This window comes from Fistularia commersonii, chromosome 1 (assembly GCF_037954325.1).
Source record: "Fistularia commersonii isolate RoL2024-O1a breed Wild chromosome 1, RoL_Fcom_v1.0, whole genome shotgun sequence".
NCBI classification, from domain to species: domain Eukaryota; kingdom Metazoa; phylum Chordata; class Actinopteri; order Syngnathiformes; family Fistulariidae; genus Fistularia; species Fistularia commersonii.
Genome location: NC_141284.1, coordinates 4,646,519 through 4,717,623, shown reverse-complemented (window position 1 = coordinate 4,717,623; position 71,105 = coordinate 4,646,519). Strand labels below are relative to the sequence as shown.

Below are 71,105 nucleotides of genomic sequence, written 5' to 3'. Positions count from 1 at the left end.
ACCTTCTGAAACTCCTGATCACCGCGACTGTATCCCAGCAATATTTTAAATCCAGAAATTTTCCGATCAGGGACGTGTGGTTTCGATGTCTTCAATGAAGCTACTCATCGTTTTTTGGGACTGTGGGGAGAACCTGGTGAGAACCCAGGCAGGAGAATATGAACACACAGAAAACAATACAAACAAAAGACACGTATGCTAACGCTAACACAGACAGTGGGATTATAAATAGCAGGAGGATGCTAACGAAGCTTCTGTGCACCTGCTAAGAGATGCTAGCTAGGTGAAGATATTCTGTAGTTCGTGTTGGGTTCATCTTGCCACAGCATACCATTCCAGCGACACCGGAAACCTCATTCTTCCAAAGGATTTATCTTACCCCGCCCCCAGCCTTCACCAGATACTTTGCACCGGATCATGTGTGAATAGGTGACATATGGCAGAAATCTGCATGGCGACGTTCCACCTCTCACACACTCCATTTTCACATCATGCAACTCAGACAGCTCGTAGACGGAAAAAAAAAAAACACAACAACACGCCTAGGCGTGACACCATGCATATGTTTCAAGCGCTAACACCGAATACAGGGAGCAGAGAACGCCGCCCCAAATGTCGCAAATAGAAACATTTTCCAAATTAAAAGCCTGAGGGAAAAAAAAAACACCTCACATGCAGCCGTTTCTAACTGACACAGGTGCTTATTTTGAAAGGATATATAAACGGCCTAAACGTGCAATGCTAGACTGCTAGCACAGCCTTTCAGGGAAAATTAGCATGCTTTGTTATTATTTCAGAATAAAGCGGCGAGACAAAGCACACGCTAACTTAAACAAAACAGGAAGCGATAAAATAAACACGACGGTAAATGAAATAATTTTAAGAACTACAAATGGAGGAACTTCCAGAAGAAACTTGCTCGAATAAAAGAATTGCATTTTAAATTTAATGCGCCCAAATTGATATCCAAAATCCCTCCCTATCCGGGCAGTTGTTCACTGCGCCCCTAGTGGCTATGGCCAGAAATGCATCCAACCAAGTCTGAGAAAATGAACAATTTTATAAATCATTTCAAAAATTACAAATTGAGGCACTTCCTGAAAACACTTCCTCAAATAAAATGAGTGCACACTATATTTAATTTATTCTTAATTCCTATCAAAAATTCACCGAGTTCACTGAGCCACCTCGTGGCCACGGCCAGGGATAGAACAATCGCACGAAGTATGAAAAAATGTATACGAAAGTAAATAAAATAATTTTAAAAACTACAAATGGAGGCAGTTCCTGTAAACACTTCCCTGAAAAAAACAAGTACATACTAAATTTCATATATTCTAATATCCAAACTCCAGCAGCCGTCCGAGCAACCGGGAACACACCCTACAGGACGCCCGAGGAAAATAAAGATTGAGAAAATGAAATAAAATCAGTCTAAAGCGGAAAAAATCAGATTAGCGGAAGAAACAACCCGAAACCGGAGAATCCAAATATTCGGGAAAACAAATAAAACGATAGAAAACAGCGTGGAAAAGAAAGATGTTTTTCAAGAGAATTACATAATTCATGTCTCTAACTGTTGTTAAAGGCTATTCACCCCCACCCCCAATTTTTGCTTCTGCTATTTCTTTAGCGATGAGCTAACGGCGCCGAAGAAGAGCGGACTCGGACTCGCGCGCACAAGCAAACCGACCCCCCGCTGGCGCTGACGCCATTCCCCGCGCCGTCTTGTAGCGGGAAGGTTAACAAACCGGGAGCGGAGCCGTGGGGGCCGGTTATCTTAGCCTCCTTTATCCGGCGACTTCCGCAGAGGAGACCTGGAAGCGTCGCGGCTCTACGCCGCCGCCGAGTCGCCCGCCACATGGGGAGACATCCATTATTCAGAAGATATGGACGCCGCCGCCGCCGCCTGATGGCGGGGCACTTGGCCTCCCCGACCCGCCGCCGAGTGCGTCGGCCCGGCTCAGCTCTCAATTTCCAGGAAAAGCGGCGCTGCTTTCGGGGGGGGGGGGCAGTTTCATAACCGAACCCTCGCTTTATTATCCACGTTTTTTTTTTTTTTTTTTTTTTTTTATGAAAGCGAACAAGTGGGCGGAGCCAGGAGGGCCGCGTCCATCACTCCATTAAAAAAAAAAAAAAACCTTAATTAGCATCAGTGTTGTTACGCGCGGCGCCGGATTTGACTGACAGGGTCCTGCTCTTGACTTTCGCCGAATTACGAAACGGCGGCGGCGGCGATATTGAAATGGCCATTTGCATATTTGCGGCGATATTAAAGAGGGATTAGCTGCTGCCCAGAGGAGCACAACAAACAGGAGGAGGAGGGATGGCGTGGCTTAATATCACAAATGACACCCAGGGAGTTGCCCCGCCCTCCACCTCCACCTCCACCTCCACCTCCTCGCTCCCAGCCTGATTACAGCTCCTTAATTAGGACGCCTTCTCCGCTCTCACACATCCTCCTCTGCTGCTCCGCCGGCGTACGGCAGGAGTTTAGTCCCAGATTCAATATTTACCCTGCACTCCTCCACTTGTACTGGGAGTTTTTTACAGGGTTGGGGGGGGGAGCTGGAGTGGAGTGGTGGTGATATTAATCAGGAAATCTGCTTTTCATATGCAGGTGCAAACCAATTAGCAAGCTGGCATTTAAGTGACTTTAATTAGTATTTTGTCACAGATGAAATCAGGTCGTCTGTGGAAATGGCGTCTCGTTTTTTTTTTGTTTTTTTTTTTGGGGGGGGGGCGGCTTGTCGGCGCCAGCCGCGGGAGGCGCGGTTTCAACTTCCTGTCGACGCCTCGCGCGAGAGGAAGAGGAGGATGCTAGGGTGTAACACCCGTTGTGTTTGAACGTCGAATCGAATCACGCGAAAAAAAAAAATTCCGGATTAAAGTAGTTTGAATAAATTTGAATTTGAAAAAAAAAAAAAAAAAAAGATTGCGCTAACGTTTGCGCTAACTGTGTAATAAACCCTGTGAGCGACAAGTGATAACATGATAATTACACCGGTGATCAGTCGGTCGATTGATTTTGGGACGTTCACAGATCAATGTGCCGTTTGATTGACAGGTAAACCACCGTGGGTGTCAGGATCAATAAATCAGTTATTGATTTCATCAGGATTCCATTCTGCTAACACCTCATTGACTGCTTACACGACACGACCTGCATAGGTGTTTGGTCGGGCGAGCTGTGGCGTTGGGGGCGGAGCCTTGACGGCGTGCATCGCCGAGGGGGGCGGAGCCACATCGCCGCCGGAGGCTGTCAGATGAAGGGAAGGTTTAAAGAAAACGACATGGGCTGCTTTTTTTTCCCCCGCATCCTGCTCACAGTCTATGTGTGGAGAAGGAGCCAATCCAAGCTGACGCCTAAGCTGAAGGGGCGGGGCTTAACCTGTCAATCATCAACAACAGACAACCAACCATTTAGGCCAATGGACATTTTCTCAATGAACCAACTGACCTATTTTGGATTTTAGGGGGGAACCAAGAACCAAGAACCCAAGCAGGAGAACATCGGGATGGGGAACCACAATCCCTGCCGCTGATCGTGTTCCCGAATCCCGAAGTGTTTGTTGGACTGAAAGGGGATTCATGCACGGCATCTTGCGATACGTCGGAGCGTCCGGAGAAGAAAAGAACAAGAAAGAGTCCGTAGAGAAGCGGGAGTTGATATAAAATATATGAGTCCGGCATGAATATTACAGGTCCTGTCATCCGCATGTTTCAGGTCTGCGTTGTGAAATCACACGGGGGGGGTCGACCTGCAAAGCCGCAACTTGAACCACCTTCTTCTTGTCTTTTTCTTTTTCTTTTTTTTACCTCCAGCTGCCCGCGGAGGTCCTCCGGGAAAGAGGGGGGGGGGGAGGGGTCAAAGGTCAACTGTCACAGAAGCCACAGAGGGAATCTCCTCGGCCGTGGGTGGAGGGGGGGGGTCTTTGAGAATTCTTCCCAGAAATAAAAACCCGGAGACGGCGGCGGCCCCGCGGTTTCACAGGTCTGGCCTGCAGCCGCCCCGGGGCTTGAATACATCTGTGTGTTTATAAGATGCACCGGGTTGCGCTCGGCCGCGGACCCCCACACCTGACACCCACTCCCACCCTGACACTCGGGGCGTAAATGTTTAAAAGCGGATTCTTTTTTTCCGCGACGCCGGGGCGATGATGTATTTGCTCGAGAGTCTCGAAACTTTCCCGGATGAGAGGGAGGGAGGGGGAGGGGGGCGGAGGTGGGGGGGGGGGGGTTGCTGCACCGTCCAGGCGAGTGTGGGTGGGTGCAAATAAAACAAAAAAAAAAAAAACATATTCGCATATCATTCCGTGCGGGTAAAGCTGTGATTGGGAATCCGCTCAGCTGGAACTAAACCGAGTGGAGGGGATGGAGGGAGGACGAGGAGGAAGGAGGGAGAGAGAGAGGAGAGAGAGAGAGAGAGAGAGAGAGAGAGCGAGAGAGAGAGAGATCACTTTAGTAAAAATAAATGTTGGTGGGTTGCTGATTATGTGTGTCTCGGGCAAATTGGCGGTAATGAGTCAAGAGACTGCGGCGGTTCAGACGTTAAAACAGCCGTCGTTAGGAAATTAATCCGCTAACGACACGCCGGCGCTCATGGGAAAAAAAAAAAAAAAAAAAAAAAGGGAGAAAAAGAAGAAGAAGAAGAAGAAGAAGAAGAGGATCGCCGTGATGAAGCATCCGCTGCCTGCGACAGCTCCCTCTCTCTTTTTTCCCGGCTCCTGCTCCGTCACCACTTGAAATGCAAACGAATAGGGCCGGTGTGTGTGTGTGTGTGTGTGTGTGAGAGTGTGTGTGTGTGTGTGTGTGTGGGGGGGGGCTACTGCTAATGAGAGCAGATCCCAGAGATGAGGAGCGAGAGAGAGAGAGAGAGAGAGAGAGAGAGGGGGGGGCGAATAAATTAAAAAGGAGCGATCTGAACTGAGGATAAGACACAGCAGCAGGAACTCTGATGTCCCCAATTAGGAGGGATGTGCCCCCCCCCCCCTCCATCCACCCCCCCCACCCCTCCTCCGCCATCCATCCATCCACCCCCCCCCCCCCCCTCCCCGTCTGGGCCGCGGTAATAAAGCCCTCACTCTGTATTCGGAATCACATGGCTCCGACACTGTTAACATCCTAATATCTGCGGCGTGCGCGTGAACATTAATGGCCGCGCCGTCCGGGGCGGCCATGTTTGCCTCCGAATGGAAATGTGAGCTGGGGATTAGGGGCGCCAGATTAGGAAATAAGAAGTACTATTTACCCAGGCGGCGGGCGAATCGCGCTTCTCCGCCAACCCCCCTTCTCTCTTAACTCACTGTTTGGACGCTCCGGCCAAAAGACTATTATTACTGCAATATTTTCACACGCGCACACAAACACACCTTTACCTGCCGTTTAGATTTAATTAACATCCAGGTGGGAAAAATAATAAATAAACCGGGGAAAAAAAAAAAAAAAAAAAAAAAAAAACCAAAAGCCTTGAAGGCCGACGGCGACGACGCTCTCACGGTCACCTTGAGTTTCGCCGAGATTGAAACCCAACTTCCCCAGTTCCTACTCGGTGTGTGTGTGTGTGTCTCAGGTAGGAGATGAAGTGGCGAGGAAAGAACGTCCGACTCCAAATGGTCGACCTCCATCAAGTGGAAGCCGCGTCGACTGTATTGTTTTCAAAGTGTAGTGAACCCAAAGAGTGTGTGTGTGTGCCATTTCTGCACGCAAGCACACACACACACACACACACACACACAAACAGAGGTACTGCTGAAATGTGGCAATATGAGAGGAGGCCCAGGATAAAGGAGGGGAGAGATTACTATTTCTTTTTTTTTTTTTTCACCCCCCCCCCCTTCCTCCCCCCCCACTGGCGGTGGCAGGGCTGCCGGCGAGAGGCGAATGTAATGGTTGTATTACTGCACTCGGCGATGCATTATTAATGCAAACGTGATCAAGGCAGGTGGACAAGCCCAGGAGAGATAGCTCTGCTTAATGAACCCCCCCGCACCCCCCCTTGCTTCCCCTTCCGCCCCCCTTGCTTCCCCCTCCGCCCCTTCAGCAGAACAAGGCCTGGCAGCTGTTAGTGTTGCAACCGCGAGGTGTGAGCCGCTGCACCCCTGCGCTCAAGGTAGCCCCTATTTAATTAACAAATAATCTGCAGTCGCTCCTAATTGACTCCGCTGGCGGACGCGTGCGCGGCGGTCACGCGCGGCGGCCGAGGCGCGGGGAAGGGGGGTTACATCCCGGCGCCGTTCCAAGCGGCGCGCGTAACAGGCCTTTTGCTTTCGCTTCAGCTTTTGACGCTTAATCACGTCGAAGCTCTCTTTACCAGGCGTCCTTGATTAACCTGGAAAAACAGCGAAAAACAAAAAAAAAAAACCCCAGCGTGCGCGCCAGACGGACGCCGACGGGAGCCGGGAGGACGGCTCCTCCGCAGGATCGCATCCATTTGACTTCGACGGCTTTCATTAGTGGCCGGACGGGGGCCGCCGCCGCCGCCGCCGCCGCCGCTGCGGGTTCTCCAGTCACACACTGCCCCCTGGTGGCCGCAGGGGGGAGTGGGGGTTCCTGTGGGAGGAGGGTCTGCTGCAGGAGGAAAACACACACACACTCGCACCCAGACACACACAAATACCGCTTTTCACTGCAATAGTGTATTTCAGAAGTACCAGACTGCAAAACCCATGATAGTACAACTGTTTTACTACCTCCACTCCGCACTAAAGTACTCCAGAGCCGATGACCTTGTTTTGGAAGCCAAGGCCCGTGAGGTCAAACACACACACACACACACACACACACACGTACACGGGCTGCCGCCTTGGGCACGGGGAAGTGACGTCTAACGTTGTAACGTTTTAGCAGGCGGAGCTAAAACACATGCTACTGTGGAAAAGTGTGGGATAAGAGTGTGTGTGTGTGTGTGTGGACAGCTTAACATTTAATGAACACGCTTTTTTGCCCCATCCCTGATTCATTTCATAATACAAAAAAAAACACACTACTATTACCAGAAATACACTGATAACACACTAGTATTACTAGAAATGCTGACAAAATTTTGTTTCCTGGTTACGGGATTTTTTTTTCGGAGGGGTTCTCCTTCTAACTGCCGTCCCCCGGAGGTCGAACACCCGTTGAGTAAGACGGCGCCCGGTCCGGTTCCAGAACCCGGGTTAATGGAATACTTAGTGATGTGGCGTGTCGGGGGGGTGGGGGGTGGGGTCGTGGGTGGAGGTGAGAGCTGAGGTCGCCAAACCCCCACCGCCGCCGCCGCCGCCGCCACCCTTCCAACCTTCCACCCTCCACCTCTTCCGTCAGGCTGGATTAAGCATGTGTCAGGCTAGACGGAGCGGATAGTGAGGTTTACGCCACCGCCGTCCGCCGCCGCACCCTGGCCTTTTCCGAAGGATTTTCTCATGGAAGAGTTATTTATGACTCTACGCCGGCGGAGGAGGGGAGTGGCGGAGGTGGAGGTGGTGGGGGATTATTCCGGGATTACATAGATGATGCTCGAAAGCCGCGGCTGTTATGAATTTGAATGAGATGGTAATATTTCGGTCGGGGTCGTCGGCGGTGGAGGGGGATTGAGCGGTAATGTGTTACAGCTGTTCGTCCTGACATGCCGGATTTGGAATCTGGAGAGATTTCCAATCGCGAAAGAAGAAGAAGAAAAGAAGAAGAAGAAGAAGGAGGAGGAGGAGGAGGAGGAGGAAGAAATCCCTCGAATGTCTCCAGCCGTAGCAGACTTGGGCTCGGCGTTTAGAACTTTCAGATCTCGAGGCTGAGCAAATCCTGACCGAGATTCTCTGAAAATGGAGGAGGGGGGGGGGGTTCGAGGAGGACTTGTCGTTGCGTTCCAGCTGAGCAGAAAATAAACATTTGGGCGCCGCCAAGCCAAGAATTGATTGTGGCTTTGGGGAAGGGTAACGCGCCGGCTTCGCCCCGGGGCTGGAGCTTACCGCTGCTTTTATACATACTTTATTCCTACCTGTTCCCGCTCCCCGTCTCGGACCCCGGTGTGATAGTATCTGCCTCGCCGCCGCCGCCGCCCTCCCCCTTCTTCCCCCTCTCGTCTGAGCAATCTGTTTGAATCCGCGCGCTTGTGAATAAAACAAATGCGCTCTCCTGCTCGGCGCGGTGTATAATGCAGGACCTCGCCATTGGTCATGAATTGACAAAAAAAAAAAACCCAGGGAGCGCCGGATTTCGGCGCCCCTGCACGCCCGCTGGAAATAGCGGGGTGGAGGGGAGGGATGGAGGGGTGGACCTTCGGCGAACGCATGCGGAAAAATGAGACGTTACGTTCGGGGGGGGGGGGGGGGGGTCAGGAGGGGCTGCCCAGGTTCTGACCCCCCCCTTCCTCCTCCCTTCCATGGAGTAGCGGGCAGTAGACTAGTCTAGCTAGGCTAACAAAGCCACCAGCTCGGTCTCTCTCTCTCACACACACACACACACACACACAGGGAGCGGGCCTGAATATTTAATGGTTCCCTCCAAGCGTGCACACACAAAAACACACACACACCTGACCCAGCACGATTTGGCTGAAGGTCTCAGACATCAAACATATTTGTGGATTATTAATAATAATCTTTTGTTGTTGTTGTTTACCGGATTGGCACGTGTGTGTGTGTGTGTGTGGGGGGGGGGAATCCCAGAGAGCTTGGCCGGTCTGTTGCGTCTCTGAATTGGAGCCCGCTCATTAAGGTTGAGGCGTCTCTCGAATTAAAATTAAAGAAAATAGTGAGAGGAGGAAGAGGAGGATGGGGGTTCGGAGGGGGTAAAACTCGGTTTTGGAGAGAAAACAATGGGCTGCTTTGCGTCGTCGCACCCCGAAGGGGCGGCGTTTAGCACCGCTCGCCGCCGCCGCGTGAATAAAAAAAAAAAAAAAAAAGAAAAGGGGGGGGGAGAGAAAAAGGCGCAACCCAAACTCCCCGCACCGCGGAGAACAACGGCGGGAAACTCTGGGGGAAGAGGAGGAGCCACGTAGGATGGAGGAGAGGGTGTGTGGGGATGGAGGGATGGAGGGATGGAGGGGGGGGGTTGTACCTTTTCTCCTATTCCCTCCCTAATCAATATCAAAAGCAACAAAAAACGGCAGGCGCGGGGAAGACGCGCGAAAAACACACGCAAAAGCAAACAGACGCCAGCGAGCGAGCGAGCGAGGAAGCAAGCAAGCGAGCGAGCGCACGTTTTTGCGTGTGTGTGTGTGTGTGTGTGTGTGTGTGTGTGTGGAAGGGGGGGGTAGCATACCTGTCATTATCTGCTTTAGCTCCTAATGAGTGCTCCCCTACACTTGGTCACATCACATTTGTTTTATAGCAGTCCCTTTGAACAGCTGAGAGATATTGAGCCTCCTTTGATCACCGAATCTGTCTGAATTTCAAATCAGATGCCAGACCCCCCCCCCCCCCCCGCCCTCCTACTCTTCCTCACACACACACACACACTCCCACCCATCCCCTCTTTCTATCTGCAGAGAGGTCGTCTCCACACTTTTTTTTTTTTTTTTTTTTTTTTTTTTCCGCCCGGCTGTTTTGTTTGTTTGCACACCAGCAGCCAGCCGAGTGGAAGGAGGAGAAGAAGAAGAAGAAGAAAAGAAAAAAAAGAAGGGGCGTCTTTAAGCCGCTAATGTTTACGGCTTTAATGGAGAGGAATCATAAAAAAAAAAAAAAAGAGTCAAAGACGCGCGGCCTGGATTGTTTTTTTCTTTTTCTTCTTCATCTAATGATGACCCTTGGCGTGCGGCGGCACCTGGGACCTCCCCCGGTGCCGGGGCAGCCCTCGTGAAAATTAGCCCCCGTTCACATTTCAAACAGAATTCGGACGGGCCCGTGATCACACAGCCCCCCCCCCCCCCGCCGCCCTGCAGGTCCTTGCAGAGGGAACGCGCGGAAGAGCCGGCCGATCCGAAACCGCCGTCTCTCCCCGTGGCGACGGCGGCGGGGAACGCGCGGTGACGCGGCGGCGAGGACGTGAGGGGTCTGGATGTTCTGCGGCTGTTATTCCCTGTTAAAAGATTTAAACCATCGGGGTGTGATAAGTCCCTTTGATGTTTGCTAAGCATAGCGTTGGGGGGGGGGGCGAGGTAGCGGCGATGTAGCATGGCGATGCGCGGCGGAGGGAGGTGTTTGGAACCTTGACGGAGGCTGGAACCCGCTGCGAGGCCTCGGCGCTGCCGCAACACTCCGCCAGCCGGTAATTGCCCCGGTGGCTCTCGTGTCGGGGGGCGGGAGAGGGTACAAGCGCATCACATCTCTGATCTTTACTTTCGCTGTCAATAACACACTCCCGAAATGCTACAAGGGTGCCGGGTGGATGGTCGTCTCCTCCGAGATGACCTGACGGCTGCAGTTTCGGGACCTTCCTGACGTTCTGGTTACGCAGGGGTTACGTTCCAAAAAGAACCCGTGATAGGCAAAATCCGTGAAGTAGAAACCTTAATTTTTTTTTTTTTACAATTATTATACAATTAAATACTCTATCATACATTGAAAAGGAAAGAACAAACCATTTTACAGGCTCAATCATTTGTTTCACAAATAAAAGTACTGTACTTTAGAAACTTTTTTTTTTTCAACAAATAACTTGTGTACTGTACTGTCAAATATTAATTTTAATCATCAATGTGAACAGAAGGCTTCAAATTGCGGAGATTAGCGCCGCCCACCGCGACCCGAGTCATTGGATTAAACGGGAGAAAATTTAAAATGATTATGAAAAAAATTGCGGACAGTTTTTGCATCCTTATTAAAACTTATTGCTGCTGTCGTCCTTATGTTTTTTTCTTCCTTCTTTATGGAACGAACGGAAGATTCATTAATTCCGTAATGCCGACCTACAGCCGCATAGCTTTTACCTTCCCTTAGCATGTCCAGAAGTTTAACTTTATCTACAATAGATAGTCTTTTGGGCCCTTTTGTCGGTCCAGAGCGTTTTGTCAACATTATGGGTTTTAGAGAAACTCGAAATTGCAAGAGAATTTGCACGTATGTAATGTAAATTCGGCAAGCTGTTTTACGTACGTGTACATATCAAACTGCAACGTTATTGACGCACAGGTAGAGAAGAAGCGGAGTGACTTTTTAGCCAATCAGAATGCAGAACACAATGCACCATGCAAATCCGTGAAGTAGCGAAACCGTGAAAAGTAAACCGCGTTATAGCGAGGGATCACTGGACACCAAAATCCCAGGTCCTGGGACGGTGGTCCTAAAAACAGTCTACGAGAGTCCGCAGTAACCTGGATGCTCAGGTCAGGATGCTGAGTATTTTCTTGTGGCGGGGTTAACATCGTCATGACTACAGGTGTGCTCAAATTGAGGTCATTCATCAATTGAATTATTAAGAACGGACGCGATGTAAACTAAATTGCTGTTTATCTCTTTGACCAATCCAGGTTGCCAGTTCGGGGCCCCCTGGTGGCCACGCCTGGAAATGCTGGAACCTTCTCACCCAAACAGGAAAAGCCGATGAGCGGGGTGTCGTGTATCGGAGGAGCTCCGGGGGCTCCGGGTTCGATTGATTCAGTCTAAAGGAGCCGTTCGTTTTCAAGCCGTCCTTTGACGTCTTCACGCCGAGAGGAATCCATAGGAAACCCGTCTCTTTCCGACGCTTCTGACGAAACGAACAAACCGTGCCTGATCCGGTTCATTGCCGGCTATTCTCTGTTCTACAGACGGCAGCCGGAAGCCCGGAAACCCACCCCCCCGACCCCCGACCCCCCAGGGTTCCACTGAGCTAAGCTGAAGGCTGAGCTAAAGAAGGAAGGTGCGAAGGTACGCGAGCAGGGCTCGGCTGCTAGCGGCCCTCTCCTCGGCGAGTCGGAGCTGTGGGTCTCGCCAAAAGAGAGAAAGCTCACGGCAACGCGAGGTGTTCTGCCGTCTCCGCAGCAACCGCCGACACACACACACGTGCTCACACACACACACACACACACACTCACTGCAGGTCCATTTCTATTTTTGAAAACTGTGTGTTCACAAAAAAAGAGAAGCCCGAGAGCGTCGCATCGAGTAACCCCGATACCTGCATCCTCACCAACGAACCTTTTAATAGCTTTCCAGAAAACCGTCCAATCTGGAAGCGCTTCTGGAAGGACAGTGGCTCCACCCCTGCGTCCCCATCCCAGGTTACATGACGCTTTTTTTAACACCGTGATCTACGTTTAGTCCACCCCCCCCCCCCCCCCCAATACACATCCTCTCATCTAGAAGTTCAACAGGGTCAAACTGCTAACACTTGCTGCTAGTTTGTTTGAGATTATCATCGTATAGCTAATATTAGCATTTTGGATTTGCGGAGATTCACTCCAAAAAAAAAAATAGGGGTAGTTCTCTATATACTCCTCTCTATACTCCTTGGCTCCCTCACAAAGCCCCAAAACAGTCAGTAGCTTCATCTAAGACGCCAAAGTACAATGTTTTTGATCGAGAATGGATGGATGGATGTGATGGACGGATGGATGGTCAGAACGTTCTCCTCGCAAAACTGTTGGGTCAAAGCGCTAATGACAGCTGCTACTGTCTGAAGCTTATAATGTGATTAGCATCAGAAGCTAACATTAGTCCCATAGACATGACCTGTCTCTGCAGGTTCTCGCCATGTTCTCCATCTTTCTCCCGGTAGCCAAAAACGATCAATAAGTTAGCTGAAGGCTGCAGGCTGGATAAACGGTTGGATGACTGACAGCCGCCCCGGTAGGGTTAAGCTCCGCCCCCTCTCAGCCCATTGTCAGCTGTGATTGGCTTGGGAAGGAGTAGGATATGGGCGCCGGAAAATGAATGAAATGTTTGTAATTTAATTAGAAAATAGCTCGTAATTTCCTGTGGAAGCGCCCTGATTATCTTAACTTTACATTTGCCTTGCGTGCGTGCGTGTGTGACTGTGTGTGCGTGCGCGCGTGCACTCAGGAGACAGATGGAGGGCGAGTCTCAGCAAAGGGAATACCAAAGATCTGAAAGCGTTTTAGAAACAATTAAAATCTTTGATGATTTAATCTGTTCACATCAAACGCAACAAACCCACTGTTTGATTTTCTTTTCATGGTGGCGGATGAAAAAAAAAAAAACGGCGGGTCGCAAACAAGCGGCGCTGGACCGCCGGTGAAACACCGGCGGGCGGAAACCGCGAGGCGAGCTCGGAATAATTAGCGAGAAAGTTGAGATGGATCTCCGGTTAATCCCCGGGACGATACGGGTCCTAATGTGGGAGGGAATTGAGATTAAGAAATATTCAAAATGGCAGCGGGCCCGTGATCTGTCCGTTTGGAGAATTACCATCTCACTAAACAAACCATTTTCTCATTTGCGCCTGGTTTAGTGGAAACCGGGCCACGCACCCTCGCATCAGTTGACCCCCGCCGAGATCTGGGGGAGGGGAGGGGGAGGGGTCTCGCCTTCGCCGTGTTTACGTTCGTTTAAACGCGGCGTAAATTGAATTCCGCGGCGGCGACTACACGTGTAAAGTGCTGTGCGCGGCGGCGGCGCATGCATCTGTCCCTCTGGGAATCCCGCCCAGTTATTCCATCAAGGCGGTGGGATGATGGCTGTGAGAGCGGCGGGAAAATAATCAATAACGAACATGGAATCCGGCGTCCCGGGCGCCGCGGCCGTAAATCAACCGGACAGCGGGGGGGGGGGGGGGGAGGGAAGCACCAAAAAAGTGGGAGCGATTGAATGAAAAGTGTGTAGTTTTTTTTTTTTCGCCCGACTTTTCTGCAAGCGCAGCCTAACCCCCCCTTACACACACACACACACACACACACACACACACACACACACACACACGCACCCAGACCCCTGGGGGCGGGACCAGCCGAAGCACGCATCAGATCAGAAGGTGACATATCAAAAACCCGTGTCAGGCAAAAAAAAGAAAAAGGCAGCAACGGTTGCCGAAGATGCGGCGGCGGTTCTAGTTCTCCACTGGGCTCCTTCTATCGCTCCCCCCGTCTGCCGGGGGCCGGGGGGGCCGGGGGGGCGTGGGGGGGGAGTCGGGGTACCGCGGGGGAAGCGCAGTCTCAGGCCCTGCCGTGCAGGAGCGGGATTTGATCTTGATGTTTTCTCCCCGCCTGGTGACAGTCAAGGGGGATGAGGGATAGCGGTTTGTGCTGAACAAGGGAGTCAGGGTTGATCAATGGGCCCCTCAGACGGGCGGAGAAGTTATGGGATGGCGCCTCAGCGCCTCTCAAAAGATAACCTTTCCACTTTCTTGCTAACAGTCGTTCTTTCTCTTTCTGGAAAAGGGAAAGGGGGAAAAAAAAAAAAAATCGATTCCTTGCTCGCGAGAGGTGACGGATGATTAATCCTCTCACCGAGTCATTTTCGAGTCACCTCCACAACTGCGGTTTGATTAGCTACAGTCAGCTAGCGCTCAGGAGAGATGGCGCAGTGCCGTTTGTGTACCAACAGTGGTAATTAAACTTTCCGACCCCCCGACGACAGAGATCCCGGTTCTGCGAGTTTACATCGCGACGTGACGCCGCTTTCAAAACTGCCAGCTCCTTCCTGCTACGAGGCCCGGAGATTCCACCCCTACAACACGGCTGTCACCGGCAGGAAATGAAGACACGCTGACAGGAAGTGAAGACATTTGGACGAGAACTGCAGATACATGGACTAGAAGTGCAGATAAACAGACAGGAAGTGCAAACACATGGACAGGAAGTGAAGATAAACAGACAGGAAGTGGAGACACATGGATAGGAGGTGCGGATAAGTAGACAGGAAGTGCAGACACATGGACAGGAAGAAAGGTATGCAGAAAGGAAGTGCAGACACACAGAGAGGAAGTGCAAACAAATGGACAGGAAGTGACGATAAACAGACAGGAAGTGCGGACACATGGACAGGAAGTGAAGATAAACAGACAGGAAGTGCAGATACAAGGACAGGAAGTGAAGATAAACAGACAGGAAGTCGGACACATGGACAGGAGGTGCAGATAAGTAGACAGGAAGTGCAGACACAAGGACAGGAAGAGAGGTATGCAGAAAGGAAGTGCAGACACACAGAGAGGAAGTGCAAACACATGGACAGGAAGTGACGATAAACAGACAGGAAGTGCGAACACATGGACAGGAAGTGAAGATAAACAGACAGGAAGTGCAGATACAAGGACAGGAAGAGAGGTATGCAGAAAGGAAGTGCAGACAAACAGACAGGAAGTGCAGACACATGGACAGGAGGTGCAGATAAACAGACAGGAAGTACAGATACAAGGACAGGAAGTTAAGATAAACAGACAGGAAGTCGGACACATGGACAGGAGGTGCAGATAAGTAGACAGGAAGTGCAGACACAAGGACAGGAGGTGCAGATAAGTAGACAGGAAGTGCAGACACAAGGACAGGAAGAGAGGTATGCAGAAAGGAAGTGCAGACACACAGAGAGGAATTGCAAACACAGGGACAGGAAGTGCAGACAAACAGACAGGAAGTAAAGACGAATGGACAGGAGGGCCAGGTAAATTGACAGGAAGTGCTAACACACAGATAGGAAGTGAAGACACCCAGACAGGAAGTGCAGAAACACAGACAGGAAGTGATGACACAAACGCAGGTAAAATTGTACTTGGCACTAAACATTACTTTTGAATTACTCTCCGCACAGAGCCCCTCCAGGCCGAGTCAGCGTTCCCCACCGACCTAGCAAGAACCCGAACGGAGCGGAACGCCAGACCACCGATCCTCGGGGTTCGGCCTGGACTGGACCGAGATGCCCATTTTATACTCGGGGGAATAAAAGGAAAACATAAAAAGGACATAATTTCCTCTCCTCATCGTGCGAGACGTCGTGATCTACCCGCCCCGCCCCCCTTCCCCACCCCCATGGCAGGGTATGTATCTGGAAAGCGCATGATGGGTTCTTGTTTAGAACCCACTGTAAATAGCCCGTCATTATGAGAACGCCGGCTCCTGAGCGTACGGCGGAGGGAGACGGCTGTCACGCTGGGCGCCCCTCGGCTGTCAAGCCTTCCCGCAGATTGGCGTGCGCTCGTATCGGCGCTCCGAGAAGGAGGAACAAAAAACCGCTAACTGAATTTTGATGGCTGCTGTTTCGACGTTCTAACCGAAACCCGATTTCAGACACAAAGCGTTCCGGCCCGCGAGTTCGCCCGGGTTTCTCCGACCCGCGCGGCGTCTTTAAGCTTTTTGCCCAGAGGTCAGAGGTGCGAAGCGGCAGGCGGAGGCGGACGGGACGGAACCCGCGGTGCAAATCGAATTCAGCGCCGCACGTGCCGTGATGGGCGGCGAACAAACCGGTGACTGTCAGCCGTCGGCGCCGCCGTGGGTGTCAAGCGAGGGAAGGGAAATACACATCAAAGGGAGGCAAAACAAGGCGCGTTGCCACGGCAGCGTGATTCTGTCTGTCAGGAACGGTTAAATTACCTCCCAACACCGGAACAGTCACCCCGGAACGACAGCGTTCGCAATTAAACCGCGGAGTCTGGTTGGTCGGAATATCCACGGGGCCGCCGGCGTCCTGACGGCAAAGCTTTGGGTGTTGCTGTATTTTGAGGTAAAACGTATAATCTCATTCCCACAAGTTATCGGGGAAAAATTACGTAAAAGTAGACATTGTGACGGCGGAATTAGCATGCTAGTGACGACACTTTGCGAGAAACAACGTTAAATTCAGCTCAAGAGAAAACTGGCAAAAATCAAATGGAGAAAAATATTTATGAATATGTATATTAAAAAAAAATGAAGAGATGACATTTAAAAAATGAAAAGCCCATAATCTAGCGGTTGACATTTATCTTGTTCCAACAAGATAATAACAAGCATCAGGACAATACTAACTTTCCTGTGCACACAATTTCTTATATCTTGTTCGCACCAGATCATTCACCTGAACCAACAGATTACTGGTATTGTAGACACTTTGAAAATAAGCATCTGTGTTGTTATTAACTTCTAATGTCCTTCTTCTAACCTGGGGATAATTTGTGGGGACAAGATCATTTCTGTTATCTTGAGGAAATATGTAATTACATTCTTCAAACATGGTGAAAATCTATAGGAATTACATTCTTTTAATCTTATCTTGTGTGATCTAATCTTATAAAAGGACTGTATCAAGTTATGCATTAAAGATAATTATACAATGTTTTATACAAATATGTGAATCAATATGTATGTATAAACACACACGTGTGTGTGTGTGTGTATATATATATATATATACACACACATATATACATATATATTATACAGTATACACAAAGACGTAGTTACACCTATTTATTTTATTTATTGTGTATTGATTTAATTCATAACAGTATATTAATACAGGCATATTATCTTAACAAACTGTAAAATGTGGGAACAAGATTATTTGTAGCATTATCTTGTGGGAACAACTTATTACTAATGAGGGTGGGCTAACTTGCGTACATAGATAACTTTTGTATATTACATTATTATTATATATTTAAGAATATAAGTGTTTAAATGTATGTGCAGAGAAATGCATATACGCACACACACGCATGCAACTATAATCATGTAGGATTAACTTATTATTTGTCGAACAAAGTAACTGAATATAATGGTGGGAATAAAAACAAATTTGGGGAATAAAGACACTTTATACAGACACACACACACACAAACGCATGTATGCATATGTAGATATGTAGATTTGTATATTCATACAAACATACACACATACATACATACATAAATACATACATACATAAGTATATGTATACATATGTACAGTATGTACACACACATGCACAAATATAATATAGTCATATTAACAGCAATACAAACATACACCCACACATAAATACTGTATATACACATATCTGAGTATAACTGCAGCCTACCAATAAAAAGGAGGCTAGTATTTTTTATGTTTTGAATATAAATAATAAATGCGCTCCCCTTCACGCCGCCCGTCTGCAGAAGGGTGACGGCGTGTTTTACATTTCTGCTGATTGCAGTAAATGCTGTTTATGTACTTTTGTTCCTCGTGTACTCCTTGGTATCCCCCTTAACCCCTCCCCAACCCCCTAGCCTCCCACACCCCCCGCCCTCTGGGTTTTCCTCGACGACTCGTTGAAAAAAAATAATAAAAAAAAAGCCTGCACAGACGGCGGGCTCTGTTTGATGACGCCCCGGTTCTGGAAAAAAAAAAAAAGAAAAAGGATGGGGGGGGGGGGGGGGGGGGCAGATCAATATTGTATAAATGAATTTATTGTGTAATGCGAGCGATCAGATTAATTAGGGGAGGAGGGGGGCACAGCTGGCAGAGGCGAGGGGGGCCATCAATTTTTCAGCGCTACCACTTCTCCCCGAGATTTTACAATAAATATTTCTGGAGGTCTTGGATGAATTTTTCATGGCGGACTGGGGGGGGGGGGGGGGGGATGAAAGGGGAATGGGGCGCGGGATGGGAGGGGTTAGGGGGGTCCAGAGCGTGTGTGTGTGTGTGTGTGTGTGTGTGTGCATGTGGGGGCAGGGGAGGGGGCGCCTCTCCGCTGCTGACACACCACCGAGACGAGCATCGGCTCCAATCTTTATCAATGAACCTCAGCCGGCACTATTGCTTTAATTAGCCTGCTTTGTCAAGCAACACGCTATCAATAAGAAAGGCCGGGCCGTGTGGTCGGCCGAGAGGGGGGGGGGGGCTGAGACCACGACCAGCTCCACATCCCGAAAGAGAGGAAGTGATGTCATCTTTTTTTTTTTTCTTAACTCCCCGCTTGATTAAACAGGCGAAAATTCTCCTGTTAAATTAAACGAGAAATTATTCTGTATTCGACTAAGTGGCATCAAACGACCCCAACCCCAGCGTGCTGGAAGAAAAAAAAAAAAAAAACTGAAATAAAAATGAGAAAAAAAATTCCACATAATTGTGTAAAAACATTGAGTCCAAATCTGTCAAGATTGTATATTCATTGAACTAAAAGAAAAATGGGAAGAGATGATTAAGGATAATGTAAACAGAGAAATTAATAGCATGCCTCCTTAAGAAGGAGAAGATAAAAGGCTTTAAATCAGCAAAAAGCGTAACACGGAGAAAAATACGACCACAAAGTGGTAGTAAATCATAGGGGGAAAGAAACGCGGTGTGTTTTTTTTTTTTTTTCCGGACGGGTTCCGGGTTCTCCCCACCGCCAGCCCCTTCCCGCGTGGCGTCGGATTCCTCACCGGTAAGTGCCGCTGATTTGCATGTTTATCCGAGGATGCGGCGGAGGACAGATGAATAAATCAGAGCGCTGCGGATGGATTGGTATTCAGGGAGGGTTCCTGAGGTAACTAATTCAGGAGAGACATCTGTTTGATGGGCGATAGAACATCAATATTCCACCTGGAACCGCATCCATAAACAGCATCCCTTCTGTTTTCGCCTGCTAGCGGAAAACAGCGGCGCGGGAGCCGAGCCTCTGTTTATCCACGGGATCCCAGGCTTTTAAACGCCCTGATGTCGGCCTCCAAAGAACAAATCTCTGGCAGGAACCGTCAAAACTCCTCCTCGGCTGGAGAACCCGATTGAGACGGAACGTTCCGGGGAGAGAGCGGCTTGTTGTTTTTCTAATATCTCTGCTTTTACCCCGACAGATCGTTGACAGGAACTAGAACCCGGCGATTTGACCCCGCTGTTTCCAGGAGGAAGCGCCACAAACGCTGAAACTTACTACAGGCTTTTTTGTGCCCACCAGTTCTTATCTGGTTCCCACAAGATAATTCCCTGGCACCGGCAGATTACTGTTGTCGATTTCTCATTGACATAAATACTTGACGAGTAATTCGCTGCTCATTACCTTCTGCAAACGGGATGAAAATTTGCGGGAATCAGATAATCCGTGTTATCTTGTGGGAACAAATGATTTTGCTACAGGATGATGATATTAACTTTTAACCACACTGTATGTGTTCATGAAAATGAGTATATACACACATATGCAGTATGCACATATACCTAGCAATTATATCATATTTTTGTTTTCAAATAAGGAGACAATCTGTGTTACAAGTGTTATCTTGTGTATCTTGACGCACTTATATCACAGTATACTATATATACTGTATGTGTTCATTAAAATTAGTCTATACACTGATATGTATGTGCACAGAAATATGCACATACACCTCGTAATTAATCCATAATTCTTGTAAATTTTGGTGGAGGTGACAATAAAATAAATTGTGTAACCATATCAAATACACGCATGTGTGTGTGTGTGTGTGTGTGTGTGTGTATGTGCGCGCGCGCGCGCGTGTGTGTGTGTGAATAGATTTACAAATACGTAAGTCTATATACAAACATGTCTGTACATGGATGCACTTTATGATTGCCTTTTAATGACCTTCTTCAAACACAGTAGTCATTTGAGGGAATTAGATCATTTGTATTGAATATTATCTTGTAGGAACAAATTACTGTTGAAGATCATTAGAGGTTAATTTTGAGACAGTGATAGGAGTATATATACACATTTGTATCCATGTGCATACAGTGTACGTATATATATATATATATATATATATATATTTATTCGCACTTGCATATTTGTGCAACTATGTGCGTGTTGATGATGTTTCATATATATACAGTGCCTTATATACATATAAATAAATACATATAAATATATGTAAATGAACCTAAAAATACTGAGTATTATCTGCTTATATTGTCCTTCAAACAAGGTGGTAATTTGTGGAAATAAGATAACACGTTACTAAAGCTATATATGACATTAAAAAGCTGGAGCTATCAAAACTACCAGTAGTAGGAAGCCTAATTTAAGAACTAATGCTTTTTGTTACGTTGGTAGCAAAAATCTTCATGTACCAAAGGAACTTGTACAGGATTACACTACTAGTAAGTATCAAAGCAATGTTTAATAGCTAAAGCAACATGTCGCTACTCAAAGCTACGATGGCTACAGGTGCACAGTAGCATTGATGCTAAAGCTATATTTAAGAATCAAAGCTACCTGTGGCCGCTTAAATTAACCAATTTTGAGTATCCAGAGCTACACATTAAAGCTAAAGCTACATTTAGTAGTCAAACAAAGCTATACAGAGTAGCTAAAGCTACACATTAACACTTAAGCTATATCTGGTTGTCAAAGCCATATGAGGCAGCTAAAATAAAGCCATATAGGGGAGCTAATGCTACTACTTGAGGACAAATTTAGACCATTTCTGCCAGAGTGATTTGTTATTGACAATAACTGATATATAAATATATGCGTGTGTGTGTGTGTGTGGGTATCATCTTGTCAGAAGAACATTATTAGAAGATAATTTCTAGATAATTAGAGTGTGCTATACATATACATATTCATGCATTAATGTACATTTCATTGCAAAAACACATTAACTCAGCAAAGACAGCATTGGAAGTTATAAGCTGCGACAAGCAACTTTTAAAGTCATATATTACCTTTGCAGGCTGCATGATGGTGCTGTGGTTAGCGCTTCTGCCTCACAATAAGGTTGACAATAGTTGGATTCCCACAGGGGACCTTCTCTGTGTGGAGTTAGCAGGTTCTCCTCGCATCTACATGGGGTTCCTCAGGTTTCTCCGGTTTCTTCCCACAATCTAAAAACATGCAGAGGGTTACTCAAATATCCAAAAACTGCCCAGGAGGCTGAATAAGAAAGCAAATGTTTTTTGTTTTTTTTATCTCTATATGTGGCACAGGGATCGACTGGTGACCGGCCCAGGGTGAATCCCAGCCAGGACAGGCAGGAGATAATATAATGCTCAAAAAAATAAAGGGAACACCTGGAGTTACATTGTGTTGTTTAAGTGTTCCCTTTATTTTTTTGCACACTGCAATATGAATATTACCTTTAGCCTCATATGACTCCATCTACTAAGTAAGAGTTTAGCTGTTAGCTTAAGGAGCAACATGTAGCTTCAACTGCTAGATGCTGCCTCGGCAATTATATATAGCTTTTGCTGCTACATGTGGCTATAGCTACTAAACATATCCTTAGCTGCTACATGCAGCGTCATGCCTCTGTTTCAAGTGGGAACTCGGATAAACAGCCAGCGTGGGAGCGGGTGAACGCCTCGTCACAAACAAAAGATTTTGTTATGAGCAAACAAAATAAAAGATGGTCGGCTGCCATTTGTGCGCATTTCTGCGCATTCAACGGAACATTCTAGATATTTTGGGTGATAAATAAAGTTGCACAACGAAGGTTAAGGTCCGCCCACCTTGCTGACCTGTCCTGGGAAGAGGTGGGCGGGGCTTCAAGCCCAGTTTAGGCTCCGCCCCCGACTCCCTACGCAATAAAGTTCTCACACACCTACTAGTTTAACTGATAGAACTGCTGCTGTGGATACACATGCATAGGCAGAAGCATACACACTGAACACAAAAACAGACACACAATGAACACGCCTGCACACATGCACAAACACACAGTGAACAAAAACACATACACACATGTATATATACATATACGTATGTATATACGTACACACACAAATAGTCCAACACAACTTGACTGAAAGTTTGACAAGGATTCTCGACAAACTAAAGAGATCAAAAGGCTTGAAACCGAAAAATGAATGAAGAAATAAGAAACAAAAAGATCAGTTTCAGGTTATGAATAAATAAAACTAACCTATTTTTCCTTCTTTTTTTTTATTTTGAACACGTCTCCATTCAGCCGTTTTTAGTCATTGCTGCCCTTTAGGAATTTTCCACCGATGCATCTCCCGATGCGTTTCCGGGGAAGGGGGAGTAGGGGAGAGCGTGGGGGGCGGGGGGGCAAAGGGGGGGTTCTCGATCGGCTTATATTACCCCCCCCCCCCCCCCCCCCCCCCAGAATCGATGCGTCCACTTCAAAGCTCTGGGAAACGCCGGCACCAGCGAATTGATCAGGTCTAATTCAAGTCCTTAACATACAAGCTGTTAACAAGAGCGGCCTTCTGTACTGACACATTAAGACTTCTGAGGTCTTAGAACCTTGAGAACACACTCCAGAACTGGATCACCCGCGGAACTCTCTCCCTCCCACACACACACACACACACACACACACTCTGGCAAAACCAGGTTCCTCTCGTAGTTCTAGGTGCACCTCGAATGTGACTCATTACCACAAAGATTTACTTCGGAATATTTATGTTTTCGTCGGCTCCACTTTATAAGGGTTCAAAAACAGTTCCACAGTGAGCCAATTCCTGTTTGTGCACATTCATTTTCATTCAACTGGAAAAGTTTAACTTGTTCATATCTACGATGCTTATCCAATCTGGGTGAGGGGCGGAGCCAGTCCCGGAGAGGCGGGGCTTGGGATGGACGGGTCAGTCGTCAATCATACAGAGCAGGCTACCCGTTCACTCACTCATTCACACATTTTAGATCCTTCAAGCTAATATCTGTTTGTGGACTGTTGGAGGCAGAAGGCATTTACATGGAGAAAACCAAAGCAGACGATGGAGAGAACTTTTTGATAATTATTTTTACTTGAGTTCTTGATGAAGCTCTGAGAAACGCTAGGAACCATGTTTGTTGTTTAAATGGCCGTTTGCCTATTTCGGTGTGATTGGAGTTAACCCTGTCACATTGGGAGGAAAGTCCAGGTTCTTGACCTTTCTTGCCCCTGGAAATGCAACATAACAACCCCCGGGGCAAGAAATGAGCCCGCAGGAAGGCGGGGGTGACAGTGTTGGCGCGGGGGGGGGGGGCAGAAATGGACTCTCACTCCAGGGCTCACTCAGCTGAGCCGAGCCGGCCACTTAGCCGCTGGGCACCATCGCCGCCATGAGACCGCTGGTGTGCTTTACTGATGATAAATTCATAAGGCAGAGTGAGGGGGGACGGATCCCAGAGCCGCACCGGCGGCCGGCGCTCGCCGTAACCGGCCGGTTTACCCTCTTCATCAGCAGGAAGTACCCTTCAAAGTAAGAGCCGGCGCGTGGAGTAAAAGGCCCTTTTAGCGGACGAGGCCGGCCGTGAGAGCGGCGAGGATGGAAAACAATCTGGACTCTGATAGCTCACCCACCACCACCACCACCACCACCACCACTACAATCTCCTGGCCGCATCACACACACTCTCTCTCTCACACACACTCAGCCCTGTTGAAAATAAATAAATATAAAAGCTAAATCAGGGCTTTGAAAACACAGGCTGTGTTTAATAATTCAGGCTCTGCCGGGTCTGAATGGCCTCTTTAGCGTAGAAATATACCGTCTCCTGATATAAGATCAGTCCCCGGGGGGGCCGCGGGTGGTTGCAGGGGGGGGGGGGGGGGGCTTCCTGCTGCAGCCCCTTCCTGCCTGCTTAACATGCAACTACCTGCCTGACGAGATTACCCGGCAAAATGGACGGAGGAAAAGAGGAAGGGGAGGTAGCCCTGCATCTTCACCCAGGGTGGAGTGAGTGTTTTTTGTTTTTTTTTTAATTTAACTTCATGAATGTTATAAATAACCCCACCCACCCTCTGGCAGCATTTAATTTGAAAATCATTTAACAGGAAGCGAAGCAGCAGGAGGAGGAAATAAACGGTCCCCAAAAATCCTAAAAAGCTTTAAAAATGAATAAATATCATTTTAAAAATAAGTGAAAGTCATTTGGGAGTTTAAAAATAAATTAATATTGAACAATTCACAAGATAAAAACATATACCAAATTAAAGTACCCACTCCCTTGAAAAAAATCAAAAGAAATTTTCCTGAATAAAAAAAAAATCTGAACATTAAAAAAGAAGATATCTGCAAAAAATGAAATAAATAAATAAAATGAAATGGAATGACAAATAAACATGTAAATATAATTAAATGAAATAATAGTAAATAGTAAAAAATAATAATTACAATACTAATCTATGACATATACACATAACGATCCAGAATGTTACGATTGTTTAAAAGAAACTGTAATTAAATTATAATTCAATATATAGATAAAATCATTAAACCAAATCAATAGACCTATTTCAAATGTAAGGTTATCTAAAAAGTATAAAAACTTAAAATAAAATAAATTGATTAGTCCTGAAGAAATTCTGTCAAACTTTGTGACAATCAGTTGGAAAAAAAAATAATATACCGAACAAATAAACAAATAAACAAACACATCCCGAGCCGATCACTACTTCCGGAAACATCGCGGCTCCGCCGAGGGGTTCGTTCATGACAAGCGGGCGGTAATTAACCAACCGGGGATGGAGAAGAAGAGGAGGCCCGGAGGGAGGAGCTGCTGGCAGGTATCAGGGATGGTTTTCTCATTCAAACGAGGCGCGGATGGGTTGAGAGGACGCAGGCGGTTTCATCAAAACGCTCCGCTCACCGGAAACACGCCCCTACGTCGCCCCCCCCCCCCCCGATCAAGCGTTCACTTCCTGTCTGGACCGGAAGGAAAGAGCGCGCGCGCATTCTCAATGAAAAAAGGAGGAAGGAAAGGAGAGCTAGTAGAAGAGATCGGAGGCCTTAAATATTTCAGTGCATTCGAGGAGTAAAGTGGAAGTGTTTTTCTGACAGACCTGTTTTTTGTTCCCTTGCAAACACACACACACACACACACACACACACACACACACACACACACACACACACACACACACACACACACACACACACACACACACACACACACACACACACACACACGTACATATACGACCGGTCCAATCCATCACCGGGCGTCTGGCGGTAGAAAAAGCACTTTCCACGGGTGGGTGTTATCTAGCTCTGCTGTTTCCGCTTCACCCGAGAGACCCGGTTGATGGAGCCCCATCCCCCATTTCACTCACTCACCTCCTGTTTTTTTATTTTTTATTTTTCCCGCGGCGTCTCCTTCCGCTCGCCTCACCTGGCTCCAGCGCGCGCGCCACCCGGAAGACGAAAGCAGCCACTTCCTTCCGGGTCAGGTGCACGAGCTCTCTGATCGTGACGCAATTTGAAAGTAAAAACACAATATTATTATTATTATTATTATTATTGTTATTATTTAATGAAGAATTTTTATTATTGCTGCTGCTACTGCTGTTGTTTCAACGTTTAAAATGAGAAACAGTCTGTTGCTGCTTTTCGATGCTAATTATTAATATTGTAATAATCACAATTTAGATGTTTAAATAATAATTGCAAATAATTACAAGATGATAGAAATGCCTAATATTTTCTTGTCAAATAAAATTTTGGGGACCTTTTAAAGTTGTAGTTGTTGATGTTTCAATGTTTAGAAAGTTAAAACAGTTGCAGTTTTTTGATAGTAATTTATTAATAATCACGAAAAGCAAGAATGTCAAGAGTTTGTCGAATGAAAATCTTGGCTTTTTAAAATTTTTATCATTGCAGCTGTTCTTGTTGTTGCTCAACTTGAATCACCTATTTTCTTAGCCATTTAATTATTTGTTTTGTTTGTAAAACAACATTAAAAAAAGAGAGAAGCAAACAAAATAGAAAACATATTATGTATTATTCATATTATTATTATTCTCAATTTCAAACTTGCACCAATATGAAAGAAATTGCCACCAAAATAAAGAACAACTCAAGTAATCTTAAAATTGGAGAAGGATTCTATTTTCAATTAACTTTTTTTTATAATACACAGACGAAAGAGTGTCTTTAATCAGGAGGAAATCAATCAAATCAATTCTAGTAACCAACAGAGTTTCTAGATTTGGTGAGGGAGTAATAGTAAAATATCCTCAGTTTAAATAGAGGTGAACTTTGACCCCCGGAGGGAGGGGCCCGGGACCCAAGGTTTGTTTGTTTTTGTCGAAGGGGAGCCGAGGGGGGGGGGGGGGGGGGGGGGGGGGGGGTCGATGTGGCGACCATCGGTTTTTCACTCCCGACAAACCCAGGTTTGATTTCCAAAATGCTCGCTCGTCTTTTCTACACAAAGAGGCCTGCGGGGAGAGGAGGGGTGGGGGTTAGGGGGAGGAAGAGGAAGAGGAAGAGGAAGGGGGGGGTGGGGGGGGCGGGGCTGCCAGGCAGAAATCTAGGTGATGCGTATGTTCTCGCGGCGCCCCCGGGTCTCACCATGGGTAGGTAGGATCTGATGGAAAAGATCTGTACAGCAAAAAAATCCTCCACTCTGCTTGAGCATGGGACATTAAGCCCGGATAAAGATTCTCTCTTAAACATCCCCCCGCCTCCTCCTCCTCCGTACACCCTCCCCTCCCTCGCGTTTCATCCCCCTCTTTCCTCCTCTCCTCTGCAGTGGCAGGAGAAATTACCCATTGTAGCATTAGATAAACCCAAACAGCCCTCTCCGTAAGACCCCCGGTTCCTCGCGCAGTCCCAGCGTGGCGTCCCCCGGGTGTTTGTTCAAAAGGCGAGCTCAGCGCTGCCTCCGGGGGATGTTTAACTCATTGCAGCGGCGAGTATTTAGAGAAAACTCAACAAGTTCCAGGCTGTCAGAGCTCCCATCCGTGCTGTCAGCCGGAATTACGTCTCTCGGGCGTCTGACGCGAGGTAATGACCGGTTGCATCATTCTGACGAAGCCGCCATCGATGAGAACTGGGGCAGGCAGCCGTCGCCGCCGCGTCTGGATCGGAGACGCCGCCGCTAAGTGCATTAAATGACGCTGATTAGCCGAGATTACGGCTGCAGCCGGGACGCGGGCTGTGTTTTGATAAGGAGCGCGAATCCAGGCAGAGCAAACAGATTTTTCTTTTTTTTTTTTTTTTCTTTTTTTTTTTTTTGAGTGGCTGATGAATAATTGAGAGTCAGCAGAGGGAACATCAATAAAGCGGTAATGAAGCATATTTGTGTGAGTTTTTCTTTTTTTTTCCTCTTCTTCTTGTTCTGGAGCGCCGTCACTCCCGGCGCTTTGTAACATCTGGTATCGAGTTGTCGGTTGGCTCTTTGTAAATGACGGCTTTATAAAACAAAACAAGAAAAAGAGCGTCGGGTTGGGGCTGATGATTCAAAAAACTAAACTAAAATTAAAATAACATGATTGGCGAGCTGATTTTGGTCATCGATAGTATTATCACTGTTTAATACTGATCAGGATAAATTCCATACATACAAACACACGCTCGCACACCGTGACCTTTGACCTCCAGTGGATTCAAAATCATAAATACTCTCACATGCACACAAACAATCGCAGAAACACACATTCCATGACCTTTGACCTCCAGCTGATTCAAAATCACAAATACATGCACACACACACACACACACACATACACACACACACACACACACACACACAAAATGCCCGTGTGAAAAGTGAGGTTCTGCTGCCCCCTGCTGCTATGATGACGCGGCAGCAAAGGAAGGAGCCTGAATTTGGTCTTTTTTTTCTCTTAAAATGAAAATCTTTTATGAAAAATAGCCTTTTTTTTTAAAAAAAAAGGACAAATCTGATCCACTTTTCTGATTATCTGTTTATGAATTTGAATTGCAAAATGATGTTGCAATAAAGCATTTATTATCCATCGATCTCTGTTGTTACAAATATTTTAATGCTTTGATTGTTTTTAGCTTTTTTTTTCCAAATTATTTGGAAATGCTTATCTGGTAACCACAATTCAAAATCAATTTTATCGACATAGAGAAAGATTAAATTTAATGGCACTATCACTTCAAGGGATTTACTGGTTTTATCCTTCACTAAAAAAAGGAAATATAACAAATATATGTAATATAACATAATATCATATATATATAATATAATGTAAAACTTGATAAATTAATTTTAAATTGTTATGGAAAACATCTCATTCTCATTTATTATTAAATCTGTTATTTTTATATTTGAATTATCACAGAATTATTAAAAATGCTGTTCAACTGCTTGTCTGTTGTTATTCATATTATTATACATATTATTATAATATATTATCATTATTATTATTGCATCAATAGTAATGATAATAAAATAAATATAATTTAAAATTATCCAGAAATATAACAATAGTATACATTATAGATTACATACTACGTATTATAAAAAGAAAAAAAAGAAATCAGATTTTTGAACCAAATTATCTGGAAGTGATGAGAGGATGAAGGGACATAATGTTGCTGCTGCTCCTCTTTCTTTTTCTTTTCCTCTTCTTCTTCTTTTTCTTCTTCTTCATCTGCTGTTCCCCCTCTTCTTCTCCGGACCAGGAGCCTGGAGTCCAAACTCCATTATGGATTTTACCTCCAGGGGACCCTTAGGCTCACGAGGTCCTTGGCCGTTTTACCCGAGGAAGAAGCTGAAAGGACCCGAGTCTCAGCGGACGGAATAAGAGATAGATAGGAGAAGGTGGGATCAACACCAATGCCGCCACCACCTGGGGGTCCAGACAGGAGGGGGTCACCCCCAGGATTGGGAAGCTTCCATTCACAAATGCGAAGGTGTGACTGTTTCATCGGGCCGACGCCACAGTTTCTGCAGCCGGACCTTCAACGCACCACGATTCCCTGCATCCTCATCCACGGTTCCACAGGGGGAACCCGCAGGAGAACACGCTCGAGCCGATTGGCCTCTTCCAGTCACCTCACCGCTCCCCTTCTTCCGTTAGCTGTTAGCATGAACACCAGACACAGGGTCTTATTGAGGGTAGCATAGCGGTGAGGATGGTTACAGCACCATATCAGCGGAGCGGCTAGTTTTCTCCGGCTAGCTGTTAGCAGTCACCGTCACTCCCTTCTGAAACTACTCGGATACTTCACTACCTGAAGGAGAGCACCAGGAGAGTGTGAGAAGCTGATGTTCTGCAGGAATCCGGGTGGAGGGGGACATCTCGGCCGGTCGCCATGGCGTCCCGGACCCACAGGACAGACAGCCGCCGCCGTCGGATAAGAATCAGGACATCTGTCACTTCGCAGCGACGGCCTCCTCAATAAGTGACGAGGGTGGACGAGGGAGGGGGAGGGGGGGGTCAGAATCCCGGCGGCCGTCAAAGACACGCCGTTTTTTTTCCACTTTCTTCAAATCCAAAACAACTTGTCCCAATTACGGCCAATCACACGCAATGCTTGGCCTCCATTAGCATCCTGGGCGGCGAGACATCAAAGCGGCGCTCTGACACCAGATCGCGCCGTAATTAGCCGCCGCCGCCACCGCCGCCGCTCTCCGCCCAGTGTTTTCGAAATACGGCCTGTCTTCATTTGCGAGGAGGAAGAGGAGGAGGAGGAAGAGGGTTGGAGGGGGGGCTCTCACATCAGGAGATGTGAAAGATGCCCTACAGAAATAATTAAAACATAATTACGGCTCATCAGCTGTGCAAGTGCTCACAAAGTGCTGTCGTTGAAGATCCGCCGCCGCCGCCGCCATCCTCGGGCGAACACACACATGCAGAGGCCGGCAACACACACACACACTTAAACCACATTAGTGTTTACGTCTCATTACGAGCGCGCAGCCCTCCCGGTGATTCCCCCGCCGCGCACGCCGCAAACACCTGCGTCCGCCGGGGAATATGCTGACTGCCAAGGACGAGCGCGCCGCTGCGTTGCATGCACGTGCGTGCGTCCCCACCGCTCCGCCGCACAGCAGGTCATTAAAGCAATGACCCGCTCGTTCGGCTGACGTGTCACAAGCGGTGAGACGCCGACGCCGCAGATCACCGAGTATGTTGACCTTTGAACCCGCGGCATGCTAACGGTGCGCCCCCGCCACTCCCTGCTGAGTTTACAATATGGTGGAGATGTGATGACCACTTGGTAACTCGGTACAGACGTGGCCGCCAGCGGAGCCCAAGGGGCCGCGAGGGCGTGGAGGGGGGGGCGCGTTTGAGACGAGCGGCGAGGCTTGATCCCAAGGAAGTAATGAAGGCTGCGCTCATCTTCCTCCACCTGACGGCGGGGCTTCTAACAACCTTCCTGTCGGGGCGGCTCACATCCAAACCCCCCCCAATCCAAGATAGCTCATCCAGCGCGTGAAACAGGAAGCAGGCGAAGGAGAAAAAAATAAGACAAGACGCAACAGAAGTGCAACTCTGATTCATCAGCGAGCTGGTCTGAAAGGGGAGGAGCTTAACCTGGACAGGTCAGCTGTCAATCATCCATCTATTCACCCTCTCATTCATAACAACGGGGAGAGAAGCTGCTGAAGGTCAAATCGTGGAACCTTCTTAGTGCTAGAACGTTCTCCCACAAGTGCGCTGGACTTGGGGAGAACATGCAGAGAGAACCGAGACAGGAGAACATGGGGATAACCAAAACAGGAAGTCGTAAGAGAACGTAGTACAACATGGGGGGAACCAAGGAAGGAGAACATGTGAGATGCTATCACCAAACAAGCTGCTGGAGGTCAAAACACAGAACCTCTGAGGATACCTACAACCTCTTCCCAGAGGTCTACAGAAGTTCCTGAAGACCAGAACGGGGTGGTGGGTTCTGATCTCAGGTCCGGAGCACCAACCTGACATCCCTGATCCGGCGTTAATGGGGTACAAGTACTCACGAGTACTCACAAGTACTCACTAGTACCAAGAGGTGGTTCTGATGGAAGCTGTCAGCCGCAGCTTCCTGCCAACAAAAACCACAGATGCTGCATGAAGAGTTCATGATGAATACATGAATAATGTGTGACACACACACACACACACACACACACATACACACTGGTTTAAATATGAATTATTGATCTGACAGGTGATCAGACGCCTCACAGGAAGTAGAGTTCTGAATAACGAACTGCCGCTTCATTAGTTGGGGGTAGCGGCCCCAGCTCAGTACCTGGCAAAGTTACTATGTTATTTTGGTGTATTTTGGAATACTGCAGTGCACTGTCACAGGTAGGTTTTCAATGTAGTGTAATAAAGATATTAATACATCATTGAAAGTACATCTAAATACTGAGGTAATGCTATAATACAAAATAATACCATTGTGTAACGTGACTGTTTACAAAACTACTTTGCAGTGACAATAATAATAATAATAACAATAACAAAAATAACAATCGTAAAACCATAATATTAATAACAAAACCAATGGGAATTAGATTGATAATATAAAAATGATAACATAATGAAAATTATTGTAACAATAATAATAATGGTAATAATTATACAATGATAATGATAATAATAATATTGCAATGATAATAACAGTAGTAATAATAATAATAATAATCTTGTCCTTTTGGATTTTCCCTTCTGGAGTCGCCACAGTGAATCAACCGTGATGATGAAATTATTAATAATATAATCATGATGAGGAAAATAATGATATAATTATGATCATAATAATTAAGAATTATCAGCATATTCATGACTATCAAGTAATCATGATGATACCATTACTACTACTACTACTATAATACTATAACTACAATTATAATGATTTAAGGATAATAAAAGCAAAATTAAAAATAACGATGGTAATAAGATAACAATGATAAATAAGAAAAATAAAGATAATATAATAATAATATAATTAATAAGTAAGAGTCTACACTACCAACGTAGTAGATATCCGCGTGTGTGTGTGTGTGTGTGTGTGTGTGTGTGTGTGTGTGTGTATGCAGTGTCATGTACTGCACAGAAGAAGGCGCTCTTGTGCCTTCCCTCCTCTGTTGATGCACCACTTCTCCCTTCTCCCAAAATATTTTTTTACTAGTAGGAGTAATACTTTGAATTTACTGCAAATTATATATACAAACAAATATGTGTATCTTTATGTGTATTTCTAGAGATTGAATTTCACTAATGATAGTTTAATCAAGTTTGTGATTACTTGTTCATTTGTTTGTTTGATTAAAAAAAACATATAAAAGCATTATTTAATAAAGGAAAAAAAAACTACTTTAGCTTTGCAGCAACTCTCTGAAATCCACTTCTTTACCTTTTGACGACTGAAGTTTTCATGTCGAGGGAAAGTGTAAGGTTAGTATTAGCGTTAGCAGTGATCTGCAGCAACCAAGTTAATTTACTCTATTACAGTATTTTGACATATTCGTACATGAATATTTCAATGTCATTACACTCTTTTTTTAAAGCTTTGTTGACTTGGAACTTCTCAGAAAAGGGGGTTTTGCATCAACTGACTCATTTTATTATTATTTCGATTAATCTTGATAAGCCTTTTTTGCACTTCCCCTACTTTATTCAAATGTGTTTAACGTCCACGTTATAAGCAATAATCGATAATAAATAGCAGTTACATTAAAAGCAATTATTCGCGACTAATACCTCCTTACGTGATTAATATTATTCTCATTATTATTATTATTGTTATTATTATTATTATTGGGATCTTCAAACAGCATGCAGTGACAGTTCAATTCCACCAAAGGGCGCCTGTCACGTGTCTCTGTGACGTTCCCGGTATCAAAAATAGATTATGGATTTAATCCTTGCATGTGTTGTTTCTTTTTATATTATTTTATTGTCTTTGAAATCGCGGCGTGACGTTCCTGTCAGGCTTGGACATCACATGGTTTGACCCCTCCAGTTACACGTACAGTACAAATAATATTTCCACTACGTGTACTACGATGTTGCTGTGGTAATAGAAAAACAAACAAACAAACAAAAAAAACACTTTGCTTGTTTTGTGCTGTTTAAACCCGCGAGCTGCAGAAAAACAACAACAACAAAAAAAAAAAACGCATTCTCTGCTGGATACTTGAAGTGCTTCAGACCCCGGATGATTGGATGTTTGACAGCGTTTTGGTTCAGTGAAGCTTGAAAAAAACCACCATCGGTGTTTCCGTTTATTGAAACATTTTAAAACCGGATCTTACAAAGTGCTTCTGGGGTTGGAGCGGGTGGTGCCTGTGGGGTTGTGGGGGGGGGGGGGGGGGGGGCAAAGTACTTGGAACATGGAAAGTACACACAAAGTACATGAAGAACGCAGTACAGGAGACAGGAAACAACGGGGAAACTATTCAAACGGAAATGGCGGGTGGATTCTGCGATCCTGAGACTGGAACCCGGTCGGGTGTGACGGAGGACTTTTAGAACACAAGGGTTCCTTTCATTGATCTACCGCCATATTGGAACAGATTACGACCGGAGTACCGGAATATAATCTGACACTTCATTCGGCGCAACGGTTCATTTCGCACATTTCCACGGTAACCGAGGGGTCAGGAGCAGGCCCGGAACTAAAAGTACTTTGACTGGTAACAAATCGACCGATAGGGCTCTTTGGGCGCTACAATAGGGATACTGATGTTTCCCGGCGACCCTGAACTCACCGCCTCGGAAGACAAAAAAAAAAAGCAAGAAGGTTTAAAGGCTTTAAGGGCTTAAACTGACATTAACTTGAGAAATAATAAAAATAAAGGAACATTCCCAGATGTAAGAGCAGGTTCCGGGTGGGTTCTAGTGGGGGTAAACAGTGCTGCCGCTCAGGGGTTGGGGTTCTCCGGCACCTTTATTTTGGCGTCAGGACGTTAACAGCCCCCGGGGTCTCTTAAAGGGTTTGGTCCGCCATCCAGAACAACCTGCAGAACAACCCCACGTTCCTGGCGGGTGACACAAGGTCATCGGTCTGGACGCCGTTCAGCCAGCGGTCACTAACACTTAGCGTGTCAATGCTAAGCTGCGGCTAGCATTAGCACGAGGAAATACTAATCACCCAACTCTCCTCAGGGAAGTGAGCGTTTACAAAAAAAGAAATGGCCGTCGGTCGATGTCAAGAGAAAATACCGACTGTGTGGATCGTTTCAGTGCGGCGGTATTTCCCCCCCCCTCACGACCTCCTGAAACGACTTCAAATTAAAAGCGGGGACGTCCGAAACCGGTCGGGATTGACATCTTAGTCTACCGCCCGTCACTCAGACACTTGCACCCGTTAGCAAAGGAGACGCAGTCCTGATTGATGCTCTCCTTGACCTCCATGGGCAGAGAGTCGAAAAGGTGGTCCTCCACGACCAGGCAGCCGCGGCGGAGGAGGCCGCACTGGCCCAGCTGGGCCGGCAGCCGGTCCAGGCAGTTCCCCCGGACCTCCAGGTGGCTCAGCTGCGTCAGCTGACCGATCTTCTCCGGTAGGGAGGAGATGCAGTTGTGGCTCAGACATAAGGTCCTTAGTTTGGTGCACTTGAAAAGCTGCTTGGGAACCACCTCCACCTTGTTGCCCGTCATGGCGAAATGCTGGAGGTTCTGCAAGAACCCCACCTCCAGAGGTATGACGGCAATGGAGTTGTGGCTGAGGTCCAGGTACCTCAGCTTGAGAAGGTTGAACAAGGATGTGGGTAGGGACTCCAGCTTGTTGTGCGACAAATAGAGCGACTCCAGGTTCTTGACGTGGCTAATGGACAGCGGGATGGAGATGATCTTGTTGTGCCACAGCTTCAGGCAGGTTAGCCTCTTCAGGTGCTGGAAGCTGATCACTTCTTCGATGGTGCGGATGTTGTTGGACTTCAGGTCTAGCTCCTGAAGGTTGGTCAGGCTGAAGATGGCGTGGGGGATTCGCTCCAGCTCGCAGTTGTGGAGCTCCAGCTCACCGAGATTCATCATCTTCTTCAGGCTGTTGAGCACCAGGAGCTTGGTGCCGTCGTTGTGGACCACCAGCTTTATGAGATGCGGGGAGAGATCGGTGATGTTGGTGGGAATCTTGGTGAGGTTGCTTTTGAGGTGCAGGATCTTCAGGTGCCTGAGGTCCCGCAGGGACTCCAGCCCGATCATCTTGTTGTTTTCCGAGTTCAGGTTTCCTATCAGGTAGAGTTCCCTCAGGTTTTTCAGCAGGTACACCCAGCTGGGGATCTCAGCCACGTCCGTGAACTTGACGTGAAGGCACCGGAGGTGATCCCGCAAAAAGATGAAGGCCGTCTGCTCAACCTTGGCCGGACAGTGGTAGAAGTGAAGCTCCTGGAGATTGATCATTTGCGAGATCTTCGCCGTGATCCTGGCCTCCGGGATCAGCTCCAGCTTCAGGATTTCCAAATCTGTCAGGTCGAACACGGCGTCCGGCACCCCGGAAAGCATGAAGAGATGCAGCTCCAGTTTATCTTGAGGGTTGCGCGTCACGTGCTGCCGCAGCTTCTCGAAGGTCCACTCGTGGTTCAGGCTGATCTCGCGCAACTTGTTCTCGCTGACCTCGGAGAGGAAAACGCCGAATCGCTTGGAGTACAGCTGGTCGTACTGGTCCACCATGTGCAGCAGGAAAGCAAAGTCGTTCTTCACGTCGGGAATGTCGCTGAAGCTGCTCTCCTCGCGGACCTTCTCGAACGAATACTCCTTGAGCGGCCGTCGGAAAAGCCAGAAGAGTGTGTAAATGCAGATGAGGCCGTAAACACAAATGAGGGCAATGTAGCTCACGAGGAGCTTCTTCAGCATGAATGCCATGTTGTGGGTGCACTGGAACTTGGTGTAGCCCGTCAGGTGTTTGATTTTGGGCTCGCACACGTGGTCGAAGTCTATGGAGGCCACGAAGGTCATGGTGTAGCCCAGGATCAGGATGAACTTCACCGTTTTGATGACCGTCTGCATGGCGTAAAGCCGATAGATCAGGTCGCTGTCTTCCACGTGGGCACGGAACTTCCTCACCTTCTCGAAGAGGGCCTTGGCCTGCTCGCCGTCCTTCTTGTCCAGTATGGTCATGGCGGGGATCTCGCTCACGAGCTTCTCGGCCGAGAAGGTGACCCCGGATTTGGTCAGCATGGGCGCCGACTGGTTGGGACTCCCCTCCTCGCTGCTCGTGGACAGATGTTTGAGGAGGGAGGAGGCGCCGGCTAGCCTCTGCTTGTTCTCCTCCGAGTCCTCGCACGCCGTCTCGGACAGGGCCTTGGTGGTCCACGGAGACTCAAAACACTTCCCAAGTATGGACACAAAGTGCTCGATTTTCGAGCTGGTCTTCGGGTACTTGAACCAGAAGTTGCTGCTGACCATGAGTATGATGGTGTGGATGAGAGCCAGGTAAGGGAAGTACTTGGAGTACCAGGGGAGAGCGATGTGGTAGCACATCTGGTTGACAAACACGTACTGCTGGAAGTCCAGCTTGGTCCTGATGCCCGACGGCAGAGCTGGGCTGCGCGTGCTCGACTGTTTTAAGGGACCCGCCGACGTGAGGCCTTCAGGGGGCCTTTTGGCCATAAGAGGGGCGGCTTGTTCCCCGATGGCGCTCTCTTTGTTCCAAAAGCCATCGGCCACCTCTGGCACCTGGGGTCCAAAGAAGCCGCCGGTTTCTCCCGGAGCGTGTTCCAGGACAGGGAGACAAACCACTTGGTCCTTGGTCAGCTGCATGGTTCCGGCGAAGATGGCCAGCATCAGCATGACGATGCCCAGGTAGTCCATAAAGACGTCCCACCATGGCTTCAGTATCCGATACGTCGGCTGGATGTCGTTCAGGGAGGCGACCTCCGTGAGGGTGAACATCCCTGCAACGGAGAACGTCAATCAGTGGCTTGGTCCTCGAATATTCCGTTAGAACCCCAATAAGCTATTTTGAAATCTGATATGGGATCTCGTTCTAAATCCAACGGGTCGGTTCAAACTTCTGGATCTGGTGCGAGAGGACACTTTCCTAGTTCCGGACCAATCAAAACGGCTCATCTTGTACTTTTGATACAAGGAGCGTCCATAAACTGCTACAGGAACACGAAATAGCAAACCAACCAAAAGCTCCAGGGCTGTCCCGTACTTCCCTTACGATCAGTACCGGATGGGGAGTACCTTAGGTACTTTTAAAAATAATTTCCTAAACATTAATGTAAACAAAATTTGTTAAACTGTTTTGGGACTTGATTAAATTTCAAGGGAAGTGCTACATAGAACATAATAAACAACAAGCGATGCAAGCTAAGATATACCGCATTAGAATTTTGACAGATGGTGACAAAAAAAAAAATGCATTTATTCAAAATAGTAAGTTACGTAAAAAGGAGTTTATTGTGAAAGGCAGCTACCTGCTTCCTGAGGTCACGTCCGGCCACGGTCCTTCGTTCATTATTTACATCCCGCAGCCTCCGGCTCCTGGACGGGGTGCCGGTCTAGACCGGGGCCGGGAGGGTTTCCGGTCTGGCGGCGTCCCCCCCACCACTCCAGGGCGTTCGGGCTCAATCGGATCCCAGCTAAACAAAACACAGCGGGGTGGAATGCGTGAAAATGGGCGGTGGGGTGGAGGGGTTGCGTGCCTCCATCCAAGTTTAGACAAGGCCACATTGAGCAGGCACGTCAAGGGGCCGCAGGGTCACTGTCTGACTGGCACGCAAGTCACACACACGCACACGCAAACACACACTCACACACACACACACACTGCACAACCTGTTCTCCCCGATGAAAAAGAAAAAGGTAGCAAACGCCAGAGATGTCTGCGATGTCCGTGATGTCCGTGAACGCCGCACCCCCGCTGTGGTCCCGCGACCTGGACTAACGGTCGAAATATCGCGATAGGATGCGGAGACCCCGCGCACCTTCGTTGTCGGAGATGTCGGCTCGTCCCCGCTACGTCGTCGTCGTCGTCGTCTCGCAGGCCGCGGTGAAGCCGCTCCGCCGTCGCATCGCTCGGCGCCGCGGGACCTGCGCGCCGGCCGGGGGGGGGGGTGGGGGGGTGGGGGTGTAAGCAGCTTAGCCGCCCTCCGCCCTCCGCGACCCGGCTTCGGATGGTCGGTTCTCCTCCGGCGCTCGGTTCACGCACGTTGACGGGGTCACGGTGGGGGTCCGTCGTCGGCCCCCCGTGGGGAGCGGCGGGGCTTCTTCTCCGCGTCCGTCGGCTCCATCGGGGGAGGACGGCAGGCTCCGGCGCGTCGTGGGAGCGCGGTGACGTCGCGGACTTAAAGCTACACCGCGGCTTTGTTTTATTTCGGGCTCTGACGTCACGTCCGAGCCACGGGACAACAAGGCCCGTCTCCCGGCCCCTCGCTGTGACGTCACCGCCGCGGCGCCCCGCCTCCGATGACGTCACGCAATCCGCCTCGCGATAAGTTATTGTAGGATTTAAGAAGTAGGTCATATACGTTCTCAACATAAATATTTGTATATATATCGATCGATGGAATGCAAAACCTCCTTTTTTAAGGAAATTAAAATATAGTATGGTCTCTGTTAAACATATTCAAGAATATTCTATTGTCCTCTGACTATAATTCTATGTTACAATTTAAAAATACATAGCATGTATTTTTACCACTGACAATGCTGATAAGTGTTTTTTTCCTAATTTTTTCTGCTTCATTGTGCATATAGGAGTTTTGTCATGTGACATTTATGTTAAAAGAAAGGGCGGGATTATCTTGCAGATAGACTGAAAATGTGGAGCCATCCCATTTCTTATCATTCAATGCAAAAACACAAAATTGAAAAATTTGCAGATAGGAGGTTTTGCATTCCAGCCATCGATACACAATAAATGTGTTTCTGTTCTGTTTTTGTGTAGCAGTTCTTTTTTTCTACACTGCACATAAAAATAAAGGGAACACTAAAATAACACATCCTAGATCTGAATGAATGAAATATTCTTATTAAATACTTTGTATTTTACATAGTTAAATGCACTGACAACAAATTCACACAAAAATGTTCAATGGAAATCAAATGTATTTACACATGGAGGTCTGGATTTGGCGTCACACTCAAAATTAAAGTGGAAAAACAAACGACATGCTGATCCAACGTTGAATAAATGTCTATGAAACAAGTCAAAATGAATCAGTGTTGCTTCTGAAATGGAGAATTTGATTTCACAGAAGTGTGATTGACTTGGAGTTAGATTGTGTTGTGCTCCCTTTATTTTTTGAGAAGTATATTTCTATAATTTTAAATGTTGTTGTCTGGCCTTTTTAATACCTTTATTTTTTGTCTATTTTTCCTGTCCTTCAAATGTCTTTTGATACTGTCATCCTGCTCTGTGTTGTTGTGGAACTTGAATTTCCCCAATTCATCAAACAATAAAATATTATCTATTTGAATACAAATATATTGTTGTCTTTATACAATAAAAGCGAGGGACTACTGCATTATACTGTATTTGTATTGCAATACTGATAAAGTACCTATATCTACCCGCATATATATATGTATATATATATATATATATATATATATATATATATATATATATATTAAACTCATGCCTATATAAACATTATTTTGGGTCCTGCTATTAAAAGGTATATCTATATAAAACATAACTCATCTGCCGGCCTTTTTTTGTGTTTCACTTTCATATATTTAAAATATTTGAAAATATTAAATAAAAGATACAAAAACACGAAAATCAAATAAAGGCCAAATTTAATATTGAATACATTTGACAGAGAGCGATTATATACCATTGCAATACTGATATAGTACCTATATCTATCCCCATATAAATTCACACAAAGATGAACATTATCTTTGGCCCTGCAAGGTTTTCTTGTTTTTGTAACAATTACCTCTGCAATTAAAAAAAAAAATATATGTATATAAAATACAACTTCAGGTGTCTATTTTTGCTATTCAAATTCGAATATGACATCAAATTAATTTGACGTAAATAGATAATTACTATAAAAATGAAGTAATGATTTATTCAACTTGATAATCAATACTTTTGTGGCCGTGTGGGTATACATTTGTGTTGACATGATTGGCTGAGCCAATCCGAATAGATAAAAATCACATGACGGATACAAAACAAAGTACACGGGCGTCTCCAGAGTCATCTACTTATTAAATCTACTTATAGTTTAATACAGCTGTAAAGCTTTTGAACACAGCCAATCACGGGTGTCTCTGGGAGAGAGGGGCGGGGCTTTAACTTGGACCAGTCAGCTGTCAATCACAAAGAGATAAACAATGATTCCCCCTCTCATTCACACCAGTTAATATCTTGCGCTACAGAATTGGAACCTAAAAAGTGAAATAAGTCGAGATCTTCGATGATGTCTGTCACAACTTTTAGAAATGTCCTTTTATTGGTCAAAACGACAAATATATAGTACACAATATACTCTTGTCTTTATGTGTTGAGTCTTAGAACATGAGCTGTAAGAATAATCTCTGGATTTAATACACTTTCAGATAAATCTGGTGCAAAAAGATCCAGACGATACCATTTAACGCTTCACGAGGTTATGTAAGATATATGGCCGCTCCGTCTCCTGAATAAAAGAGGATTCGAAAAGGCAAAATAAAAGTCCTGACTGAGACTCTGCGTCAACGAGGTCAAGGGTTTCCCTTTGGTTTTACATTCACTCATCAGGTGTTTCTGTGGCCTCACCTCTGGGGGGGCGACGTGTCCTGCAGGAAGGGGTGGATGGATGGAGCGTGTACCTGAGCAGGAAGTAATTTAAAATCTCCTGATGTGTTTTTTTTATTTTTTTCCTGATAAGTATTGACGTGAATCTTTCAGAAAGTTCTGCCTTCAGTGACTTCTTTTTTTTTTTTTAGGTTGGGTGCGCTTTTGCGCCGTTAGCTAGCGCTGCTACCCAGCGGTACTTTTCTTAGCTGCTAATGTGAGCAGTTAGCAGTGGGACTCAAATTGCATTGTGACGCCACAGGAAGTGGAATGACTGCCTGCTTAATGTGTGCGTCTGTCTCTGAATGCTAAAGACTAGCGATACCCTGACTGTTTAGCTAACAGTAACTTAAAGTGCCAAATTCTCTCTCCCTCTCCTCCCTGATTCCTCCAGTCAACGTCCTCCTACTGTTTCTTTCACTTCAGTCATGATTTTTGTGCTAACATTTCAGCAGTAAAGAAGTAGCCTGCTGGGAACCCCAGAAACCGCTAGCTATCGCTAAAGATGCTACGCAGTGAGCGTCTGACATTCCAGGGAGTGTTTACGTCCAGGAAACACTTAGTCAAGGACAAAAAAAGCACCAATTTACTAATAAGCCAATTAGACATTTTATCGTAGCGCTACCCAATACACCTAAATAGTATAATGAGCATAAGAGTTATAAATTTCATCAATTTACAAGTTCCAAAATTCAACGCTAGACTTACCCTGACTGAAGCCATGAAAACGAACGAGGCCCCGTCCCCAACGCAGTGGCCGGTTCAGTTCCTGCGTCTTTTTTTGTCTCCCTGCTCAGTGTTCTTGCTAGCTAAGCTAACCTTGTGTTTGTGTGTTCCTTGGACTCTTTCATGAAGGTTGTGTAGTGTCTGAATGAGACAACGCTGAATGATCTGTCAGAGGGTTGGAGCAACAATTAGCAGCTACAGGAAGCAGCTCACTTGTCCGTATCACTTCCTTCAGTGTAAACTGTAAAAAAAAAAAAAAAATCTGAAATTTTTTTTAATCCAAACAGGAGTCCGGATGAGCCGATGCTAAACCAAGGTCCCCGATTGGTAGAGAGAGCAAACAGCTAGGCACTTCGTTGGGACTAAGGTCATGTCACTCCGCCTTCATCTGGTCCCGGACGTCCGAAGGCAGAGTCTTGAAGAGAGCGTCCTCCACGGCGAGGCCGCTGCGCTTCAAGGCACGGCAGAAACCCAGCTCCTGCGGCAGCAACTCAAAGTGGTTGCCCTTGAGGTCCAGGTACGTCAGCTGGACAAGGTAGGAGATCTTTGGCGAGAGAATGGAGAGCGAGTTCTTGCCCAGCTTCAGCGTTTTGAGCTTCTTGCAAAAGAAGAGCTCATCGGGCAGATTTTCGATTTTGTTACAGGTGACGGAGAAATACTGGAGGCTTTGGAGGACACCGATTTCTGGGGGGATGAACCGGATGTCGTTGTGGGACAAGTCTAGGTAGCGCAGCTTGTTGCACAGGAACAGGTGCGAGGGTAAAATCTCGATCTTGTTGTGGCTGAAGTAGAGCCGCTCCAGGCTGCCCAGCTTTTTGATGTGCTCTGGGATGTACATCACGCTGTTGTGCCACAGCTTAAGGCAGGTCAGTTTCCGGAGATGCTGGAAACTGATGATCTCCTCGATGGAGCGGAGGTTGTTCTCTTTCAGGTCCAGCTCCTGCAGGCTTGTTAAGCTGAAGATGGCGTGCGGGATGCGTTCCAGGTCACAGTGAACTATCTCCAGCTCGGTCAGATTGGTCATCTTCTTGAGGTTGTTGAGCATGACCAGCTTGGTGCCGTCGTTGTGCAAGTACAGCCGCTGCAGGTGGCTGGACACGTCCACGATGGACTGGGGTATTTTGGTCAGGTTACTCTTCAGGGAGAGCATTTTCAAGCTCTTCATCTCCCGCAGGGACTCCAGGATGATATTCTTGGAGGCGTCGGGGCTGAGTGACCCCGTCAGGTAGAGCTCCTCCAGATTCCGCAAGCAAAACAGCCAGTGGGGAAACTCCCTGCCCTCATCGAACTTCACGCGAAGCACTTTGAGGTTCTCTTTGAGGAACGAGGTAGCGGTTGTGTGTAGCTTTAAGGAACACTGGTAGAGAGACAGCTCCTGAAGGTCCTTCAGCTGGGAGATGGAGGCTGGGATGGTGACATTGTTGATGATCTCCAGCTTGAGGGACTGGAGCTCGGTCAGCTCGAAGACGGTGTCGGGCAGCCCGGGGAGCATGAAAAGCTGAAGCTCCAGCCGGTTGTTGGCGTTGACCTGCAGCCTCTGGCGCAACTTGTCCGCAGTCCACTGGTGGTTCAGGTTCAGCTGCTTCAACTTGTTCTCGCTGACCTCTGAGAGGAAAACGGCGAATCTTTTGGAGTATAACGGGTCGTACTGGTCGATCATGTGCAGCATGAAGGCAAAGTCGTTCTTGACGTCCGGGATGTCGTTGATGCCCGTCTCCTGCCGCACATACTCGAAGGAGTACTCTTTCAGCGAGCGGTAAAATAGCCAATAGGAAGTGTAGAGGCTGGTCAGCCCGTAAACCGCAACCAGACACAGGTAGCAGTAGGACAGCTTGGAGAAGAGATGGGCCATGGTGTGGTTGCACTCAAAGTCTTTGTAGCCGGTCATGTCCTGTATCTCCACCATGCAGAGAACTTTGTTGCGGACCTTGTTGACCAGGGTGCTGTTATAGGCGATGATGAGGAGGAATTTGAACACCTTGAAGACGGTCTGGCGGACATACATGATGTAGAGGATGTCGCCTTCCTCCACGTGAAGGCGGAACTTCTTGACTTTTTCGAAAAGAGCCTTGGCCTGCTCACCTTCCTTCTTATCCAACACGCTCGCCGACGGTTTCTCCACCACTATCTTCTCCGGGATGGACCTCAGCGACTGCGTCTTCTCCATGCTGCCCTCGCCGGGAGACACCGCCATGGTGGACCTCGTGGTCCCGCTCTTTTTATGGTCCTTCTCCTCGGGGTTCTCCCCGGACACCTCGGACAAGGCTCTCGTGGTCCACGGGGAGTCAAAGCACTTGCCCAGCATGGAGATGAAATGCTCGATCTTGGAGCTGGAGCCGGGGAACTTGAACCAGAAGTTGCTGCACACCATGAAAACCAAGGTGTGTATGAGAACCAAGTAAGGGAAGTACTTGGCATACCAGTGCAGCGCCTTCTCGTAGCACATTTGGTTGATGAAGCTATACTGCTGGAGATCCAGGTCCGTCTTCAAGCCTCTCATTTCTTTGGGCGCCGTCGAAACATTGTAGTGCAGATGCGAGGGCGGCGCCACCTGCACCTCGCTTACGTTCCCCGGAGACAGCAACGTTCTGTGCGGGAGGCAGATGATTTTGTCTTGCATCACCTGAGATGAAATTTAACAACAAAAAGACAGAATCATCAGTTTCATCATCCATCTAGATCTGTTCATATTGCAAAAAAGAAAAAGGATGAAATTCTTGTTAAAAGAAGGCTGTTTTTTTTCTGCGGTTGCACTTTGAACCGTCAAATGTGTCCCAAGTCGACGCCGCGGGTCAATTCCTGCGACTTCTTTTCTACAAAACAGATCTTTATTGCACTGTTCAGGAGCTACAAACACAACATAAGATAACGCAGGCGCGGTCATGTGACGCTCTCATCTGAACCGAGAGGTAAAAAGTCATCTGGACTTGTACAGTACACCCTTGTTTTTCGCAGGGGTTACGCTCCAAAAAGAACCCATGATAAGTAAAATCCGTGAAGTGGAAACCTTTATTTTTTTTTTACAATTATTATAAAATTAAATACTCTATTATACATTGCTGCTGTCGTTTTATGTTTTTTTCTTCCTCCTTTATGGAACGAACGGATGATTCATTAATTCCGTAATGCCAACCTACAGCCGCGTAGCTTTTACCTTCCCTTAGCATGTCCAGAAGTTTAACTTTATCTGCGATAGATAGCATCTTCCGCTGCCTTTTGGGCCCTTTTGTCGGTCCAGAGCGTTTTGTCAACATTATGGGTTTTAGAGAAACTCGAAATTGCAAGAGAATTCGCACGTACGTTATGTAAATTTGGCAATCTGTTTTACGTACGTGTACATATTAAACTGCAACGTTATTGACGCACAGGTAGAGAAGAAGCGGAGTGACTTTTTAGCCAATCAGAATGCAGAACACGATGCACGATGCAAATCCGTGAAGTAGCGAAACCGTGACAAGTAAACCGCGTTATAGCGAGGGATCACTGTACTAATTCACCAGGGACGTCGGGACGTTTACGGTAACTGTATATTTCTATACTTTTTTGGGTACATTTGGTCTTTGTCGGTTTTCATTCTTTCACGTATTTGGAGCCAATCAGAACCGCTACTGTGACAGGAGGCGGCTTCACCTGTCAGTCTTCCATCCATTCACTCCCTTTCAGACTTGTGCACAATTTAGAGTTTTCCATAAACTTACTGATGCAGGTTTTGGACTCTGGGTGGGAGGAACCACAGGCAGAACAGGGAGAGAACCCACTAGGGACAGAACCGCCAACGGCCTCCAAAAAAAGATTGGTTGGAGCATCATTTTGTCCCTGCTGGCTACTGCCCCCCAGTGGTAGTACTCTTTCCATTGCTTTCAGGTTCTCATGCTCTGGAAAACATAGGCAGGACTGTTGTGTGCTGAGGTATGACGGATCTACCGCCCTCTGCTGGACGATTGTTACACCTACACCTGTTTCCAAACTAACACGAAAAACTCGTGCTGCGACGCAGGAGAAAAGGCGACATGCGGACATTGATACCGCTGGTATTGATAAATCTTCGATTGGCCAGGATCGGCCAATCGCGTCGGCCGGTGGTGGCATGATGAGTGGAACGGGGCCTCCTATTGGACAAAAACCTAGTGGTTTATTCAACAAAAGTCACACACGTGCTTGAAGGAGATGTAGAACAGTCGACGCACTTACACACACACACACACGCACACGCACGGCAGGTGTTTGTTCTCGACCGACGGCTTTCTTAATAAAAGTTTTTGGGTTCTTCAAACCGCTGCTAAAAGTGCAAGCAAACTCCGGCGCATTTACTCGTACTCTAAACAATGAGCAGCAGATTCTCCTCAGCGCCACAGTAACTACAGGAAACGGGCACTTTGATTCAGTGCCGTCATACCGGAGGTGGGAGGGGCGTCGGGCTGGCGAGTAGTGTGTGTGTGTGAGTGTGTGTGTGTGTGTGTGGGGGGGGGGGGGGGGGGGGGGCAACAGATTTGCTGCCTCCTAAGGGGCAGATCTTCTCCAAAGGAGCTGACCTTCAGCTCTTGACCCATCTCTGCGTCCCTCAAACCGCTAAGGTACTAAACCAAGAGTTAGGCACCATCCGGATAGAATATCCTGCAGACTGCAGCCCCCCCCCTTCTCCAGCCCCTCCTCCACTGAGTTCTGGACACTGTTTACTGAATGAGGCAGTGTTGGTGACTTTTTCCACTGCAAACTCCTTGCCGGCTGAATGCTCCCTTTTGCTGCGTCTCGCCACCCCTCCTCCCATCGCTGGTGGAAGTAATGTTCCACCAGCGACCTTCTGAAGTTCATCCTGAGGAAGAAGAATCTAACCCCCCCCCCCGTCACATGGGTTAGCACACGGCTAGCCTTAGCAGCTTAGATGGCGGGCGAAAGGGCGCTGGCGCGTTTGGCTGCCGCTTCCCGCTCTCCAACCAATCAACCAAACCAAAGACAAAGGCTCACCTGGACAATCTCCAGCAAGCTACCAAACTAGCTTGCCGACCTGAGCAGGCAGGCTGGCTAGCTAGCCTCTCAAAACTCCAGATCCCGACGGCGACCTGAGCAGGCTGGCTGGCTGGCTAGCTAGCCGGCTAGCCTCTCGAAACTCCGGAACTCCAGAAGACGGCATTTCCATCGGTCGAAATCTTCTTGCTCCTCCTGCTCCACCATCTCTCCCTCCACCAAAAATCCATCTCCAACATCCAGCTCCAACACTTGCCTCCTCACAGCATCACGACACTCAGCTGCACACCGGTGAAGCTCCTCCAGCTTGTCCCTGGACTGGCGCTCATCGCCACACTCTGCAATTATGGACTTCTTCCCAATAATTCTGTGTATGTTCTGTTCCTTCTGTTTTTTACTTGTGAAGCGTCTTTGAGTGTCATGAAAAGCGCTATAAAAATCCCAAGTATTATTATTATTATTATTATTACCCACCTGGAGGGTGCATCCGAAGACGCCGATCATCAGCATGATGACCGACAGGTAGTCGGTGAATACGTCCCACCACGGCTTCAGGACCCTGAACGCTGGCTGCTGCTCAGAGAACTGGCGGAATTCCATCACGGGAATCATGGTGCCTGTCGGGACGCGGGATCAGAAAACAGGGTCCTGAGATCCTCGCTTGATCCGGAACCCAGATGGGTTTCGAAAGCGTTTTACAGATATGAGAACAGAGCTAGTTTTTGCACGGATTCATCAGTAAAGACACGTTTTGTTGTTTTTTGTTTTCGGATGAAGCTAATATCGGCATGTTAATCGACTAATACTAGCGCGTTAGACCTTGACTGAGAACTCTACAGAACATTCTTTTGAGATCCATTCACCGCATTTGGATTTAAACTCACCTGATATAAAAGACGCTTACGCAGCACTGACCGCTGCGACTTCCGGGAATTCGTCCTCCACCACCACTTTAGCCCACTGATCTAATCTGAGGTAAATATGCTAAATGGACACAAATCTATTCTTTTGATTTCTTCTTTTATATGGTAGGCATCAATTTCGCAATTCCCTCCAAGAATCTTGAGAAACGGAGACTTTATTACGACTTAAAAAAAAAAAACAAATATTAAACCTCTTGCTCCCTGCGATGAATCCAATTGATGAATGTTCATTCATTCAATCCGTCGTCGACACGCCAATCCTCGGGAGGCGGGGCTTAATCGGCTGTCAATCATCCGTCATTCATACCTATTGACAACTAAGACCACCAAATCTCCGTAACCCGGGGTTCGGCGGCGATAAGAGAACGTGCACGAACTGTCAGGAAGGTGATATTTTGGAGTATTCAGTGAAGCTCCTGACAAAAGAAGGAGACTCTTATTGTTTCTCTAATCAGAGCGACAACAGGAAGTGGGGGGGACGGAACGTACCACTGCGGTGAACATAGGGGAGGGGTTGGGGAAAAAAAACAAGACGGGTTAATGAAACCTTGACCCTTAAACATTTCTTATTGTTTTGATAACATTTTGTTTATGTTGGAGGGGTAAGGGGAGTAAATCCAATCAAAATTAAATTATCCTATGGGCTAACGGCAAGCTTTCAACCGACTGATGGATTAATCCAGGAAATAATCTGGACTTCGATCCAGATTAAACACTGACGAAAAGACCTTCCTCCCTCTTGTCTCCTGACGTCCGACGTCCCGTCCCTGCTTTGAGTCAGGATGCGTGTGTGTTTTTTGTTTGCGTGTGTGTGTGTGTGAGACATCTGTTTATTAAACCATAATGAAATGTCCCAAGATCTTCTGGACCTTCTGAGGTCAAACTGTTAGTGAGGAGGATGACGGATGAGACACAACGGCGGAGATTTAAAGATTTTCAGGCGCTGGTTCTCCAGCAGCAAACTACAGGTCTGACTGACCAGACCCGGACCGGGAGGGAACCCCTTGGGGGACGCCACCGGGGGGGACGCTCCTGGACCTGCCCGGGAGGAGGCACCTGGAGGAGACCCCAGGTGGAGGGTCCCCGAAGGGGGGCATCGGGGTCCGGGACAATGGCCCCCCCTCCACCTCCCAATCCCTGGATGAGTCAGCCATTCAGGCTGCATCCTGACAGGAAACTGTCTGAATCCCACATCTCTAAAAACAGACATGTTTGGAACACACCCAGAGCCAGGGAGCCACTGAGCCACTGCAGGGAAATAAAATGGAGTTTTCTCTCTCGCTCTCTCTCACGCACACACACATACACACTTGTGATTTCACAGCTTTTGCAAACTTTAACACCAAAACAGAGGTGAAATTTCATGGAAAGTGAGTTTCAGCCTCCAATCAACAATAACCCCCCCCCCCCACACACACACACACACTGTTGCTGACTTTGACACCAAACAGTCGTTTGCTGGGTAAAATTCCACGGAAGCTGGACTCCCACCCGATGGACAGTGATCGACACACACACACACACACACACACACACACACACACACACACACACACACACACACACACACACACACACACACACACACACACACACCGTCTCCCCGCCTTGAAATGATAAAGAGGTGACTTTCCGTCAAGCGACGCGTTACCGTGATTCCCCCCTGGACCGGAACCGGACTCACCTCCGTTCGGACGAGTGCCGGAGAAGCGCAGGATCCGTGTTCGGTTCCGGATCACGCCGGCCCGTCGGTGTCCCCGTTCTGTGGGGCGTGGACTCGGAGCCCCGGACCAGAGCTCACTGACCAGTCCGGGATGTTGTCCGTGAGTCAGCCCGCAGACGGAGAGGTTGGACGGGGGGCGGGGCAACCCACCGCACCGCACCGCACCGCACCACCCAGGCGTGTACGTCTTAACCCGCCCCCGCCCCCCGGTGTCCCGGTCCGGTTCCGATGATCCAGGACTTCAAGACGCCCCACGATGAACGCTTGTGTTCCCGAAGGAGGCGGGGCTAACATCCTCACTTGTGACGTCACAATTTTTCATAAACTTTTATTATATAGTGATTAAATTGCCACTAAACCGCAAATCTAATAAACTAGCAATAAGTGATATTTTTATTTTTCCTTGCAGATGACAAAAGACATGAGATAAAAAAATAAAAATAAAAAAAAATCAGGAAGCTTCCATTCACCCCAAGTCTGAGTGGCAAGAGCCAATCACAGCTGTCAATCGGCAGAGGGGGCGGGGTTATACCTGGACGGTCAGCTGTCAATCATCCAGCCAGGCACTCTCTTTCACACCTGCAGACCATTAAGACTTTTAAATGAACCCAGTGTGTTTGGACTGAGAACATGGAGGGAACACACAGATAGAACCTGGACATCCACCCACATTGTGGCCAAGAATGGCCTGAGGCCACGACTCTGGATACAGATCAGTTTTTATTTTTAATCCCTAAATTAAATTAAATAATTTACCAACATCGTCTGGACTGCAGGATTTCCAGACCCAGAGCAGATCATCTTTGCTCTGGGCAGGGAATTATTACACACACATGCACACATATGCGTGCATGGGGGGGGGGGGGGTTCATGAAATCCTCTGCAGGAAGTGCTGTGCACTTAAAATGTAAAACCATTCCAGGAATAAACATTTTAAGTAAAGTTATATAAAAACACAAAGAGTTGCATATTCAGAACCCAAACTCCATTCTCCAGGGATGATACTATCCTGCTCCACATCTCTACATGAAAACCGTAACTTGGAGAGAAATTGGTCATGGAGGGAACTGAATTTTTAAAACCCTGCAAGTCAGGTTCTGGGCCTGCTCGTCACCGTAGCAACATTAGTGTTCAAACGGGAAGTGTGCTCAATACTGTGACGAAGAATTCATAACAAAAGCAATGCCAGTGAGAACATTTTGGCAAAGAGTGACCCGTGCCCTCTGTCTGCCTCCCAGTGGACAGTTGAGCAGATAAAACAACATTCACGTTTGAAAAAGGTCAATAAATACAAATAAGCAAAGGTGAAAACCTTTTCTGCTGTGCTGGTTCTCCACAGGGTTGCATCTCGACTGACGGCGACAGCTTTTGGCCACAGTATGGTGCATGACTTGGTGAGAGAAGCCATCAAAACTGGGGTATGGGGTGGTAAACTAAAGCATTTTGACAAATATTCTGAATCTTATCGTCAATTCACCTCCCCTACTTCTCTTGGACATAGGAATTATGTGTCTTTTTTTTGCTACTATCATTCTGTTTTATCAGAGCAGCTTTGAAGAGGATGAATACTGGAAAGGCAGTTGATCCCAAGGACGTACCGGTGGATGGGATGGAAGTGTCTGGAGACGTGGCTGATGGATGGATGATGTTCAGAGCTGCAACAACTACAGTGGTATGAAGCTGATGAACAACACAGTGAAGCTGTGAGAGCATCAGTGTGGTTTCGTGCCAAGGGCGATATCTACTTTGAGAGTGCTGATGGAGAAATACAGAGGTCAAAATTCAATCATTCGAGAACCCGGAACCCTCAGACACGAGGAGAACATGGCAACTCCACACGAAGAGGTCCCATGGCAGAATCAAATCAGGGTTCCTCTTGGAGACAGGCGGAAGCACTAACCACTACACCACCAGAAGGTCAGAATTTATTGACTTATTGAACATATCTATCTATCTATCTATCTATCTATCTATCTATCTATCTATCTATCTATCTGTCTGTCTGTCTGTCTGTCTGTCTGTCTGTCTGTCTGTCTGTCTGTCTGTCTGCCTGCCTGCCTGCCTGCCTGCCTGCCTGCCTGTCTGTCTGTCTGTCTGTCTATCTGTCTGTCTACAGAAATTAGTTTTAAGGTGGCTAGAGTTACTCTTGTTCAATTCCTGTATGTTATAAATGTACAACTCAAGCCACCATGTTGTAAATCATTAATATATTTTGTTTTTGTTTGTTGCTCTGAGGCTACGTCCATCCCCCATTTGTTAAACAAAGCATAATTGTGAATTGATAATTATTAATTTTTGATTGATTTTTTAATTTATTTTGCATTGATTTTTGACTTTCAGCAGTCTTGTAGTCACCCCTGCATCTGTGCGAGGAGTGGTACGGGCCAAAGTGACCGGGACGCAGGGGGGCTTCGGGGGAATTTGTTACTTTCAATCTCAACAAAAATAACATTAAAGTGAGATTTTAATCCTAAATCTGCTCAATTATATCAAACAGAAGAAGATCCGAGAATCATCTAACCTTCTAGCAATGCCTGCGGAACGTTTAATTACCGGACGATGAGCACTCACCCCCCCTCTCATATGGACGCTCCCATCTCGTGGCCCGGCACCTCTGTGTTTTGACCGGAGGAGCTGCGTTTCAACTGCGCGTTGCGTCCGAAGTGAGTCCGCGGAAATCGGCCGTCTTGCCGCCGTAACAGCGTCCGGTACGTTTTCCCTTTGAAAACGAGGGAGGGGAAAAAAATCGCGGATTTAGTCGTCGGCTTTCGGAGAGAGGAAAAACATACTGGGCGCGCGCGTACGCGTGTGCTACCCCAAGGTTGTCAAAGCTAGCTCAGAAGTGCTAGCGTTAGCAGACCGGCGGTGCCGTCCGTGGGTTAGCGGCGGCCGCACGACCCTGCCGGTCAGGCGGATATCCGGGATGAGCGTCGCCACCGTGAACCGCGTTTCGGTCTATTCGGGACATTTTATATTCCTAGACATCTTTGTTGACCCGGTTTCCCCGTCGCATTCTGTCAGGGCCCCCCCTTTGTCAGATGCCCCCATCCCCGGGCGGACATCGGTGCATTACGGCGACACCTGCTGGCGAAGCGTGGAAGGTCACCCCCCCCCTTCCACGCTCCACACACCGGTGTGGGGATGACCGTGTTTACCTGAGCTCAACTTTACAACGATCTTCAGAAAGATTGGGATGATTTGTCCCATATAGCTGGAGAAAAGACAGCACCGTGCATCAGGGCGAGGTGTCACTGCAGGGTAAACACTGGTAGAATATACTAGATTCATTGTGTGTGTGTGGTTGTGTGCGCATGCATGCATGCATGCATGTCTGTTCTCTCCAAAATTAAATCAGAAATAAAGATTCTTCTGTGTATAATTTATCCAGATCAAATTAATATACTGGCTATCAGCTACGATCTTGTTTTGTGCTTCTGTTACGATCCTTTGGGTCAGAAATAGATGAGTAAAACTCAGTCTTGTTAATTATTAAGTGTGAACCAAGTTTTTACAAGATAATATGTGTATTGAAAATTATAAGCAATTATTTCATTCTTTTCACAACTCCTGCATTCAATAAAACTAATTGAATCCTCCTCTGGAGATAAACAAACTGCCATGATGGATGCGATCCTGAAATACTGGTAGATCTAGTCATCCATGCTTTTATATTACACCACATAACTGGCCAACAATAAAAATATAGGTAGTAGGTATCATCATTATTTCTTTTAATTTGTTTGTAAAATCTTTAGTTTATTCATGTCAGTCGATCCACAGAGGTCATTGTGAAATGATCACAGCATCAACATCATGGAAGGATGTGGAAAAATATCGGTTCCTCTTATAGATGTGAGAGCAGACGCTCCTGATGTTGGTGCTCCTGATCGAAGATCCACTGGGTTGCGGTGCAGCAACACGGGAGAAACCGGTCGACCGTGTCAGTTTTCCCAGCTCTCCCTTCTCTCTCTGTCTGCAGCATGAGCACAGCGCAACGGTTCCTGCACCGCGCAGCGTTTGCATGTCCTGCCAATTTAACCCGCAGCAGAAGCTTATGCACCTCACAGGTGAGTCCGCCTCGGAAATCCTCATTCATATTTCCCTCCTCCGTGCCATAGCGGGTTCAGCTGAGCGTGAGCGGCTTCCTCCCATATCACAGCTCTGCGCGGTTTGACAGCTACACTAAACAAACCCCTGATCAAAGTCCGGTTGTGTTTGTAAGCACGCCCCAGGCGGATTTGGCCCTCCCCGCTCCCTGACAGACGGTTTTCATTCCTACGAGCTCCCGAGTGGGTTGTACTACTTCACCAGCTCACGGTCGCTCCCTGCTCTGCTGTTTCAGCGAACGATGGCGTCCCGACACACACACACCAAAAGAATAGAAGGCCTGGACAAGAATGTCTGGTAAGAGTTCTTCCCTCTTATCGCCGGCATCCCGAGGGGAATCCGTTTGTGGTCGTTTCCTGTTCTCCAGCTGGAGAAGAGCGGAGCAGTTTGCAGCAGGTCAGGGGACCACGTGGGGGACCGGAGAGAAAGCTCTGAAAATCTTATCCAGAAAAACATTTTAAAAAATACGCTCTCGTGCTCCTGGGAACATCTGGAACATCATATGTTTCTGATCATACCGACCCTCGAGTGATTATCTTCCTCCGACGACAGGTTTTAACATTTTTAATAAATCGGCGACCTCTCGAGATTCTCCTATTTCCCAAATGTAGTGACATATATCTACATGTATTTGTGAAGGAGTTTTACGTCGGGCGTCTGTCCCAAATATAAGCCGGAGCTGCAGCCCTGATGCGAATGGGCCTTCACCCAGGAGGAGGAGCTTATCAGTTTTGGGGTCTTCCACCCCTCTCTGCTGTAGCAGCCACATTTTTCTTGAGAATATCCTGAAAAAGATCCCCCCCAAAAATGTGGGACTGCAGAATTTCTTGGGAGGGGGGCACGAAGGGTGTGACGCAGTTTAGTTTATGCTCTGACTTCCTGACAGACCCCAAAGGACGTGGCGCCGGGTGTTATCCAGGATCACTCTGCTCTGGTTGGAAAGACGTCAACAGCACCAAAGCGCGTTAGATTTTTTTCCTAGATGGAGGGTGGGAGGACTAAGACCCCGTGGATCGCACATTCAGTTTCACACTCACTCATGCTGTCGTCCAGACAATTACACCTGCCACCCGCAGAGGGCGCCGTCGCACATGTAGCCCAGATCCTCCTGCGCTCGGCTCAGTTCTCCCTACTGTGAATCCAGGGTGGCGTTCTCGTCGGTGGCGGCGGACCCCACCATCGTTAACCTGGGCCAGGGTTTCCCGGACATCCCCCCGCCCTCCTACGTCAAGGAGGCCTTGGCCAAGGCGGCAGCGGTGGACCGGATGAACCAGTACACCCGAGGATTTGTAAGGGCCCCCGCGGGTTCTCTTCACCTTGTTTACGTCCAGAAATAAGCCTATTGAAGCCATTGTCATCTTCTCAAGTACTACATACTGTACAGTGCAGAAAGAGTACTCATTCGAAATACTCCTGCTATGTAACCAGGGTTCAGTCAGCATAAATACATATTCACACACACACTAAATACCATTTGTGATATTTTTTTACCTACAGTTATTGCGACACCAAGGATCTGTGTTTTTTTTTTTTTTCATTTTCAACCCTTAGTTCTCGGTCTGTTAGTAATTGGCCAAAGTCTCATCAGGAACTCAAGTTTAAAGTGGCAGGAGGTCATCTTCTATTTAGACGTAGGGGGTCAAAATACTGGCAGAGGAGTCCGAGGGGGACAGTGGGGAACAAAAGTCGAAGTACATTTGAGTAAAAGTACCTGTAATAGCCTCCCTTATCTGATGGCGGCAGTACTCAGGCTTGTGTTGCGTACCAGGGCCACCCCTCGCTGGTCAAGGCGCTGGCAAAGGTGTACGGGCGGGTGTGCGGCCGAGAGATCCACCCCCTCACCGAGATCCTGGTCACCGTGGGCGGCTACGGCTCCCTGTTCAGCACCATGCAGGGCCTGGTGGAGGAAGGTGATGAGGTGAGGAGCCCCCCGCCGCCGCCCGCCTCGCCAACACCGCCACACGTGCTCAGCGGGTGATCTCCCTGGCCGCAGGTCATCATCATCGAACCTTTCTTCGACTGCTACGTGCCCATGGTGCGGATGGCAGGTGCCAAGCCTGTGCTGATCCCCCTGCGCCTCGTAAGCCGCTAATGCCGCCGCGCCGTTCGCTTCGTCCCCCCCCCCCCCCCGCTGCGCCGCCAGCTTTCCGGCTTTGTTTTGTGCCGCCGCAGAAACCGGGAAAGGACACCATCACCAGCGCCGACTGGTTCCTGGACCCGGAGGAGCTTTCCGGAAAATTCAACGCCAGGACAAAGGCCATCATCATCAACACGCCCAACAACCCAATAGGGAAGGTACGCCGGTGAAAAAGTCGGTGAGCGTGTGGCGTCGAGGTGACGTTCTCGCCTCTGTGGCGTTCTCACCTCTGTGCTGCCCCTCGCAGGTCTTTACCAGGGAGGAGCTGCAGATGATCGCTGACCTCTGCATCAAACACGACACGCTCTGCTTCAGCGACGAGGTCTACGAGTGGCTGGTCTACAGGGGGCACCAGCACCTGAAGATAGGTACCAATTACTTAATAGAATACTTGTGTGTGTGTGTGTGTGTGGTCATAGTCACTTGATTGAAAAAATTCAGTAGTGTTACTTGAGACAGCAACAAGGTTAGACATGGCAGCAGAGGATGCAGCAGGTGGTCGGCCGAAGGAAAAACAGAAGAATGACAGACACACATCACGTGTGTGCAGATACCTAAAGAACAGAAAGGTCAACTGCACAAAATGCAGATTAATCTTACAGTACAAGAAAAGTGCATAGTTTTTCATCACATATTCTGTCGCTCCGGCCTGAGTGTAGAGGTGTGAGCAGTTCCTGCTCAGGGTTCGGGTGCTGGGCAGCTTGCTGCGCTGCCCTCAAATCATGTAATTATCCTGTTTTGTTTTTGGTTATGATGTCTAAAAGGAGGCCTGATGATTTTTGTTTATTGACATTTTTTTTTTTTTTTTTTTACAACTTTGTTTTTCCAACTTTAATGTTACAACTCAACTTAGACTTACTTCCAGATAAATCAGTGTGTGATGCCCTAACAGACACAGATACACACACACACACACACACATACAAATACATCAGCCAGTCCACTCAAGTCAAACTGGCCCCACAAACTCCACAAAAACATTGGTCATAAACAAACAGCCCGAGATATTTACATGAGAATCACTGAAAAGTTAGCTTGCTGGAAGAAGCTTCCAGGTCCGGTCCCTTGGTGGACCGGGTCGTCTGTGTGGAACCTCCGTGTTCTCCTGCCTTGGTCCTCTCCAAGTTCTCCGTCTTCTGTCCAAAAACAGTCAGCGGGTTAATTGAAGACCATACTAAGTGAATGAGAGAGTGAACGGCTAGATGATTGACAGGTGGCTCTTTCAGTTGAGCCCCGCCTCTCTCTCCAGTGCCCCCTGATCCTATTAGCGGGACATTTCTTGATGTACTTATACTTCCCGTCAAGCACTTCTCAACACCAATGCTGGGACCTTAAACATGAACAGCTTTTTTTAAATTTTTTTTTTAATGTGTTAATTCACTAATGAACAAATATGTAACAACAAAGTGAAAGAACCAGATTGCTTTAATCTCACCAGGATTAACTCCTGCCTTTCTGTCTCCTTGCCTCCGCAGCCACCCTGCCGGGAATGTGGGACCGCACCATCACCATCGGCAGCGCCGGGAAGACCTTCAGCGTCACCGGTTGGAAGGTGAGCTGCACCTCCTCTTAGCGACCGGCGTGCTACGGAGGGCGTCAGGGCGCTGACTGACGTTTTTCCCCAGCTGGGCTGGTCCATCGGGCCGGAGCACCTGATAAGGCACCTCCAGACCGTCATGCAGAACACCCTATACACCTGTCCCACACCTTTACAGGTACGTCCCACTCCCCGCGCTCGCCATCTCACCCCCTCGGCCGGAATGTTCCATTCCAACGCCCGGGTTTTCCCCTCCGTCTGCTCTCAGGAGGCCATCGCTCAGGGTTTGTCCCTCAACTACGACCTGATGGGTCAGCCCGAGTGCTACTTCTCCTCCCTGGCGCTGGAGCTGGAGGAGAAGAGGAACCGCATGGCGGCCTTCCTGCAGGAGGCCGGGATGTCGCCGGTCGTCCCCGAGGGAGGTTACTTCATGCTGGCCGATGTCTCCTCGCTCAGTGAGTTAGCCAAGCCTTGCTCAGTTCTGTACCTGCCGGAAATCTGGTTAAACACTTGCCTAAAAAAAAGCCAGCGTAAACCGTGATGTCACAAGGGGGCGGGGCTTATACCAGCGAGGAGAGGTGGGCTGTCACACTGGGAAGTCAGGCACTGATATGTGAAGATAAAGTAAGGTATAGGAAGTTATGTGAAGCATTGATTAAGTTGTGATTATGTATTTTGTCTTGTTTTACTTTGAAAAGTAAAACACTGTGTGTGTGTGTGTTGTGCTGTGCATATACTGTATATCAGAATAATTAATTGCAATAAAAAAAAATAAAAAATAGGACACTGAACTCATGGAACAGGTCTGACCTGGCAATATTACCAATATCAAGCGGATCAATGTCCAGGACGCACCTCAACATTCTGAAATAATCCTCGAGAAGCCTTTAGTAAAACACTGCGCTCCGAGTTGAAGATGAAGCCTCAGGTTACCTCCAGCCTCGTGGAAAAACCTTCTTGTTCAACTTAAACCATCAGAAGGTTCGCTGAAGACTAAACTGATTGACAGCTGTCCATCAGGTTAAACCCCGCCTCTTGCCCCGGTGTCAGCTGCCATTGACTCTTTCTGGCACTTTCCTAGTGCCTACTTTCCCTTTCCTGTCTTCTTATCTCTCTATAAAAGATCGATCACTGATAGCCAATCGATCTGTGTAATGACCAGTAGAACCCCGATCGCCAAGCCCTCCTCTGGGAATCATTTCAATGTCTATCTTGGAGAGCGTGATGGTCGAACGCCGTGTGTGCGTTGCAGATCAGGACCTGTCTCACATGGACGACGACCAGGCCTACGACTACAAGTTCATCAAGTGGATGATCCAAGAAAAGGTAAATCCGCGGAGGTTCTTCTACATCTAATCCGCATGTTCTCCCAAACACTTTTAAGGCGTCCTCGTTTTTCAACATCCCCAGAAACTGGCCGCCATTCCCGTGTCTGCGTTCGTGGGGGACGAGTCCAGGAAGCACTTCGAGAAGTACATCCGCCTGTGCTTCATCAAGGTGAGGAAACGAAAGAGCGATCTTCTGAAGCAGCCGAAGAACCTCGGACCGACGCGTTTTGTCCTCTCTCGCCTCCACAAACAGCAAGACAGCACCCTGGACGCCGCCGAGAAGATCCTGAAGAACTGGAAAGCCGTCTGACCCGAAGAGGAGCGGCTCCTACGCAGAGGCAGAGTTCCACCGCAGAGTGATCGAGAAGCACCTGCAGACTTTTACGAGCACAAAGTTTTTGTATAGTTTAGTAAATAATCTTAATCGTAAAGTATGTGAATGAGTACTGCCAGCAGATGTTTTTTCCAAGTTTGAAAAGTAAAATCACTCATTCACAGCTTTCTAAGTGTTCTGTTGTTCTGGGTTCTCTGGTCTTCGTCTTGAGGAACATGAATTCTGACGCTCTCTTGAACCTCCGAGAAGGTTCGGGTGTTTTTTTCCTACAGAGCTTAGCGTTTGTATCGGATTTTATCTGCGGAGTCTCCACGTGAATGAGTGAATGGTCGGATGTCTTGATTCTTGATTGACAGCTCACTCCTCCAGGTTAAGCCCCGCCTCTCAGCCCAGCCTCTGCTGTGATTGGCTCCAGCCAGGATAAGAGGTGAGTGAGTGAATATTCCAGTGAATGCTATGCGGCGCATTAACTTTTCTTTCATACAGGAACTTGTCTGAGGTGGTTGTTTGTCGTACATATAACTTTTGTCCATTCCAGTAACTACTGTCCATTTCATCTGCACTCATCCTTGCACCCGCTGATCATATTTAATATAATGTTTACATTCTCTTCCATTATATTTTTCATTTCCCTCCACTGTTTAAACAGCGGGAAGAACAAGTATTTGATACACTGCTGATTTTTCAGCTTTTCCCACTTGCAAAGCATGTAGAGGTCTGTAATTTTTATCATAGGTACTCTTCAACCGTGATTGACGAAATCTAAAACAAAATTCCAGAAAGACACGTTGTATGATTTTTAAGTGATTCATTTGCTTTTTATCGCATGACATAATTATTTGATGCATCCGAAAAAAAGAACTTCATATTTGCTACAGAAACCTTTGTTGGCAGTTACAGAAATCAGATGTTTCCTGTAGATCTTGACCAGGTTTGCACACGCTGCAGCAGGGATTGTGACCCACACCTCCATACAGATTTTCTCCAGATCCTTCAGGTTGCGGGGCAGTCGCTGGGTATGGGCTTCCATATGGACCTTGCGTGTGCTGCGGGATTTTAATCCATGACAGCGTAGTGTGTTACTAATGGTTTTCTTTGAGACCTCAGGTCCTGGACCAGGTCCGGCCATGTTGTTCTGAGCTGATCCCTCACCTTCCTCATGATCGCTGATGCCCCGGGAGGACAGATCTTGCATGGAACCCCAGACCAAGGGAGATTGACCGTCATCTTGAACTTCTTCCATTTTCTAATAATTGAGCCAACAATTGTTGCCTTCTCGACCATTTCCAACCGGTGCAGTTAATACAGGTAATGAGTGGAGAACAGGAAGGGTTTCTTAATGAACTAATAGGTCTGTGAGAGCCGCAATTCCTACTGGTTGGTAGGGGATCAAATACTTGTCCTGCAATAAAAGGTAAATTGATTATTTAAAAATCATACAATGTGATTTTTCTGGATTTTTGTTTTAGATTCCGTCACTCAAAGTTGAAGAGTACCTATTATAAAAATTAGACCTCTACATGCTTTGCAAGTGGGAAAAGCTAAAAAATCAGCAATGTATCAAATACTTGTTCTTCCCACTGTAGATTATAACAGTATGTTTATCGCTACCATTATTTATTATCAGTACATATCTAAATGCACTGTGTACAGCAAAGTAAGAATTTCATGACGCACCGCATGACAATAAACACTTTGAATCTTGAACCAGACGCCCCATAAGGCGCTCCGCATAAGATAGAGAGCGAATGAGAAGATCATATCTACAGCGGTACCTTGACTTGCAAGTGCATCAACTTGTGAATTTTCCGAGATACGAGCCACCTCTCGGTCGCTTTTTTTGCTTTGCGATACGAGCCGAGGTCTTAAGTTACGAGCGGGATGAGCGTTTGACTCACCCCCTTTGACGCCGTCCTGGACGCGGCGTTTAAAACGGGCCGCCCGGCGCTAGCTAGCCCACAATAAATCATCTAAAAACATGAACAAGGTTGTAGTGTTGTGGACTTGTCCATGAACAGATGGAGAAGTTGTTGGTGAGACGCTGTTACCACCGAGCATCATCTGAGTGAAGGCATGGGATCGGAAGTCATTCGAAACCGGTCAGGGATGGTTGGATCATTTTAGAAAGAAGACCAACATTTACTCGGTCATTAAATTTAGTTTAGCGATAAAGTGTAGCATGGTGTGCTAGGTGCAGTTACCAATAGATTTTAGCATCAAGGGAGTAGCAAGTAAGTTCAGTTAAGTGACAGAGTACCAAATGAAAAACTCTTCATCTGATCTCCAACATAAATACGTTCTCTTTTATCATGTATTCATATTTTTTGTATCTTCTCCTTCTGGCTGTTCCCTTCAGGGATCGCCGCCGCCGCCGCCGCGAATCAACCTTCTCCATCTAACCCTCAGTCTGGCTTCTCTGACCTTCTCTCCAAAACATCCAACTTGTGCTTTTCCTCTGATGGACTAAGTCCTGATCCTATCCATCCTGGTCACTCCCAAAGAGAACCTTAGCGTCTTCATCTTATTTTACTCTCTTATTCAAAAGCGTGTAGCAAAACCGGTGGGCTTGAACCGACTCATAGCGTTTCAAATTACTTTTAATGGGGGAATTCCATTTGATATATGAGGTCGCGATCACGGAACACATTGTACTTCGTACTTGCTGCATGACACCTCGGCGCCCCCTGATTCTCACACCCTACCAGATCTGCAGTAAAACATCATCAATTATTGTTAATTTATTGTTAACTTTATTTTCACAGCTTGTAAATGACGGCCCGGGCGGTTCCTGCCCTCCTCTTGACTGACATCCACCCACCACCTGAGGGCGCCAGAGGACGTGGCAACGGCTCGTCGCTCCCGCCGCCGCCGCCGCCGCCGCCGCAGGTGACCTGGACTCCACGACAACCGTGAGAGCGGCGACGGGGTCGTGGCTTTCTCCTTCGCGACATATCGATCCTCAACCACGTTGTTTGCGTTCACGGCGACGATCGCTAGCGCCCTGGTTTCATTTCCGCATGGGAAACTTTATTGACGGGGGAACTGCGTACGGAAACATATGGACAGGAATCATTAAAATAAACACTTAAAGGAATTTTTTGATTATACGTAAAATAATTAGAATTATAATAAAGTATTAAAGAATAGAATTCAAATATGGGTGTTCAGGTATATCTTAATATTGTTCATATTGTTAATATTATTATTACATGAGATAATAATAGCTAGTTCTCCATCGGCCATTGGGAACCTGCTGTTCTAGAACCTAGCCTGACCCCTGAACTTCTCTGCAAACTGGTGTGTCTGGAAGGCTCGGGCGAAGGGAGCCTCAGCGGCGGCGCCTCCCGCCCGAGGCCATGTTCCGCGTTCTATTTAGGGGCCGGCGTCGTCAGCGGGCACGTCCCGGCGAAGGAGGCCTTATCTGATGAAATGCTTTTAATTGTAGCCGCCGAGCTAATAGCTAACGTTCCGAGCTGCCTGGCGTGAAATTGTGCCGCCGGCGCCGATGAAGGTTCTTCAGAGAGAAGCTGATATTCACCCCCACGACCCCCCCCGGGTGTGTATCCAACACCACCCACCCCCCTCCGCCGCCCGCGCTTTTGGATTTATGCAGGTCGCTGATGTCACGGAAAGAAGTGACACCTGCCGGCTCCGACCAAACACCCACTTCCCTTTAATATGCAGTGACCCCCTGTGACCCCCCACCCCTCCCCCCCCCTCCGTCCCTGCCAGGGTTCCCAGTGAGACAGAATGTACTCCGGTAATTCAAACCCTGGTTCTCAACTGCATTAACCATGAGGCGGAGGGGGAGCCGGGGGGCTCCACTGGCTAAAGTTGCTTGTTTGTTGTCACTTTGGTTTATTCAGTGGGACGTGAAAGGGCTCAGGTGTGTTTTCATCCCGGCAGCAGGTGGCGTCGCCGGAGAAACCTTGACTAAATGCATGGTCACACACCATGTGACCCCCCCCCCTTCCCCCCGCCGCCCTCCCTGCCCGCCGATCCCCCCCTCCGCCCCCCATGTTTGGCTACACGCTAGCAATCGGCGCCTCCGTCCAGCATGCATCAGTGCTTCAGGTTTAAATGGACTATTCATTTTGCCGTTCTATGTCACTTTTGACCTTTAGAGCACTTAGATGCTCCCTATTAACCCACAAGATCCTGCTGTAGAACCCACATGACAGCCTGTTAGGACCCGCACAATGTTCCATCAGACGCTGAGCGATTCTCCATTCGAGCCTACACAATACTGCATTAGAACCTGCATGTTGCGCCTTCATAACCTACATGTCGCTCTTTTAGAATTAACATATTGCTTCCTCAGAACACACTCCATGCTCCTTTCGAACTTTAGATGCTCCTATAGAACCAGCAGTTCTAGAGCCAGTTCTCCTTTAAAACCTAAACCAACCGCTTTAGAACCTGCACGCTGGGCCTTTAGAAACTACGTTACGCTCCATCAGAATCAGCATGTCGCTCTTTTAGAACCTGCCTGACTGGCCTTTATAACCTACAAGATGCTCCTTAATAGCTTACAATATGCTCCTTCAGAACCTGCACGACGCTCCTGTAGAACCTGCATGATGTTCATTTAGAACTTAGATGACGGGCCTTGAGAACCTTCATGATGCTCCTTCAGAACCTGCCAGACGGGCCAATAGAACCCGTATGACGCTCCTCTAAAACCTGCACAATTGCTCCTTTAGAACCCGTATGATGCTCCTTTGGAACCCAACATGGCTCCTTCAGAACTAGCACAACGGTCTTTCAGAACTAGCATGCTGCCGCTTTAGAACCTAAATGATACCGCTTTGGAACCTAAGGCTGGGCCTTTAGAGCCTACATTGCGGTCCTTGAGAACCCCACAATGGTCCTTTAGAACCCTAGGATGCTCCTTTAGAACCTTAGACACCCCTTTAGAACCTGCAGGATGCGGCATTAGATCCTGCATCCCTTGTAGCGCTCCTTTGGAACCTTCAATGACCTGTTATATAGTTGTAAGATGATTATCTTCAAAAGCAGAGGAGCAAATGATCAAATCAATTTTAGAAAAAGGATCAGAATTCGGCCAATCAGGCGAAGCGTTGACCACGGCGGCGTGGTCGCGGTAGCGGGGCCAATGTCGACCATTGTGAGTAGGATTAGCACGCTGTTATCGGGTGCGTTTCGTCTGCGGTCGCCGGCTCCCCCGGGATTAGTCGTCTGCCTGCATAATCCCGCCGTCGTTTATGTTAATTACGGCGATTGTGCCAATAATCTGAAGCGGAGCGGGAAGCGGGCGACCTCGGGATCTCGCCAGATGCCTGCCTTCCCGCCACCGGCCTCTAGGGCGCCACGTCCATCCCGGTCCTTCCCTTACCCACTCCTGAACCGTCGGCTTGGCCCGGTCGCGTTGGCGACGCAGCTGGCGGCACCGTGGTCGGGCCGAGCCGGGGTTCCGGGTTCAGCAGGCGGGTTCCACGCGGGTTCTAAGTGTTCCCAGATGGATCATGATAAGCTACTTAGAACATCCAGACCTTTATATCTGATTAAAAATCCCGCGCAGCAGCCGGTGCCCTCTGGATCGGACAGGGATATGAATATCTGTGAGAATTCGAGGGCGCCTCCCCCCCCGCGCTTTTCCATAAACAACGTCCTCTCTCGCCGGCCATATGGCGTCGTGCGCGCGGCTCTGGTTGCCAGGCCCTCGCTCCGTGCACGTGGGCTGACAGCTTGGTGGACACATAATTAATTCGGCCGGCGTCTGCCATTTATTTCCCATCCTACATTTTGTTAATTGGACAGAGGAGGTTGAAACGGAGTGGGTGTCCCCGGATGCGTCCAGGCCGCTAATTGCGTAGAATTTACGGCAGCGGCGGCGGCGTGCGTTGACGCACGGTCATGTGACCTCCTTGTTCGCCGTTTGTCCTTGTTCGCCGTTTGGGATGCGGCGCCGATACTCAAAGGCGGTCTGGCGGTGTGGAGGCGCAGCTACACGGTACCTGACGCTCGTCTGCTTCCTGTCGATGTCGCATCACGCCGCCGCCTGACCCCGCCCCCCTTCCCCTCCCCTCGCCAAAGCGAAATCAGACTGGAAAATATATTCAATCACGTTAATAGTCTTGTAAATGCAAATGTTAGCGGGGAGCGGGACATAAATCAGAACGACGGCGGCGGTTTGGGTTTGTTTTTGTGTTTTGTAAACACGGGGATGATGAAAGTTATCTGGATGATCGGGGGTGTGCGTGCGTCTGTGTGTGTGTGTGTGTGCGTGCGCGCTTGCGTGCGTGCACGGGGATGGGTTGGTGGGTGGGGGCTTAATTAGAAAAGCCTGAATATGAAATAGATTTCTCATTGTATTATGTTTTGGTTTTTAATTTACCGGAGCTAGCTGTGCCGCATAATGAGCTGCGCGGCGTCAATGGCGGCGGCATCACACGGAGTCGGGCCCGGGGTGAGATGGGGGGGGGGGGCAAGGAGGAGGAGGTCAATGCCACCTGCCCCCCCCTACACACACCCCCACACACACACACACATGTGCTGATTTGTTGATTAATCAGATCAGGAAGGCTTTTAAATGAAATGTTTGCAGTTATTGATCACAATTTTTGGCCCATCTTTTATCGTCTTCATCTTCCTTGTATAGGAAGGCAAGTTTCTGTAACAATAATGCAAATGAGGCTCCTGCAGAACCACATGGAATTCTGAGGCTCCGCGCCCGCCAGAACACGGGCCCACTTCCCGCTAAAGCGCCGGGAAGTGAATCCAGACTGGATTGAAAGTCGCGATTGAATTGTCTGCCCACCGGAGATAATCCCCCACCCCACCCTTTAATCCCTCAGGAGCGGCGTGTTCAAAGGCGGCGGCTCCGGCGGTCGCTAAAGAGCCCCGATCCAGATCCCGGCTGATAGCTTTTTACTTCACACAAATGCTGGGGGGGCGACGGGCGGGCCTTGAAGGCGTCGCGCCGCCTCCGCCGGAGGCGATAAAGCCGGACACGCTAGCGTGACGCGCCTTTCAGGAACGTTTTTCTTACGGTTCGAGGCCAGATGACCCGGAGATATTCTCCCGGTTTCAGGAGCTCGCTTATTCCCGCCGTCGGCCGAACTCGGCCGTGATTGACGAGACACTTCTTGGTCGCCAGCCGGCGGGCCGGTGGCCTCCCTTTCATTTCTAAATTGATTTGAGGAAACGTCTCTCTGTGATGTCCACACACCCTGATGAATTCTACCAAGACACGTCTCTTCTGTTTCAGCCTTTCATGGTCATTCATTCATCTGCTTATCCCGCTCACAGGGTCGCCGAGAGGCAAGCCAATCACAGCGGACGCGCCTGAGAGGGGCGGGGTTTAACCCGGACGGGTCAGCTGTCAATCATCCAGCCTTTCACACCTGCGGACAATATTGAGTCTTCAATGAACCTTCTGGAGAACATGAAGAGAAACCTTGCAGGAGGACAGGGAAAGAACCAAAGCAGAAGAACCTGGTAGGAGAACATGGACAGAACCGATCCAGAAGAACCTGGAGAGGAACCAGGCAGGAGAACGCGGAGAGAACCGAGCAGGAGGCCCAGTGGAGAATCTACAAAGGAGAACATGGAGAGAATACATGTAGAGAACTGAGGCGGGAGGACCTGCAGAGAACCTGCTGTTAGGTGGCTCCACGCCTCCGCTGCTTGCCATTGATGCTAATATTTGATAAATATATCGACCAATCAGAAAGCTTGCTGCAGGACCCCGCCCCCTGCGGCTGCGGGCCCGATCCTGGGAACCCTGCAGGATTCCGGCGTGTTCTCTGGTAGGTCACTGGTATAACTGGAGGACGGGGGTCAGGAGATGGAAGGGGAGCGGCTGCTCTGTGTGCGTGTGTGTGTGTGTGTGTGTGTGTGTGTGTGTGTGTGTGGCAACACACCCTGAGGAGCGCTCCCCTCCCTGATTACTCACTGACGTCTCCTTGCCTCGTGGGATCCTTCTATTCCTGACAGCCGCTCCGCCACGTTCCGCCGGTGTGTCCGGCGCCACTCGTCATGTGGCTGGGAGGAACAGCTGTGTGCGCTAACGAGGCCACCGCCACGCCGACCGGCGGCGGCGGCGGCGGCGCTCGGGCCCTACAGGGCCCCGGGGACACGTGAACAATGACTTAACGAGAGAGCGTGCCATTACTGTAATTAACACAGCTCCCGTCAAGCCCTGTCAGGAGGCCTGGCATGCAACCACCAGGGGGCGGAGCCTCCCCGCAGCCCTCGCCACCGACATCCGCGGCGTGCACGCACACAAACACGCATCGCACACAAACACGCATCGCACTACACAGTGTCGGACTGCCCACAACACAGTTCCCCATCTGATATGTTTGTGATTCCACTGGTACTGGCTAATATTGTTGTACTTCCAATGATACCTGCAGCACTTCTGTCAAAATGGCTGCTGATATACAGTCACACATCCATGTGTGTGTATGTGTGTGTGTGTGTGTGTGTGTGTGTGAGTCAAATATTTTGCAAAGTAATCAGTTTACCTTTTATACCATTTTTAGTTTGCGATCCTTTGGGCGTCCTCGCCTGTGATGCACGCAGCTGAGAACTGGCCTATCACAGTCGTTGCTGAGAGAAGGGGCGGGGCTTAACAGGACAGTTCTGCTGTCAGTCATATAGAAGCGTTCAATTGTTCACCCTCTCATTCACACCTACTGCTAAAACTGATCAAAGATTTCCTGCCTCTTCAATCAATGATTGATGAGGCACAACCTGATTGATGATTGATCACGACCTGCGAGTCACACCTGCCAGCAGGGGGCGCCGCTCCCTCTCACCCTGACGACCTCAGCGCTGTCGCTGTTCCTGCGAGAACCTTGTTTATTGTTTTGGTTCTTTTTTTTTCTTTTCTTTTTTTTTCAGTGCGGTTAATCACGGAGTATGTCTGGTGAGGGGGTGCCTGTGTGTGTGTGTCTGTGTCTGTGTGTGTGTGTGTGTTTTGGGGGGTCGGAGGATGGGGGGGCCGCTTGCATAATGGCCTCATTTGCACACCAATTATCTGCGTTTGCTACTGTTGTGACTGAGTGACGGAGCGCAGAACTTAGAACATCCTAGAACATCCAACCGTTTGCGTGTGTGTGTGTGTGTGTGTAAAACCCCGGGAGGCGCTACTCTGTGAAGCTGACAAAAAACGGCAATGTAATTCAGAAGGTAACTTAAGTTCTAGGTGCGTTAGAAACATAGAGAACCTAGGGAGGCAGGTAGAACATGAAGACTAAAGAATAATGTCTTTTAACATAAATAATTATTACTGTTACTATTTTAGTATTATATTTATTGTTGTTATTTTTGCAGATGCGCATCAGGACAGCCAGTGGGAATTTTCCAAATAAAATGGCTTGGCGCTTCAACTTCCAACAGCGAGACGATAACCCAGTGTGTTGGAGAACCCTCAGAATATCTTAACTCGCCGGGGACACGTAAGTCCACACACACACACACACACACACACACACACACACACGTAGACACGCGCATGCATGCAAACAAAGCGGAGGCCGAGACGGCGCTGGCGGCGATTGATGACTCGCAGGGCGCCGCTGCATCTTAGTGTCTTTTTAATTAGTGTTGAATTATGGCCGCCTGAACCGCCAGTGTTTGGGTGGGTGGGTTTTTTTTTTTTTTTTTGGGGTGGGGGAGTGGGTTGGCCTCAATCCTGGCACGGCGTGGACGTGTGCAGGCCATCATGTGTGTTTGGCGCCATCTTAATACCTTTGCATTTCGGAGGCTCTGTGATGACCAATCAGAGGAGGAGAAAGCCTTGATTGACGGATGCAAGGCGGTCAATCGGAGGAGGAGAATACCTAATCAATGGCTGTAAGATGACCAATCAGGGGAGGAGATACCTTGAATGACAGCTGTACAATGACCAATCAAGAGAACAAACCTTGATCGATGGGTTTAAGATGATCAATAAGAGGAGAAAACCTTGACTGATGGCTGGAAGATGACCAATGAGAGGAAGAGACACGTTTGTCGACGGCTGCAAGGTGACCAATCAGAGTAGGAAACTTAATTGCTGGCTTTGAGACGGAGGAGGACAAACCTTGATTGACAGCTGTAGGATGACCAATGGGAGGAGGTGCAGAAACTCCCGACTCAGCAGATTTTGCCAGAAACCCTCGAACGCTGTTTTTTTTTATTGTGTCTCGAACGCCGACTCGCTGCTGTAGGATCACGCCACCCCCCCCCACACACACACACACTCTCCTCCCGTTTGCCTTAGCCCCCCCCCCCCCCCCCCCAACCCCCCGCATTCTTTCCTTCAGAGAAAGGAAGGCCAGACATTAATGAGTCAGTGCGGAGCTGTATTATGTTTAATTAGGTAGTTTATATAATGAGGTGTTCATTTCTAATGGCGGGACACGCTGTGAGCAGCACATCTGCAAGAATAACTCAGGCAATCAGCGGCACGGGAACCCGTGGAACCGCAAATGAGACTTACTTACTCAGAAATGAATTATATCTCAGCGCCTTTCCCAAAGCCCATTAATTAAATCCACTGGCATCAAGGTCTTTTTCTTAATTTCATGTACCATTAGCATAATAAACACAATTTGAGTTAGCACAATGTGATCAGTTTAATGGATGCTATTTATTTTACTTTATTATTTAAGGCTCCGGTCACGGGGGGAGGGGTGTGTGCGTTCGTGTGTGTGTGTGTGTGTGTGTCTATGGGGGGGGGGGGTTAATATATCTCTCTGTCTCCTTCTATGAAAAACTGCCGCTGCAGCCCGGCGTCCCCGCAGATGTTGCCATCGCTGGCCCGCCGTGCATCACCCGCAGCCCCTACATGGCGCTACGGCTGTAGCGCGGCTAACCACTAGCTTAGCATAGTTGGTGGCGGCAAGAATCATGACATCATTGGTGGTGAATTGGCCCTCACCTTAGTATCTCGTGATTAGCATCTTCGTCGAGGAAAGGAGCATCATTACTTCCGTGTTCAGGTTCCACGGCCACGCTCCGTCCCCCACCCGCACCTCCTCACGACTCGGGCGCTCCAGAGCACTTAATCAGCTGCTGGGGTTTCAGGGCCCCCGCCGCCGCCGCCGCCGCCGCCACCATGTTTGAAGTTCCCAAATTAATTGCCTAATGGAACAGGAGGTGCGGAGCGTCCTACTTTACAAAGGAGGGGGAGTAATCTAGAAATGTGACAGGAAACGACAAGCTGTAATTCAGCTGTGTGTGTGTGTGTGTGTGTGTGTGTGTGTGTGTGTGTGTAAATATCGCCGGGCCTTTCCCCTTTACCCGCCGTCCCCGCCCCCCCCCCCCTCCCTCCAGCACAGGGGCTTCATTAGTAGGCGCTGAAAGAGAATTACAGCCAGCGGCGTCTTGCCTTCTTTCTGTGCACGTGCCAGTGCACGGAGACCGACCTGCACCCGCCACCAACCACAGGAAACCAGTTCACGTTGTATTATTACCAAACAAAGGGAGATTAAAAAACCATATACACGCACAAAAATAGGCTTTTATTTTGGAAGGTCCTATTATTCGGAGAACCCCGGCGTTCCTCGGCACTCATGGAGGTTCTCGAGTAAAAGCGTTGCGTGAAGAACGCCAAAAGTCAATATTGTCCAGAACTACTCCTCCTCCCAGTTTTGAAGAATCATGCAGAACATGTTTCAGCTGCAGGAACACGGTGGCAACATCTGTGGTTGTTTTGACGTGTCAGTTATGATGTATTGGTCATGTGACCGGAGCTCCTCCTCCTATGGCTGTCATGATGCGGAGGTCATGTGACCCAGCTGCACAGCGGGCAAATCGGGCAAAACGAGATTGAAATCGGAGCAGGAGTTTCTGGTCTCTTGAGGTGCCGCCATATTGGTTCTCCAGGAAATAGTCACCACCAGGCTCAGCTCCGAGGGTTCCTCAGTGGAAGAAATTAGAAAATGGGTTCCACGCTTAGGTTCCACACGGGTTCCTCTCCCGCCCACTGAGTATCCGATTGTGGTTCCACACTCGAGGGATTGATGTCACCGCTAAAGGAACACTGTCCGGCTCTGCGGTGGAACCCATTGATCCGCTGTCGCCCCCCATCATCCTCGGTGACACCCGAGACGCCGTTGTCACGGGAACGGGCCCGCATCCCCACCACCACCACCACCACCACCTGGAGGAACTGACTGTTCTAAGAGAACAGTCATGAGGAGGATAAGCCTTTTGATAATTGATTCCCAATCATTTTGGCTCCTTTCTAATTTAAAAAAAAAAAAGTTTCCTGTTAACTTTAATGGAAATTTCAGTTATAGTTGAAAACATTACTGTTATTGCATA

General features: G+C 48.0%; 3 protein-coding genes across 14 annotated transcripts; 1 reads left to right on the top strand and 2 right to left on the bottom strand.

The window, feature by feature from the left end:
- Window positions 1-33,576: 33,576 nt before the first annotated feature.
- lrrc8db (leucine rich repeat containing 8 VRAC subunit Db) lies at window positions 33,577-38,693 on the bottom strand. 3 transcript variants are annotated; one of them, XM_086145107.1, is made up of 3 exons: window positions 38,237-38,693; window positions 37,727-37,891; window positions 33,577-37,198 (listed from the first exon to the last, which is right to left on the bottom strand). In XM_086145107.1, the coding sequence occupies exon 3, from the start codon at window positions 37,194-37,196 to the stop codon at window positions 34,644-34,646; it is 2,553 nt and encodes an 850-aa protein (XP_086001233.1). In that variant the 5' UTR covers window positions 37,197-37,198; window positions 37,727-37,891; window positions 38,237-38,693; the 3' UTR covers window positions 33,577-34,643. The 3 variants fall into 3 exon arrangements, with proteins under 3 accessions (XP_086001233.1, XP_086001248.1, XP_086001241.1); XM_086145122.1 differs by lacking the exon at window positions 38,237-38,693 and adding an exon at window positions 38,088-38,188; XM_086145115.1 differs by lacking the exon at window positions 38,237-38,693 and having other exon boundaries at window positions 37,727-38,093.
- A 1,345-nt stretch (window positions 38,694-40,038) lies between these two features.
- On the bottom strand, window positions 40,039-49,477 carry lrrc8c (leucine rich repeat containing 8 VRAC subunit C). Its single transcript, XM_086145135.1, has 3 exons — window positions 49,342-49,477; window positions 47,209-47,351; window positions 40,039-44,392 (listed from the first exon to the last, which is right to left on the bottom strand). Exons 2-3 carry the CDS (start codon window positions 47,344-47,346, stop codon window positions 42,143-42,145), a joined length of 2,388 nt encoding a protein of 795 aa, XP_086001261.1. The 5' UTR covers window positions 47,347-47,351; window positions 49,342-49,477; the 3' UTR covers window positions 40,039-42,142.
- A 2,499-nt stretch (window positions 49,478-51,976) lies between these two features.
- LOC147237179 (kynurenine--oxoglutarate transaminase 3-like) lies at window positions 51,977-58,986 on the top strand. 10 transcript variants are annotated; one of them, XM_086145009.1, is made up of 15 exons: window positions 51,987-52,088; window positions 52,402-52,638; window positions 53,360-53,447; window positions 53,603-53,784; window positions 54,632-54,776; window positions 55,256-55,405; window positions 55,481-55,567; window positions 55,660-55,782; window positions 55,872-55,992; window positions 57,100-57,176; window positions 57,250-57,339; window positions 57,430-57,616; window positions 58,414-58,487; window positions 58,572-58,658; window positions 58,743-58,986. In XM_086145009.1, the coding sequence occupies exons 3-15, from the start codon at window positions 53,361-53,363 to the stop codon at window positions 58,797-58,799; spliced, it is 1,467 nt and encodes a 488-aa protein (XP_086001135.1). In that variant the 5' UTR covers window positions 51,987-52,088; window positions 52,402-52,638; window position 53,360; the 3' UTR covers window positions 58,800-58,986. The 10 variants fall into 10 exon arrangements, with proteins under 10 accessions (XP_086001173.1, XP_086001135.1, XP_086001220.1 ...); XM_086145066.1 differs by having other exon boundaries at window positions 51,988-52,088; window positions 53,723-53,784; XM_086145084.1 differs by having other exon boundaries at window positions 51,988-52,088; window positions 52,402-52,648; window positions 53,723-53,784.
- Window positions 58,987-71,105: the final 12,119 nt, after the last annotated feature.

Excerpts from the sequence above, each read along its gene's own strand:
- lrrc8db (XM_086145107.1), bottom strand. The coding sequence starts at position 37,196 with ATGTTCACCCTCACGGAGGTCGCCTCCCTGAACGACATCCAGCCGACG.
- lrrc8c (XM_086145135.1), bottom strand. The coding sequence starts at position 47,346 with ATGATTCCCGTGATGGAATTCCGCCAGTTCTCTGAGCAGCAGCCAGCG. Across the intron at positions 44,393-47,208 it reads TCTTCGGATGCACCCTCCAG|GTGATGCAAGACAAAATCAT; the intron begins GTGGGTAATAAT and ends ATTTCATCTCAG.
- LOC147237179 (XM_086145009.1), top strand. The coding sequence starts at position 53,361 with ATGAGCACAGCGCAACGGTTCCTGCACCGCGCAGCGTTTGCATGTCCT. Across the intron at positions 55,406-55,480 it reads TGGTGGAGGAAGGTGATGAG|GTCATCATCATCGAACCTTT; the intron begins GTGAGGAGCCCC and ends CCCTGGCCGCAG. Across the intron at positions 58,659-58,742 it reads TCCGCCTGTGCTTCATCAAG|CAAGACAGCACCCTGGACGC; the intron begins GTGAGGAAACGA and ends CTCCACAAACAG.